The sequence below is a fragment of the Vidua chalybeata genome, chromosome Z (genome assembly GCF_026979565.1).
Source record: "Vidua chalybeata isolate OUT-0048 chromosome Z, bVidCha1 merged haplotype, whole genome shotgun sequence".
Taxonomy (NCBI): Eukaryota; Metazoa; Chordata; class Aves; order Passeriformes; family Viduidae; genus Vidua; species Vidua chalybeata.
In genome coordinates, this window is record NC_071570.1 from 47,461,742 (window position 1) to 47,533,830 (window position 72,089).

Consider the following 72,089-nt stretch of genomic DNA (forward strand, 5'->3'; position numbering starts at 1 on the left):
CTCTAGGCCTGTTGTTTGTATCTAGTGTAATAGTTCATAGAGGTGCCAGTTGGGTAATTTTTTGAAATTACTTCCAGAAGGTGACAATACTGATGTGACACATTCTCACATATTTCTGTGGACACAGGAACACTGAAACAAGGAGAAGGAAACAGAGTCTGAAGACAGTGGAAAACACAAGAAATCATATTGCCATTCACGACAACAAAAACAACAACACAGATTTTGCTGTCTAAGTGTGTTGTGGACTTAAAATTTTCAGATAAATCATCTGGGGTCTGATGAGAAGAACTTTCAAGAAGAAGTGTTGGCACTGAGCAGTATTGCACCAACTAGGTCCTCTGAGGTAAATATGAAATCAATGGGGCAGTTGTGTCTCATGAGGCTGGTGGAATTGGTCAACTGTGAAAAGAGGAAATTTTGCTATCCTTCAACACCCACATACTTCCTCATCAGCACTGAACTTGATAACGTTCTGTAAAAGACTGCTGTTTTCCCTGCCCCTTGCTGGTAACAGCATGTACTCCACACCAGGCACTGAGCTCTGCAAACCCTATGAAGATGTGGTCTGATCCAGGAATTGTCTTACCAAACCCCGCCTGCCTCACTGCTCTTTGGCAGTGAATGTCTTTGCTGTGGAGTCCTGATGTCTGTCCTGAAATACTCAAGAAGAAACAGGAAGGAGCCCAGATCTCCTGTTTTGCTGAGACTGTGTGGGAAGACTTAGAGATGATTGTGGTGTCTCTGTGGGGTGGAAAAGGGAGCTTGAAATAAGAAAGGTGAAAATAAAAAAAAGTCCCTTCAGTTATTCTGGAGATAACAGAAAGTATGATGGGAGCAGTTTGGATTTTCCCATCAAGACCGTGCCCCTAGACTTTCTCGTTCACCCATGGGAAATGCTGTCTGTAGATGTGAAAGGGAAAGGTTGATGGTCCTGGGGGATCAAACAAATATCTGTCAAGTTTACTTTGGTTGATGTGAGCTAGTTAAGGGCTATACAGGCAGCCTTCAGGCAAAAAAGAGGAAAAGGATCTGGTGGGGTCTTCACAGCACCTGGTGTTGAGAGAACAGAACTGATCTGTGACGTGGTGTCTCTGAAAGGTGCCAGAAAGGCTCCCCAGGGAGGCAGGGTGGGAGTGGAGGCACAGGTTTCACATGGCTAAGCACTGCACATCCAATGGAGCTTTTCTTCTCCAAGAGTTACGTGCAGCTGCTGCCAGTGGACGTGTCCTCTTTGCAACTGGAAGTGCTCAGCTGGCTGAGCTCCTCTGCCCTGGAGAGACCATGTTGTTCTGCAGGCAGGCACAATAAGGCCTGTGAATCACACCATCCAAAATGTTTGCCATCCGCATGAGTCATTGTTTTGCTGCCATGCTTTACAATTCCTTCCTGTTTTGCAGTATCTGGGGGTTTGTTGTCCTTGTGACCTGCCCACAGCACTTTGAAAACTGCCTGAGGTTCAAATGTAAGAGTTGGCTGGGGACAGTATTTTTTGTGTCTGAGGAAATTTGACAATAACAGAACATTTCAAAGAAGAATTGAATTAAAAATAACCTTTTAAATACCCTGCAGGGATAAACATTTTGAAAGGTCCTTTGGTTGACTGGCTTTTTAATAAATCTTGAGGCCTTTTTGATATTAAAATGCTTTTCTTCTGCTTTAAGTTGTTTTAAAGCTTCTAAACTTATCCTAAATAAACACTGAAAATCACTTGAACTGAAAAATCAGTTGCCTTTATTAAAATGTCACTAGCAAGTTTTGACATTACCAAAACACAACACTTACAAAATCCTACAAATATAGGCCCTGTTTTGAAGTTTGATTTTGACAAAAAAAAAAACCCAGAACAAAAATCCTATTATTTCTGTCAAAAGGATCAATCAAAATATTTCTGGGCTATCTCTTTGTATGCAGATGCATACATGCAGAGATCGGCAAACACAAAAACTTGCCAGAAACAAAAGATGAAAATTCAGAAACACAAACATGCAAATTGAAAGTTATCATAGTTTTATACATTTGGACACAAGTATTGGAATGCTTTTCCTATTTCCATTCCATTAAGCTTAAATCTAATACATTTGACACTTTGCCAGTTACTTAAGAACAAAAATAAATAAGATGACTAGAATCTAAATTCTTCATAAGACAAATATTGGAGAGTTGCTGAGCTGCAAAGAGATTGCATTGCAATCAAATCTAAATATTTTGGTAAGGGCAAGAGCATATGTAGCTCAGGGGGATTAAATTGGAACAATTTATTGGTGACAAGATATTTGTGTGTGGTGGGTAAGCAAGTTCCCCCTGCAATGCCAGTATACTAAATACTGTACTATTTTAGTATACTAAAGTAGCCTAAGAAATGTATTGCGAAGAATTAAGTTGAAATGAAGCTTTCCCCCCCTCCCTTATTTAATATGTGCCACCAGTGCAACTGTTTCTGCAGTGTTATTAAAGCTGTTGGTAAAGTACAAAGGGTTCATGGCAGAGCCACAGGATGAGTAATGACTTCAAAAACATGTCCCACACTAGGAAACTCAAAATTGTTGGCTTACCGAAGAGGAAGTTAGGAGATGATCTGGTCCCAGAGGGTCAGCACGAATAGAGTGAGCAAGCCTTTGACTATGTCTCTTAACCCTAGCAGATGAAAATATCGCAGGGACCAGAGAATGACAAGTGAAAATTTGAAATAAATCACAGGTTTTCAGCAGCAAGTCTAACTAACCATTGAAACAATGTTTCAAAAAATGAGACAGGTTTTCAGTTGCAAGTTTTAATTTGGAACTGAGGTATTTAAAAGAGCAATAAAAACACTTTCGTCAGATAAAAATACTTCAGAGAAATTTGTTGATCTATGTTATTTAAGAGGCTATCCAGACATCAGGAGTGATCCCTTTTGGCCTTACACTCTAGAAATGATTGGTCTTTGTTTACCATCATCTTAACTTGGCATTTTTTCCATCAAGAAGGTGTGATGGATGGTGTTGGTGTTGCTTGAGTGCTTACAGTGATATATTGTGTTCCATTAAAAAGTGAATATCGGTATCTTGAGGTCTGGATTGAAGGCACTTGAGACAGCAGTCCATGTTCAGACTCAGGTGTTTATTATTTCTTATCAGTGAAACAGTCTCACAATCATGAGGTCGGCAGCTTTTTCATTAGCAAGGCACAAAATGGCTAACTAACTCTTGTTACAAGGTCTTTTAAAACTAAACTATCCAATTAAGAAAGGACACCTAGATTATTTTCCCTTTTAACCTAATAACTGATCCCCCAAAGCCCGCAATGCAGACCTTTCTTTCCAATCACAAAACATCACCCAAACCCAGGAAGAAGAAGGTAAAGAAGAACAACCTGTCTCCACCCTAAAACCTCCATCTTGCTTCATATTTATTTCTATATTCTAAAACCCCAAACTCTAAGTTTTCCACCCTGTGATATTATACACTTCTAACCAACTACATACCCAGTAATCCTAGTACTATCAATCAGTTTTTAAAGTCTTCTCCACAGCCTCAGATCAAATGCAGTGTTCTCTTGTGAGTCTGTGCCTTTCAGCATCCAGGATTCCAACAAGTTAAGAGGTTAGATTCAACCCTCCAGAAAGAAAAGGTGTATAGGCTGCTCTTGCCTAGGGAGAGATCAGACATCTAAGCACCAGAAGATTGGAGAAGAAGGGCAAATTTCCTAAAGTCTACTGGGAAAAATCTACTGCTGCTCAAAATGTCAATGAGTTGGCTACAACCAGCCATGGATATGAGGATCTTCCTGCAGAGAGGCAGTTGGCTAGGGAAGAAATTAATATCAACCTTCCTATTTCCAGACTGTGTGAATTAGTTGCTGAGGATTTTCCCAATTAAGAAAGTTAATTGTTCTACATTTATTTCCATTAAAACTAAGCTCTTCTCACTAAAATTGATTTTTGGTGTTTTTTCAAGACCCTAATTTTGGATGAGGGTCTAGACACAAGGCCTTAAAGACTGATCAAATTAAGATACCTTTGCACCTTTTCATTGTTTATTTAACCCCCTCAATCTTTCCAGAAGTACTAAAAAATTTGATATGCTTCTCTACTGTGTGGTGCCCATGTGACATTTTGGAAGGTCTAGAATGTTCAGACTCAAATTGTGGTCATCTTCTTCCCCAGGACAGTTATTAGTGAGGATTACTTGTTGGCCATGTTTATAATGATGTTTTGTTAGAGACGCTTTTCAGACTCCCTGGGTGACCTGAGACATTCACACCTGTCTGATCTTCATGTCTCTCAGTGCAGGTTCCCTAAACTTGTCACTCCCACTGTTTTCCTAGCCTTCCCTTCATCCTCTCTCTCATAGAGAGATGACTCTCATCTCATAGAGCAGATGACTCTATATGTCTCAATTTTTCTTTATTGGCTTTATTTTGTGCCTTATGATCACCCTCATTCTCTTTCTTCTCTTATGGATCTCCAGTTGTAATGTATGTAATTGTAAGTATATTCCATCCTTCTAAAGACAGGATGCCTAAAATTGAGCACAAAAATTATTTGAAGATATACCAGCAGAGCACAAGCAATTTCTCCCTGGGCCTCAAATTAGCCACCTGGTTCTGTGTGCCAGTGGGACCTCTTCGGTTTCAAAACCCCTCCCTGCAGATGCCCTTCTGCAGAGCTACAATTGCCCATCACTTCCCACCCTGCATTTGCATTATGTGATTGCCATTTTTTGTCTAGAATTTTGCATTTTTCACCACTAAAAACTAAACCCGGTGTTTCCAGACCTTTTCTTTGATACTCAAAAACTGCTCTAACCTTGCTTTCTAGCACATCTAACCTTGCAGCTCATACAACACTGATGGTACAATTCACTCTTCAATCCACTCTTCACGTTCACTTTTCTATCAGCCAAGTGGTTAACAAGAACATTCAATACCTGCCTGGGGTAGACCCGAGGAAAACTTACTTACTTGATACATACATCCTGTTTGACATTTTTGTCATCACTGCTTGAAGTGTGCTTTCCAGAAATGCTTAGTAACCAGCCTAGAACACTATAATCCAAACCATATTAACCTTAAAAAATGTCATATAGGACTGTGCTTCAAAATTCTTATTTAAATCCAGATCTCTAAAAAATGGAAATGCTTACCAGTATACACCTAGCATGCTTTTTCTTTATTTCCAGAACCTAATGTCTCCATTTCATGCAAATACCCACTTTTGCTTTGATATTAAGTTTATGCTACCTTTGAACATCTAGAATGATGCAGATTTTTAACTACTGAATGGTACATAGAAAAGAGAAAAGTAACAGCTGTCTCTGCAACCACTGCTTTTCATTATCTGCATGAAAACCAGGTTATGAATTTGGAAAACTTTCTTAAAGGGAATAATTTGGATGGGACAATAACACAAACAGGATAAAAATCAACAGTGTTCTAGTAATAATACCATGCATTTATAAAATTAATTTCTTTACGACCTTCTATAGATCTTCTATAGTAATTGTACTTAAATATGCCTAAATGGATAAAGGAGAAAGAATGATCCATCATAACTTTGAACAGGGTAGAAAGATGCAAAGGCAAGAATTGCAATAGGAAAACTCCTTTAAATCTTTCATGAATGGAATTCCATATGCCCTGAATTGTATATTGATATCTTGGGAGACTAATAATAACAATCTGTATCAGTTGAAGTGTCATTAGCTGCAAATGCAACTGATAGAAGGAGGAGAATGAGCACAGTAGTTCCCTGGGGGAGCAGCAAAATCATAAACTGTGGGATACACTCATCGCCCTAGGGAAATTGTTGTTATCTGCTTTCTACACATCAAGAATAATGGGGCTGTGAATTGGGTGGATAAAGGTGGTTATAATCCTCCTAAAGTGTAAGACCTCCTGCTTCTTGTCCATCCTTGTTGTACCTTTGCAATGCTTGTATTCTATTCCCATGGAGGTTCCCGAAAAATACATATCATCCTACTGTGCAACTCACCAATCCCCCTTGCTTGGGATCCCAAATGCTCTATTCCTGTTATCTAATTCTATCAATATGAGAAGTGCAGTCTGGTTGTTCTAGCATTTACCTCTGTCCTTAGTAATGGAGCTGCAGTCAGAAGCTGGTATCTGGGATCAGGGGACCATAGCATACATACATTACCTTCAAATTACTGAAAGCCCTGCACTTTCAGCTGCTGAGGATGAAATTCAAGACTTGAGGTGCTCTATAAGTCCATTGGTCTTGCTTTGCACTTCTGAGATCAGCTCAGCATCTCAAAGTTTTGCACGTCAGTCACACCTTTCCTTCAAGGCAGGCATTCACTGTCATCAACTAGTTTATGAATTTGAGAATGCAGGTCTTTCACTGGCCCCTGGTGTTCATAACAATCTTTAATTTATTGATTCGCAAACCATTGACACTGGCTTGGTCTATTTTCTTTTCCATCAAAGTCCAAGCCATGGTGTGAGAAACTACCTAAGTTCAGCTAAGAAGGATATTTAGAAGGATATTCAGCCTTTGCTCTGAGAAATACGTGGCTGAACAGGCTTTATTATTCCCCTGCAGTGTTAGCTAAGTGTTAAACAGCAGGTGAATGCCTTGGCATGTCTTCAGAGAAGCACTGTGGAAAGGCCAAATAGCTTTACTGACAGAAGCAGCATCAGACTGCACTTTCAATCTGTGTGTATTTGGTCTCCCCTTTCAGACCTTTTTCCTCTGAAGTTTTTCCATAAGGACTTCTATATTCTACAGCAGATTGAGCTCAGTATTTCTCCTTTGGAGGAGAGGTGCTGCCTCAGCTGAAGGATTTATCTTTACATTTTCAAGAAGAGAGAACTTTACTTTAATTTTCAGTATCCTCCTGATGTTAGATCAAGAGCTTGATCAGTAAGGAGCTTATTGAGAGAAAAGTAAAATAAAGATATAAAGCATAACAGGTCCTGTCCAAAGAAATGTCAAGATTTCAGCCCAATCACCTTTTCTGCTGACCATCAGTGAAGAGAGGTATCCTTGCATCAACAGTGCACCTTTCTGTGCAAACAACTGTTTCACAAGTGTTTTTGCTCTAGCTGTGACTGTCAGAAAGGAAGTGTCAAACAGGATGCAATCAGACAGTTCATAAAATGAGCAAGATTGTCTCACCGGAACAGTTACAGTGAGATGAACTTACCATTGTTGCTAAAACTTTGTCCAAATATATTCATATATGCTTAGTCTGGGGATTTGGCAGGAAGTTTTAATGCAGAAACAGTGTGCCCTTCCGTCCTCCATGTGTTTGAAAGCTCTTTTGGTGTGAGTCATCGGAATCCTGTGGTTTGTGTATCCTGAGAGGAGAAGAGTTCTCTGTGATTATCAGACACAAAGAAAAAGCAGCAGTTTGGAAATAAAATTATAAGGAAGTTCATTATTTCATAGGAAATGTCTACTAATGACTTTTTTTCCTAATTTCTCCTATTGGCTTACTGCCATGTGTGGAGGTCTTGTGAGTTTACACAGTCCTCTCTACTATGGTTTCAGAGACAAGTGTCACTTTGCAGAAGTGCTACTGATTGATAGAGGGCAGCTCTGCATATGAGCTGAAGAAATTAAGAATTAGAAAACTACATTCCTGAATGATAGTCTAATTCCTGAAATTATGTGCAGATATATGCCACTGTGTGGTACTCTTCAGTAGCTGTCAAGGTGTATCTTATCTTACAATCTCATAGGAAAGGTGTCCATTGTTATGACCTCTGTTAGTGCCCCAGTGACACACAACAGACTAAACCAAACATGCTTCCCCAAAGTGGTGTGGATTTCTTGTTATGCTTTCTTAGGATGGTTCTCAGCAATTTTGTTTGTCTTTATACCCTGCTAAAATCAGTGCCCTGTTATTGTCTTGTACTGCTGTGACAGAAAACATGAATAAAATATTTAAATGGGATGAAGAATTAAAAATTTGGGTCTTTTCCCATCTCCTGTTATGCCCAGAGTGAAGTTGTCACTATGTGGGATCTCCAACCTTTAACAAAACTATTTCACAAAAGAGCTTTAAGAGAATGCTCTCACTGACACGTTTGGGATGTGTTTGCCTAATGGGTTCATTGAAGCAACAGGAGTATCCTTGAGAAAACTCTTCTCTTCCTGGAAGAATAAAAAAAGAGGCATAAAATAATCCCATAGAACTAATCATTGCTGATTAGTTCAGCAAGCTTGTGAAGCTAAACAACATGTAGAAGAACTGTGGTTTGTGAGTTTACTTAGAAAAATAAAGGTCTCATAACCTTTCCAAAGATCTTTAATCCCACAGGAGGCCTTCTAATAATAATTTAGAGAAAATCCAAATCATAGGAAGCATCTGGAACACATGGCAAATAAAATATTTGAAGAATGATTTACAGAGTCTGTAGGCTAAACTTGAACTGATGTCCTTAGTATTCTTTTTCTGTATTTAAAAGGATCATTTATGAATAGCAGTTGAGTTGCTGTTTTACTGGAGAATGTGTGCATGCCACCTCTCATCTCCTTCCCCAGCACACAGGCTCACTAGCATCAGCAATATCTCTGTGAAGGATCTGAAGACCACAGCAGTGTTGCAGTGGTATGGACTTCAGCTATACAGATATTTAGACAAAAGCAGCCAAGCCCACAGCATTTAAATGACCACTGTTCCATATTAATTAAGTAGGAGCCTCTTACTGTGTGAATAAGATCAATAATCTACTTAGTATAGTAGAGTGTCTTGTAGCTTGAAGTAGTAACTGCTTTTCTTTGTGTTCTGTGCCTCAGAAGAAACTTATTCTGCACACAACCTTTATCTTGACAGCCACTTTATCAATAAGAATGCATGTTACTTCTAGAAAATATGATTAGAGATTCAGGGTTATAAATTACTGCCAAATCTTTTTATGGCTACAGGACATCAATGAGGTCAGTCTCAAGTAAAGTAAAATATAATTTATGTGAACAACCGGGTGACATCCAAAGTCTTTGGTTAAATAGAATTACACGAAGAAGAGAGCTGCAGCCAGTAAAATACTGGCAATAACAAAATTAGGTACAGTTGGTGAAATTCTTCTCAGATGAGGTAAAAATGGCAGACTACCCTTTAATTTTCATTTGGGCAGTGTTTAATTCCAAACCCAGCAATTTAGGGAGGTGAAACTTAAAAGATGGTGATCCGGAAAAAGGCAAAAATTTGTATGAAGCATTACCCAGGAGAATGCAAAGGAACTCTGTTTAACTCAGGACCCTGCGTAACTGGGATTCCACTACAGAGGACAGAAAAGTTATTTACAGGATATTGATTAATTCTTAAATTTGATAGGGACTCTCCATAAAACTCACAAGACATACATAGAAAATCAGTCACATGCTCTATTAGTCTTCTTCAGTAACATTAGAAAATGTAACTCAACACCTGGTTTCCCACACAGAGACTGATGTACTCAAAACGTACTTCAACATTAGCAGTGGCTTAGCTGTTCATTGCTCTTCCAGACATATATAAGACTCACTTTTGCAATCTTATCGACCATTTGGAAATCGAGTGCCAATGTTTATCACCTCCATCACATACACCGGGGAAGAATTTGGCATGAACTGGTTTGCAAGCTATTGTAGAATTTAGAGTAATTTCAAATTATAAGTTAAATGGCAGATCTAGAAAATAAAAGCCTTGGATACGTGTATAAACAACAGTGTCTGATCTTGTCATATTTTCTTGCTATGCAATTAATTCTAAATCACAAACCACAGAGTTCCTTCCTGTTTTGCATAAAGTATTTTTCTGCATTCTCTTTACAGTATTGAGTGAAGTCAGGAGAGAAGCTTTCACCACTACATGGAATTTGTTTCATTGTAGGAAATTAAATAGCAGAATGCCTCAGAAGAATTAGAAAACCTGTTTGTGTGCTGATACGAGTGTGCAGATATGTTTGATTTAGGTTCAATAAATATTGCAATAAGTCATAGTGTTTTATCAAAACTGGCCTTGGTATTGACAGTCTCAAAGATTAATGAGAACTACTCAGGCTCTGGACCGCCCCAAATAGCTGACAAATATTGATGGGGTCCTTTTTTCCACACCTCCACCAGACTGACATTTTTACAACTCCTTATCCCACTCAGAAATAATATTAAAAAAATCCACTTCCCTTCCATAGATTTTCTCAAAGTGGAAAACTTTAGAACACAAGTTAAAGATATCAAGTGTATTGCTGAAAGGAGGCAAATGAGATTTCACTCCAAGCTCTCTCCTTCTTTACAAGCAAGATAACAAACAGAAAAAGTATTTGTATGAATGGCATGATTACATGTGCCTTCTGCTGTTAATAAAGTGGTGCAACCCACCATTTAGGGTTTTTATTGGTAGCACTTGAAAGTCTGTACAAATTGCCAGCTGATGCAGAGCTCCTAGAGATACCTTGTGTTTAGAAGGAGTTTAGAAGGACAATACACTACGTTTTATGGTAGTTATGGTATACTCACTTTTATGTACAACATACTATGTCTCATTTCTTTTGGAAGATTTGCTTCATAGTGAGATTATATTCCTACCAATAAAGGTGCTTCTCTCAACATGCCTTGCAGATGGTAAGTTTTGCTGAAATCAAAATTTCTTATGTTTTTAAAAATTAACTGCAGGTAGGAACATGAAAATCTTACTAATTTTGAAACAAGCCCAACCAGGGTGGATTTCCTACAAGGCATATATATTTACTTATGTGGTTGCCTGCTACAATCAAAATGTCTAATGCTCCTGTAAATAACCAAAGCAAAACTTCAATGAAAAAAATTTTAAGCTTTTGCTGAAAATCTTCTTCCAGCCATTCAGATTCATCCATAGAGTGATCTTTAATCTATCTTTGGTCATGGCCCTATAAGATTCTCTCTCAAGGCTCCCCACCCCAGGCCCTTGAATTTTTGTTAAACAGAGGAAGTCTTTCTACTGTCAGCACCATGAATATCTCTGACTTGGATTTGGATCACCTGTCCTCCTCACAACCTTCAAATCTTCCTTCTTTTCACTAGACATATCAAATTCAAGAGTTCACAAAATCTTTTTCCTGCCTTTTCCCACACTTCTTCCTAGGTGTCTGACCAGTTTCCACAGCAGAACTGGAGATCCCTCCTTTCCTCCAAACAAACTGTTTCTCCAGACTTTCCCAAATATTTCTCTATCAGCTTTCCCAAAGCACCAGTCTTCCTCAGTAAAAGGCCGTCTCCAATTTGTTCATTTGTGCATTCGACAGAGCAAGGGTAAGAGCCTGTAGTTAAGAAAGGCATGAGACATGCAGTGTCCAGAAAGATGAGCAGAGACAGCCCCAAGTGCACTCTGTAAAAGTGGAGAAAGGAAGCAAAGTGCAATCAAAGTGTGAGAAGCAAAACCAAGTCAACATTTAATGTGAAGGTGAGTAAAGAGTTAAGTTTCCAATTTTGCCCTGGGTGTCTGAGTGCAAATCAGTTTGCTTTATGATTAAGAATGTTCTTTTCAGGTGTCTATGAGAGGAATGTGAAATTCAGCAATAGAAAGATGAATCAGAGTCTGTTGCGGTTAGTTTGTAAATTCCCAGTGTATCGTGTAAGATAACAAGACTCCAAGCCCTGAATTCCTCCATTTTGAGGAAGCTCAAAAACAGCACCAAGGCAAGCTATTTCTGCACATATGGATGTACATGCCTTGAAATCATAGAGAAAATTCCCTGTAAAGCAGGATCTGAAAGACTGTGTGAGAGAGCAAATGGGTCACAGAGAAATTATACAGTCCAGTAACTATGGAAGTGCCTTATTGTGGGTTGCTTGGTACATGACTTTTGTTTGAAGTTGATTTTTGTAGAAGACAGTAATTGTGAATAACAAGCATGAAAGGTATCTACAAGAAGGATTTGAAGTGTATAAAAATGATTCTGGTAAGATCAGTCACTTGGTTCAGAAGTATTTGGCATATGTCTCCATAATGTATATATGAAATTCTAAGACTCACAGTAACATAATATTTCTATTAATGCTGCATTAATTGGTGCAACAGATGACAGAGAACATTTTAGTTCTAACATTTAGTTAGAAGATTTAACATTTTTAAACATTTTAGGTTTAAAGTCTTGTCACTAAATTAAGTGTTAGTAACCACAATACCTAAAGACTTGTAAAATACAGATGATTTCCCTCAAGATAACTTCAGACACACAGACACTCAAGCGAAAATAACACCTAACAAAAAAAAAAAAAAAAAAAAACAAAAAACAAACAAAAAAAAAAAAAAAAAAAAAAACACAAAAAAACCCAAAAAACAACCCAGTGCATTAAAGACATTTTAGGAGGGTAGTGCAACAAATGAGATTATGAAATATGGGAAAGCTACCTGCAGTGTGGTAGATTAATAACCACTGACCGTTTTCTCTCATGTTAATCTTAAAACTGTAAAATTGTATCCTTTCTGTTGTGCCCTGAAGCCCAAAGTTTTGCAGTGTTAACAAGAAAGCCTGACTTAAAAGTTCAATAAACATTAAATCTTCTATATTCTTGAATCTCTTTGGCCTTAAATTTTTCTATTGATTCTGCCTTACAGTCTCCTTATTTTCAGTGACCAATTCCCCCAGGCAAAGAAGGAAGACTTTGTGGTTGGAAGTTGATGATAGATTCAGCTATTTCAGTAGCTGAAGTGGGAACTAGAGGACACTTACATACTATGTCCTGTCTCTACAACCCAGGCTGCAAGTTTCTTGTACATTTTAACATGAAAGTTATTAGCAACCATGGTTTGCAGCTCTGAGCTGCCCAAGACCAACCTCAATGAGAAATGAGCTCTTTTCCATGCATTTCACACTCTACCTAAGTCCATAAATGGGGCCTTCTGCTTTACTGGGAGATCCTCATTCAGAAGCTGCACTCAAACCACACTGGAACATGTGCTGTTGCACATGTGCATGTTGTTATGGGCCAGCCAGGTACTCTTTATTTCCCACTAGAACTGTTTTGAGGCAGCATTTTCATTTAAGTGGTGGAAGCACTAGAAAAATAAGCTATTATAATATTTCTCTGCTCATGACTGAAATGTTGTGTCCTCTGCCTTCGATCTGAAGCTGGATAAAACACATTGCACTCTTTCTTGCCCATTGCATTGGTTTTGCTGTTGGCAGTATTTACTCGAATCCTCAAACAGCCATATAACAAACAGACTTTTGTTTGATACCACACTCTACTTTCTCATCTTTTCTTGCTTTCAATGCCAGCTTGCCGGTAGTATATTGATATGGTAACTTTTTACTGATCTAACAAGACATTATCTGCCTGGCAGTAACATGAGGCAACAAAATTCCCTCCCCTTATACAGCAACATTTAACCTGCTCAGCAAGGGAAAAGAGGTTTGTTTGAAATGCAGAAGCACAGGTCTGTGGTGGAGGCTGTGTGACACTTCAGTGGAAACCTGAAGTACATTCAGAACCTGTGGCACACTCATGGCACTTGAAGTCAGGGACATACAGCAAAATTAGTTATCACCTCTTCAGGACAAGGATCCCTGTGTTTGGATATGAGAAAAAAATTTCAATCATAATCACAAAAGTTATTCCAGGCTAGGACTGGATGATTAATTCACTTTTGTCATGCTCACTGAACGGGAAGAACTGCTGATTGAACAAGGAATAGAAATTAAATAAAGTCTGACTGAAACAGAACTACTTTCTTCAAAGCAAGCCAAGAACTAACTCAGATTTATTTGGGTTCTTTTCAAAACCAGATATTTTGCATATTTCTACTATATATACTATGGTTCTTTTTTTCCTCTTCTTCTTAAATTAAGTCACATTTTCAAATTAAAAAAAAAAACCAAACAAAAACCAAACAAACCAACCAAACCAAAACTAAAACCCCAAAAAGCCCACAAAAAAAACCATCAAACAAACAAACAAAAACCAAAAAGCAAAAAAAACCCAAAACAAAAAACCCAAGCATGCCAAAAAGCAAACTGTGGTAAAGTTTTAAAAATCTTCCTGTGCTCTTTTCTAAGACAAGTTTTGATGAAGTCGTGCACGATTTGTGAATACCTTTTCTCCCTGTGCTACTTCTTTTTCCAGTGAAGTAATAATTTATTTAACTGTTTAGTCTAGCTCTGTTCCAGCCACTTGCTTGTCACATGCAAAACTGAAAGACACTTCAGTATTATCTGTGGTGCTTTGTTCTTTGGACGTGGTGCACAGCAAGAAAAGAGAAACCATCTTACTTGAAGAGCTATGTGTCAGTTGTTATTAATTTTCTGCAAAAGTGTAGCTTAAGCCTATCCACCAAACCACTGTTACTTGTACTATTCCCAGCTCAATTAGTAGTGTTCCTGCTGCACAGTACTCCAGAAGATGCCCAGGCGGTCTGTTGCTCTTCAGGGAAACCCCTAGATTTCCTTCCTTATTATTCATGGGGATTTCCTGGTCTCTAGCAGAAAAACAAGGATCAAAGTGTTTTATGTGCTGTCTCATGTCTCCAGATTCTTCATCTCACTTAAATGCCTAAAGAAGTGAGTATGCATAAATAGAATTCTTGAAACACTAGAAGTGGGAGTAACACAAGCATATTTTACAAATTGTTTTATTAAAACAACATTAAAAATACCTTAAAGTTTTGGGGGTCTTTTTCATACAATAGGGAATACCGGGGAGCAAAAAGAAAGTAAATCTGTAGTTTTATAATTGTACTTTTTTCTTTTTTTTTTTTTTAACAAGGTAAGTAGGAGAGAGACAACAAAGCTAGGAAGACATCTTAAAGCAAAATGAATTAGAGACAGGCCTGTGTGCAGTCTTTGAGATCTATGTGATCAGCCTGTTTAATTACAAAGTGTTCCATAAAACAGATTGTTCAAACAAACAGGGCATTGTGCTATAGAGTGGATTTCTGCCTTTTTTGCTTGTTAAATCCAGCAGGAGAACGGCCCAGGTTTGATCTGGTGTGTTTTAGGAGTCACAGGTCTCCCCCGGTACATGCAGTGTGGTGGCCCTGTCTCCTACAGCTCACCAAGATGGTTAAATAAGTGCCATGTTTAATGCAACACACACTTCCCTTAAAAGTAGTAGAAAATAATGTGGTACACAGAGAAGGTATTTTCACAGGCAGTGGTTGATTGACACCTTGTTTTCCAACAGCAACTATGTTGAAAATGCTGACTTTCAGTCACTGCCTAGAGACACTACATGTGCTAGGTAAAAAAAAGACTCAGACACAAACTTTGCTGGAACATACCCTGCATACCATTAACCAGTCCTTGACAGCTCTGAATTTCCATTTACCTGTTGAACCTTGTATTTGAGACAGGTATTAGTTATAGTTGGGGTAAACAAATATTGAAATATTTAAATTAATATGTGTAATGGTGCTGTTACAGTCCATTGGAGATAGAAACTCCTTTTAGCTGTAAAACTTATTTGCTTATGTGTTTATGCTTATGTGAAATCATGATGAAAGAATTTAATTTCCCACCAAAGTCTGATGTGAGTACGACTGACCACATCTCTGTCTAGCAATATAGTGTTTTTACTCCTTGCTGATTTCAAACTTAGAGGTTTTCTTGATTAATCTCATTGAATTTTGGTATCAAGTTAAAAGACAAGAAACATGTGTGCCTACACTACTGATCATATTGTTCAGTTTTTCAGCAGTATAGGGATGGTTGCAGTCCATCTGAATATGTACAAAACCCCCTTTGTTTATCCTTAACTAACACACATGTGCCTGTAATTACACCTAGCTTTTTAAAATAAGAGGAATATGAAAATGAAAGAAAGGTAACAATTTTCACTGTAGATGAAAATCTGTCATAATAAGGGATGAAATTTACTGGGGTCAGCTGAAATATGGTGAAAGAAATTTCAGAAAAGCCAAGCTCATATTTAGGAGTAAAGATAGCAGATATTAAATAACTATGGTTTTCTATATTTTGAGAACAATGGCCAAGTAAACCTTAGTAAGTGAGATTTTAATGGAGTTAATCATAGGCTTGATGACCATTTTCCTCTAAGTTTGATTCTGCTGAGTTCTAAATGAAAAAAAAAAAAAACAAAAATTACAGTTCTGTGCTAAAGAATTAGTGGAATTACACAGGAGCTAACTGTATGTATCTGGGGAATCTGAGGGCTTGGACTGCTTGGAACAGAGATGCCTAAGAAATCTAACTGCACAGCATGTTCCCAGGCTATGGAGAGATGCTGGAATAAGTTGCCTCCACCCAGAAGAGCTGCAGGAGCAGAAGGCTCTCTCCTTTGTTTCACTTCTCTTCCTAATAGAAGAGAAGACTCCCACTTAGACTCCCAGCACTCTGTGCTGATGAAGAAGTGGAGCTGTAGAGCTGCCTCTCTGGTGGCACTCTCTCAGGTCCCTGTAGTGGACAGCAGTGATATTGCCAGATTTATGTGCTGTAAGGGAGACTGAAGCTGGGAAAAAACCTCTCTCTTGCTCTAATGGTGGTTGCTGTGTCCAAAAATTAATATAAGAAATACACTGCTCAAGTCAGATTTAGCTGTGAAATATGCATTCAGATGTCATTCTAACCCTCCAATTTCAGAAATCATGAAAACAAGCTTCACTTCTTTTGGATAACAGAAGTGGTGAGAAAACTTTTATCCTTAAGACAAACCCTTCAGTGTGGCCAGATGGGACAGTAATGCAAAGATTAAGAAAGCAAAGCTGCCCAGCTGCCTGATTTGCTGAAAGGTGAATACTAAAATTGCTACAGCATTGTACCTAATTTCTTGGAAAGATGGACTCTGATATGCTTCATTTATTGTCATCCAGCTTGTTCACTTTATGCTTTATCCTGATGAAGGACATAGATACAATTTCGGCAACTTTTCCAGTCACCTTTTGTCCTGTTCTGCTGTGGTGGGGTAAAAGTTTAAGGGGCTGGGACACAATGTGCTTTTTCCAAATGACAACGCTAGATGGTGTCCTTACACTTCCCAAAAAAAGCACAAAGCCTAGCCTCAGCCTGAAAATCTCAGAAACGGTGAAAACAGTGGAGTGATATGATGCGATATGGTCATGCGATGGTGTCATGTATTATGTGTGCATGCGTCTCTGTGTTTTAATCCTCACATGCTATTTATGTGCTTAATTAATGACATGTGAAGCTATTTTCTCTGTAAATCTCTGATAATAACTATTTTAAGCACATGCATGCTTTTCCTTTCCTGTTTTCCCCAGACACCCGCATGGAACCGGAGGGCAGTTAATTTGAGAACGTTAATGATAATTCCAGAAGACAGGACAAATGTTAGTGGTTCTTGTCCCAATCAAGTGAATGCTGTCTGTGTAAACTCTCCTAATCCAAGTTACCTTGAATTCCAATGTAGAGTTTGTGTGCATGTGTCTCTGCCTTGAGACCTGCATGTCCACAAATGTCTCTCTAACAAAATGCTTTCTACACACTGTGCTGAATTTAAAGCACTAAAGATTTGACCCTTTGTTCTCTCAGAGAGCCATATAGAACTTCATTTGTGAGAGAAAAATCCAATCTGAAAATTTAGATACGAAGGGCTTTTCACCTTTGTTTTATAGTGCTTTTGGTGTTTTTGGGGTATTTTTGGATTTCAACAAGGAGCGTGGAAATTGCAGGAAGACATGAAGATTTGCAGTGTGGTCAAATGAGGAATAGACATACTGAATGCCTTCTACCCTGCAAGCTCTTTTTCCAAGGCAGGATCACCTCAGCTAAACTGGATCTTGCAGCTAGTCTGGCTTATTAATCTGGGAACTCTGCTGCTTGCACATCCCTGAAGGAACTGATGGGAAGAGAGTGACAGAGACTAAAGCACAGACAGGTCCTGAACGGTGTCTTGCTATGAGCAACACAGAGCAGATGACACATTTTCTCAAGCTTCTCTGTAGTTGTGCTGTAAATTGCAGTGTCCTCCCCTGATGGTGCAGTGGTGGGGCCGGGTGACAGCCTTGGAGGCAAAGCCAGAATTGTGCTTCCAATGTCCATGATAAACAGCAGCCAGTGTTTTAGTTGGGTGGGTTTTGGTTCAGTTTCAGTGCATGGCTGGCACAGCCAGGTGTGCTGAGGGCTCCCTCCCCACTTCCCACACACCTGGGCCATACAAGCCCTTTGCATGCCTGTGTCAGGAGCATCAGAGCATGGTTAATTCCTCTCCTGTTTGTGGTCAAATGGTGAGCCCTGATGAGGCCAGGGCTGGTGCCACCCGAACAGCCTCCTGCTGTTCATAGAGCCTTGCACTTGGTCCTCTGGGGTTAAACTTCCTTCATGAGGAAGGAAGGTTCCTTCATGAGGGTTACTTGAATGAGATGATTGTTCTGGACCTCAAGGGGATATGAAGTAACTGCTGCAAGGAGAGGATGCTAACAAGCTGTGCAGCTGCTTCCCCTGGCAGCATTCAGTGCTGATATTAGCAAACATCACTGGTTTGTATCTCTTTGGCTAAGTACATGGTGAGTTTTAGGGTTATATTTTTGGGAAGATAGAAAGAGTGAATCTGGGTAATTAATTTTTGTTTTAGACGGTGGAGTCAGATTAAGGTTGCGAAAACAACATGATTTGTTCACAGTATACTTAGGAATAGAAGGTGCTGATGTCTTAGAGGAAGTGACTATGCTGGTCACCAATATATTGGTAAAGATTGGCAGCTGCCTTAGGGAATGAGAAGGCATGAATGAAGAGCAAGCTTCGTTTATATCCAGCTGTCTGTTTCCTTATTGCCCTTTTTTCCAATTGAATAGGTAAACTCTAAGGTTGGGACTACAGCCTGGGTTACTAAAGTACCCTGAAAAGTAGAGGTAACCCTAATTCAGGACTATTTTTAGTTAAGAACACTGATCAGTGTCAGACCTGGGTTAAAATAGCTCACAATGAGTGAACTATTTCTTCTTTGAAAGCGATACCATGGAGAGATGCAAGAAAGGACTGGCATATCTGTGAAATTTGTCTTCTCTGTTGTGCTGAAAATTTCCCTATATATGTCCCTGACACTCTTCAAAAATACAATTCTTAGCCTTGGTAGTTGAAACTAACTTTACTTCTTATCTTTTGAGCTCTTGGCATGTTCTTGGTGCTTCTGTATAGGTCCACAAAGACCCAATTGGCCACGGACAAACCAAAATAATGAGTGAAATGTTCCTAGTTGTACATTTCTGCAGAAAGTCAGAGATGATCTCCTTAGTCTGTTGAGTGAAGCATGTGTAAGTAGGATTCACAGGGATTTTCTCTCTCTTAAGTCTCCACTGTCACACGTTTGTCTTATCCATGTGTGTCTTAAGAACAGAGGACAGATGAATATTCTGAAAATTCACCAAAGACCTATCGGGAGGTGTGTGTCTATGTGTCTAAGTAAAACCATGCAAAAAGTGGTGACTTGTTTAAAGGTCTGAAAGGCCCCGCCAGGTGGATTTCCAAAAGCTAGATGAACAAGGAAGGGAATAAAACAGAAATACCAAGCACTCTGCAATTGTTATATTGAATATTCAAATGGAAAAAAACAGCTGGAATAAGGCAATATTTCATAGAAAAAAGTGTTGTAACTTGTCTTTTGCTGCTCTGTATGACTTTATGAGAAATAAATAAAATATTTACAGGTATAGCTGATTAAACAGAGATGTAGATAAAGAGCCAGACACTGTCCATCATCAGTGCCCAGTGAAAAGATAAGAGACAATGCACACAAAGTAAAATAAAGCAAATTCTACTTAAACACAATTACTATTTTTTTGCACTGTAAAGATAATTCAGCACAAGAGTCTTCATTCTAGGAAATATTAAAAAATCTGAGTGGAAACAGGCTTGGACAGCATGGTTGACCCTATTTTGAGCAGAGAACTGAACTAGATAATTTCCAGAGGTGCTTCCAACCACAGCCGTTCTGTCATTCTGGGAAATAATTTTTCATACAGAATAACTTCTACGATTATAGATTAACCACAGCAATAAAAATGAAGAATGCTCAATACACTAACAGTAAACTGTCAAGGGAATGGCGAACCTTAGAAATGTAAAAATCTATGATTGAGATTTTAAGACCACTGTGTCAGAAGTCTGTCTTGAGACCTCACCACAAGCCCCATCTGTCTTTTTGGTCCTTGGCTTATTTTGAAAACTTGATCACTTGGCTTATTTTGAAAAACATACTTCAAAACTCCTATTTTCCTGGAGTTGCATGGAAATTGAGCTTTGTGATAAAGTTCCACTCTGAACTATTGAGCATTTTTGCAGGCATGTTTTAATGGCTTGGTGTGGTACCAACATGCATAAACTGCTACTTGATTCAACATTAACTCTGACAGAAATAATTTATCTTCACAGTACTTTATCACCTGGTGTAGTGATACTTAAAATGATTAGCTTATTGTTTTAGGCTTTGTGATTTTTTTCAGAAGAGCATTTAGAGCCACAAACCCAGTAAAAATGGTCAGACTTTTTGTATTTAAATGTTTTCTTCTAAAATTGCTTTCTTAGAAGGATAACAAATTGACTCCTTAATTTCATTTTCCATTAAAACATCTATGATGTCCACTCAGCACATTAACAATTCTTGTAATTATAGTATTTCAGAGTGCAAGAGTACTTTCTCATATAAAGTCATTGTTATGTCATATAGTGACTGATCAAGAGCTCTGTGCAATTATGAGCTCCAAGAGGTTTTTGGTTTGTTTTTAGTTTGGGTTTTTTGTTTTTGTTTTTTGTGATTAGATGTATTACATTTGAAAAAGACCCCTGCTTCACTGCTGTGGGATATACACTCAGCAGTGTTTGTATCAATAACATCTTACCTGAAACAAAAAATGCATTGCATTGCTTGATTCATGTTCCCAGCGAGGAAGCTCTGGACCCTGTGGGCAATCATGTCCTCAGCAAGTGCCTTTGCCAAACGCTGCAGGTGAGCTCCTGGCTCACACTCCTGGCAAGACATGGGCCAGCAGTGCCTGCACCACAGGAGTGGGGAACATGGGAGCTGTTGCCTCCTCTTTCCTCACAAGTCTTTCAAATCTTCCACACTCATAGCCAACTTCTTGAATTTTGTTCTGTGGGGAGGACCTTTCCACAGATATGTTAAAACTAGATGCATACAAGCCACTCATACCAGTATGCACCTAGTTTCCTAATTTCTGAGCTCATAATCCACAGCATATCACAGATTCTATTGTCCAGAGCATGATTAGCTATTTATGAAATACACTAGCAAGCAGAAGTGGGTCAGCAATTACAGATTGATGTCAACAAAATCAAAATGCCTTGTTTTAACAGTGACACTCCTTTCACTGAGTAGTTAGCCTTCATGTTGTGGCACTTCTGTAAACCACATTTTAGTGACTGGGCAGTAGGATCATGGGGGAATTCAGGAAATGTGAGAAGTTGCTGCGTATTGTTAATTCAATGAGAACTAGCCTTCATGCTTATGTGAGAGATTTTACTGGACGACACCAGTGTATGCTCTCAGGGTGGAACACCACAGAGCTGGTCATTGCTGAGGGATTTTGGGACTGCTTCTCTACTTACTACTTCATTACAGGTCAGGGATACATCCACTGAGGTCAGTGACATAGCATTAGTAGAAACATAGTCTGAGAGGATAAACAGGGGTTAAAGGACTTGTGAGACCCATGTGAGTCATCCTGTGCTTAGGCCAGTGGTTAAGGAATTAAAGGACTTAGGAGGGGAGGCTGAGGTCACACAGTTTGTTCACCTGGAGAGGAGAAGGCTGAGGGGTGACACCATCTCAGTCTACACCTTCCTTAAGGGGGACAGCTGAGAGGGAAGTGTTGATCTCTCTCTGGTGACCAGCAATAGGACTTAAGAAAAGAGAATGAAACTGCACCAGGGGAGTTCAAACTGGGACATTTTTCTGGAACCTTTGGTGCTGGAGTAAACATCTAATATACATGCTCAGTTTAAGCGTTTTGCATTCATTCATTCATTCACCAAAAGATGAAGCCAAAGGAGGGTCAATCACGCACAGTTATGTTGTTACACACAAACCTAGTGACACGAGCAATCTTACTGTGTGAGTGTTGCTGTGCTTGAGAAGGGTGGTAGAGCTCCCACTGACTTCCACAGGAGCAGCTTTTATCCCTGAATCCAACTGGATTGTTATGTGAACAACAGTTTGATGCAAACAAAGCCATGCTGTACATGACTCCAGTGGCTGTGGCACTGCAGTCTGCACCTGAAGTCTGTGTTTATCAGCTGAGCACCTGCTTTACCTGCGGTGTGGAGGAACTAAATATTTGCATGCGTGCAGGTGGGCTTTAATATCATGGAAACACTTGATGTGCAAGAACGTAGCCTCAAGGCACATACGTGGTCAGCAAAACTGTGCCAAAGGGACACCAGACTGAGAGGTAAAAATATGACACCCCATGTATCAGGATTTACTTAACAAATTGAGCACCCATCAAGACACAGGGTTCAGGCTGTTCCTCTTGTGTCTGTCAGTCTGCACTGCACTTTCTTAATTGGCTCATGTCCTTAGACTGAAAATGTTTCAGTTTTTACACTAATTCAAATTCTCATTAAAAAAGATAATTTCATAACATGGGAATGTTACGGGTAGTTCCTGTTAACGTGCTTTTTCTAGGCAGAACCTGATAAAAGTAGCAATTATTTTTCTTCAGCAGACCATCTCCTCAAAGACACCTACTGGGATGTACATCCCATTGTGTACATACACATGACTTTGAGAAATTGGTGAACAGAGCATTCTCTATCTAAAGTGTATGAGAGATAATGATGAGGTTAGCAACAAACCCCACCCAGTGTGTCCTATGAAGTTTGTTTCATTGCTCCTTTGCACATCAGGCATTATGCACATATTTTTACATTTTTGCTATGGCCACAGGTAAGTTCCATGATGTTTGACTTGGCTGATAATTATTGCTATTTCCTATTCATTACCTCATATGGGAGGGAGTCCTTCTGGCCAGTCAAACCTGTAAAGACTTCAATGCACATTAATCAGTGGAACATAATTCCTTTTTGCTACCTATGGGACACGAGTGTGCTGAATACTATGGGGAACACATAAGATCATTTCAGAGATTTACTTTCCAGTATGAGCCTTCTAACAAAAAATCAGACATTAACATAATTGAGATAATGGAGATTTGGGCATCTTCAGCTGCTGTCAGTCATAAAAGCCTCTTATCATTCTATTGCACTAGTTTCCAGGATTAAAAAAATTTCATTGGGACAACACCTCCTGCAATATTTTGGAGAAGAGGACTGTGCAGTACCAAATGCCTGTTGAAAACCAGTACTGGAATATTATACATGTTTGTTGACAAAGACACTTTAGAAGTCTTGTGAAAAATAAATTTAGCTCCCAGATGGGCAAGGTTTATCAGTGAGCAACACTGATCAGCCCTGCTGTTCATAAGACACAGAACATTAACAACCATTGTCAGTCCCCTCTGTTCTTTCCTGTTTCTTTGTATGTTCAGCTCTTGAGTTCAGTTGCAGTTTCTGTCTCGCTCTAAAGTAACACTTGACCTAAAGTACTTGAGACAAAACACACTAGAATAAAAAATGATGTTCATTTCACAAGAAAAGGCTGAAAGCATTACAGGGGATTCAAGCCTATTTCAAATCTAGTAGTATCTTGAAGGCTTGAAGAAGACAGCATCTTGAAGATTTTCCTTAAGCCAAAGATAAGAGCATCACAAGGATAATTTCTCTGTTACAAATCTACTTATGAGCTCTGCTGAGTTCCTGACACAGAACGGGCAAATGTAATTTGAATACTTTTTTCTTCTATTTCTTGTCTTTTGGCTTGCAAAGAGTAAAAGTAAACTCCGGCATAATTGTAGTGCCTTCCAAAATCTCTGCAGGGTATCTTTCCCATGCCTTCATGAATGGGATATAAAAGTCTTCAGAAAAGAGAAAGATCGTTTTAAGGTGGACAAAAGAATTTTAAAGAGAGATTGTGTTTTTTTTCTCAAGAAACATAAAATGTCATGCAAAAACCGTCAATTTGAAAAGACACTTGTTGCTCTTACAGGTTAACCCAAGGGAAAGTTCAATGGGATCAGATGGAGGAGTCACCAAGGAATGAGAATGGCAGTGTTTGTTCAAAATGTGTTTCAGACCCTTGGTTTAGAGCCAGACACATGTGAGGATTTTGCAAGAGAGGCAGTGAAGCAACCAGTCCAGCTCCTTATGTTGTTTTGAGGCATAACAATGCATTCTGCAGTAATGAAAGGATGAGGATTTGCAGCCCTCCTTCTCTGCTATCCTTGTATGCTTGTTTTCTATCAAAAACTTTATGTATTTCTCCTGCCACAACAGAACCTACCACCTGGTCTCACATGACACTAATTACAATTTAATAATTGCATTTAAATTTTTTCTAATTTTTTTATTCTCTGCATGGTGGATGATTATTGAGGAACTTACAGAAATGGGCAGTTTTATAGATCACCTTAGATTCCTTCTGTAGAAATAAAACTATGCTCAGAAAGCTGCCATTTGCTTGACTTTTAGTCAAGTGCGATTCAAGTCCTGATCAACAGAGGGAGATACAGCCATTACTTATCAACACATTTCTCAGGCCAGTATACAGTCAAGTCTTCCACATAAAACTCAAGGGATTTAGCAAATCTAATTAATTTGGTATTGATGATCACAGTTGCTGTATCTTAACTGTACATAAAATATTACACTCTCAGGACATCAAAGAGCCACTTTGGGTCTCAATGACAAAGCAATCCTTGCTCTTGTGTATTTTACTTTATTCAACATTATTCATGGAAAGCTGAAGCAGGAATCTGTGCACATTGCAATCAAGGACATTGTGAGGAATGGAGGATCCCTGGGAAGTGAGGTAGGATGCACACAAAGAGCAATGCTGGGAAACAAGCACTCTGATTTCCCCAGGGACCTTAACTGCTGCCAGGTCCCCTTGCCCTCAGCAGCCCCACTCCTGTGATTGGAGGCAATCTAGTCCTTAAACAGAGGCATCAATCCACAAGTAGCTTTCTTGCATAATGATGGAAATAAAGTGTCTGGAATGCCTGCCTTTTAAAAATTGGGATATATTAATATCCTCTTGACTTACAGAATGAAAATGCAATTACCCATTGGAAATCCTGCTGCCCCTTGCCTACTCTACTGCAGCAATCCACATGCTGCTTGGGCTCATGATATCTCACATCAGGTTTACACAACAAACCACACAAAAGGCTTTAGCAAAGATCCCTACTGACCTTTACAGCCTTTTGAGAACAGTACCTTCTTTATTTTGTGTGAAATCACAGAATCACAGAACAAATTAGGTTAGAAAGGACCTTTGAGATGATTGAGTCCAACCTCTAACCACCTCGTCAACACACCATGGCACTAAGTGCCATACCCAGTCTTTTCTTAAACACCTTCAGGGGTGGGACACCAGAGAAGGTGATTCCATGACTTCCCAGGGAAGCCTATTCCAATGCCCAATCACTGTTCCAATAGACATAAGACTTAAGAGAAAGGGAAGGAAGGATATTACGTACTTGAGAGTAAAAGTGGACTAGAAAAGAGTAGAAAATGAAATGTCAGTGCCTTCCTCAACACCCCTCCTTCTGCCCTGCTACCCCATCTGTCCAGTGGTCATCTGCCCATGACTCAGTGGTCTTGTGTGGGCAGGCTTTAGGAAGCAGGAATCTCGTGTTGGGCTAGTACTTGCCAGTTGTCTGTTTGAGTATGTTATATGTGTATATGATAATTTGTGCAGAGAAAATTGTTGTATATTTTATAATTATGTACTGGTAAGATATACTCTAATAAAAAGCTTTTTAAACGTGCAAGTCAGTGACTCACAGTGTCGAAACCACCTGGACAAGGGAGGGAGAACCTCATTTACAATCCAATGAACGTGGCCAGCCCGGAGATGGATCGTTCCTCAAGGTGACCCGAGGAATGCCCGTAAGATGAATATGCGATAAATATCTGAGATTGAGATAGCCGGAGATACACTGGGGAGATACATCTCAATAACGAATTCCGGGAACGCGATCATGGTGTTCATCACCCTCCGGACATGTTTTGTTCAACTTGCCACAGAGGAAGAACTCCACATGAATATGTGTAGTCCAAAAAGGAAGAAAAGAGACTCTGCCCCGGGCAAGAAAAACCGTATAAAAATCGCTCAGACAGGACAGTCGGCGGGAAGCATAGGAGACCCTCTGCTGTAGCGGTCAGACCTGTGTCTCACCCAGCGCAGATACGCGGGCTCGGCACTGACTTTTTTTGATTGGATAGTGGCTTTTCATTGTTATTCTCTAAGGTTATATTTGGATCATTTAATAAATTTTCTTTAATTAATAAATTGGAGCATTCATTTATAACAAGTATGACACATCCACGCAGCACATGGTGAGAGGGAGGATTGCATGTGGAGCTGGTCATGTTCAGCAGCACTTCGACTGTGGGTGCTTTCTCCCCTGCAACAGGATTGTCCCTTTGGTAAGCCTTCTCCTTTGATGCTCACCTGCCTGATCCATTTTCTAAACGCTTTTAAAAAAGCCCACAAAAAACAAAACAGGATACAGCCCATGAAAGCTCGTTCAGCTTTTTCTGGGGACAAGAGGGAAGAGAAGGTAGGCCAATGCATTTACTCCTATTTCTTCGCTGTGCTTTTCCTCACCCTGGCAGCCGCAAAACGGGCTAGTTACAGCCTTTTCAACCGTATGTATGCCCATATGATTAATTGGGGTGTGGGCGGCAGTCCCCTTTTTCTTTTGCTAAAGACAGACGCAAGAGGAAAGCAGCACTCGCCTACCCGACTGCTTTCAGTTTCCATTCTTCAGCTGGAATGAAGTTTCTTTCTCCCGTCGCTCCCTGCTTGGGGCCGGCTCCCACCGCCTCTCTCCCTACCACGGCTGGGGCGGGCTCCGCGCACGCAAGCGGGGGCGGGATCGGGATCGGGACTGCCGGCGGCGGTGCGCCCGCGGCCTCGCCATGACGGCGGAGGAGAAGCAGAACCTGCGGTGCTACAGGCGCTACATCGAGAGGAGCCTGAACCCCGTGTACATCCTCAGCAACATGACGGAATGGCTGTCCGACGGTGAGAGCCGGCAGCGGCGCTGCCCCCGCGCCCGCCGCCCCCGCCCCTGCCCCGTCCCGGTCCCCTCACTGCCTGTGCTGGCTTCTTGCTAGAGGTGAAGGAGAGAGTCCGGAAGGAGGAGGAGAAGGGGGTGACAGCGGCCGCCGCGCTTTTCCTGGATGCCGTGCTGCTGCTGGAGGCGGAGGGCTGGCTCCGGGGCTTCCTGGATGCCCTGGCTGCAGCAGGTGGGTGCCACCCCCGGGCGGGTTTTGTCCGCCGCTCCCCGATCTGGTGCAGCCGCACTGCCGCCCGCGTTCCGCGGGAGCCGCGCGGAGGCGCCCGGCGCTCCCGGGACCGGCAGGGGCGCTCCGTCGGCCGTGGGTTCAGCCGCCCATCCTGTCACACGAAGTCAGATGCCGTAGGAAAAGACAAGCTGACAGTCTGGAAATAAGCCTGTTGGGAGGTGAAGCAGCTGGAACAATTCTGAGGATGTAGAAAGCCTCATTGGCAGGAGACTTGCCTGAATCAGAGCCTTTAGAGAAGAAATAAGACAGCCATTGTTCTCACCAAATACAATGAAAGGAGGCTAAATCCTCTGAAGCAGAAAGGCAAATAGGTTTCAGGAGGTGCGTGGGGCTGGACTGGTAGCGTGGGATAACTTCACTCAACGACAGAGTCTTAAATGACTTTTTAAATTTTTTTTAAAAATTACTCATTGGCATTAAAAGTCTTCTGTTTCAAGAAGTAAGTAACCATTAGTAATCTATAGGGATGATTGTTCCACAGTAGCTATAACTACTTCATGTGTAAATTCCTAATCCAATTTCCTGTATGAAATGGAAGAGAAGAGATTGTGAAGGTATAAAATTAGCAGCATCTGCCAGCTTTCCTCTATATGTATGTATTGTATCATAGATCCTTCTTGGTGATTTATTAGATATGTTGAACCCCACAATCTCATTCCATAAGCTACTTTTATTTTCATCCCCTCACCATTAATTATGAATAATTATCTCAGTGAAAAAAATATTACAGTTTCTTACCACTTGATGAGGCCCACTAATCCCTTAAAGCAAGTACTAAGTCCAGAGCAATGTTTTACCAGTCTGTGATAATCCTGATTCCTGAATTGCAGAACAATCTACTTTGAGCCTGCTAGTAGTGTTCAGTTTGGTGTATCTTCAGCAAAAAATTGAGACAGTTAGCCAGCTGATTCAAAGTGCTATCCCAAGTAGTTGCTAATTGGGCCAGAGACTAGAATTTAGTATTACTCTTCTTTTTGGCGGATGCAGGGATAAGTAATACTTAGACTAAAGACATTATGGTGGTAAGTATCCACACCACTCTCCTGCTCTTCTAAAAGAAAATAAGAAGTTAGGCAAATTCCTCCTGTTTGTCCACAAGGTCCTCTGGAGACCCTGATCTGCTTTTTTTCCACTTCAGAAGCCTACTCAGCAAATCACACAAGTCCTTAAAGTATGCTTCCCTGACGCTGTCTGTTCCAGGACCATATTTTCAGCTGTTTGATGACTGTCTAGATTGCAGGTGTCTGTACTGCTTTCAGTCAGGGACTGTCCTGAATCCAGTACAGTAGGGATTTTTGAAGGAGGGTGGAGCCAAAGACAAGAGTAAAAGATAAAATGCAAGTAAATAAAAGACCACCAGAGCATCTTGTGATTCTGTGTAGTGTTCTTTGCTCTGGGAGTCCTGTGAAAGAGTATAATGGAATGCAAGAATTCCAAGGATTGTATGATTGAAAGACAGAAGTGGATATAGTTGCTTGGTGATGTGGTAATATGACCTGTGACATAGTGTGGCTCTTGTTTTTGCAGGTGCTACTGCTCTTTTAGCATAGGGTTTTCCATATTAGACATACAAGTGCTAAAAAGGAAACTAGTCACTTATTAGATAAAAACTGTGTGTGGGTCACCTAGATTTTTATCATTTACAGGACAAATAATTTTAATTTCTCCAGTGTGGCTGAGAAAATGTTTTTTCAGCTTGTTCCTACCTATTCTAGCTGGAGACTAAATTCACAGTAATGATTTGTCTCTTTTTTCTGAAAGGTTACACTGGACTGGCAGAAGCAATTGAAAACTGGGACTTCAGCAAACTGGAAAAACTGGAGCTGCACAGGCAGCTGTTGAAGCGGATAGAATCAACAATGCTAGAAATTGATCCTGTAGCAATCATGCCATACATAAACACATGCCTGATAGAGAGGGAGTGTGATGAGATCCTGCAGGTATGGTAAAATCCTGGTATTTGCCTAGTTTTGCGTCAGAGAAGTGCTGGCCGCCTCACTTGTGGGATGAATCACTGCCTGTGTAACAAGTGGCTGGGTGAGGAGGATGGCTGGCCACATGTCTGCCATAATTTTATAATTTTTTCTTTTCCTATTCTGCAATGGAAAGCCTCAGAGGTTTATGGCAGATAGAATTTATTAGACTTTGCCAGACAGAAATTGACAGAATAGCTTGGTGATGTTTCACACCATTTACAAATATTCAAACAAATAGCCTACCTATTGTTATAGTCCAGCTAAGTTTAGTGTGTAACTACACTGGCAGAATTGAAGCCGTAGTGGGTAAATGGCTGAATTTTATTATAAAGCTTTTATTCATTGAGAAGGAAATGCAGTTTTCAACTGAGCATCAAACATAATAAATTCACCTACTAAGTAAAGAGCAGTGAGTTTGATTGCTCAGAATCTACAGCAGTTTCTGTTTGTGGTGTGTGCAGATCAGTGAATACAGAAGCAAAGCAGCTGGGATAACTAAACTCATTGAATGCCTTTGCCGCTCGGATAAGGAAAACTGGCCCAAAAGTCTTCAGCTGGCATTGGATAGTGCAGGATATTACAATGCAAGTGAACTGTGGAATATAAGAGAAGGTAAAATGTGAATTGATTTTATGATGCTCTTTTCATGTTCTTGTACCAGACAGTAATTTTTTTTTTCAGGAGAATCAGACTTAGTTAGAAGGATACCATCAGACTACTTTGTGATCTAAAAAGAAAAACCTTTTAAAATTTATTTTAAATGTCTTTAATATAAAATTAAATACAAATAATATCCTACAAACAGGCAGAAATTATTTTTTGACTATTTTTTGTCCCAAATGGTTAGGCATGGTACTTTTTTTTTGGTGAGGAGAATCAGGCAGCACAGGCTTTGAAAGCATAAAAATAGCCAAATAGTTATCTTCTTTCTTCTTAATTCAACTTTTGCCATCTTTTTGGTTGCTTGAGTTGTGATAGATGCAATATTTTCTGATAAAATATGATTAGTAATGTGATAGTCTAGATAATGATCCCCAGACTTTTATGATCCCCAGAGCAGATCACATACCTTTTTCTATGAGAAATCGGTAAGCAGCCCTTCCCAAGTTATAATGTTCATATTTTGTAAAAGTGCAAAATTGTCTCTCCTAGGTTTTGCCTTTGTCATCGAATTTACCTTTCCCTCCTTGAAAAATACTTGTATAAGTAACCTGCAGCATAGGAGAATTTAGAGAAGAATACATTATTTTGCTACTAAAAATGTGATTTTAAATAAACTGGACTGTATCTTCATATCTACATTTGTTGTCTTCCTAGGTACTTGTTTGTATTGTTTTTTTAGTTAGCAACAGGATAAGCTATATTTAAGTGGCTTCTTCAACTATATTTCTTATTTTGAAATTTTTTTATTACTGCAATCAAAGGGTGTAATAATTAATATATATGCATAAAGTTGCATACATAATTAATAAATTTATTAAAATACAGGTAAAATAATACATAGGAGTAATACCTATATGTATATAGATATTATTTTGTGTAGCTGGTGGCTATTTGTGTAGCTAGTGAATATATTATTTGTTGACAATTATATTTTTTAAGTTAAAGTTATCACTGTCTTTTGGGGCAGCTTCCTTGAACATCTGACTCAGCAAAGCCAAAGTCAGCTTACTGAAGAAACATTGTCCATATTGGAAACATTTTACTGCTGGCAGTTAAGAGTCGGTACCAGAAATCAATTGCAGATACTGTGTGCTTTCTGGAGCTGGATTGATGTGCAGATGTGTTCTTTCTCCCACTCCAAAAGCAGTGCTTTGTTATCATATGTTCTGTTTGCAAAGAGACTCTTCATGCAGGGAGGGCCCTGGGACAGTTCTTTGAGAAAGTATTAATTATAACACCAAAGCTAAACCAAAGATTCTCAGTGTTGTCCATCTTCCTTGAAAAGGAGCCTGTGTGCAGCATCATTTTATGTAGTCTTTTTCTTCCAGCAACCAACTCCCTCACCTTGTTGTCACAGCAAATACATTTTAAAATCTTAAGGATCAATAGCATGCCTTTTTTTCCATTTACACAGATAATGGCAAAGATATCGAAGGCGAAATGAAAGATGCCTCTGAGAATTACTTTGAAACCATAATGGCATTTTCTGAAGAAGCAGAATGTGATAATCTGAGCAAAAGTCTCTCTTCAGTTTCAGGTAAGTCTTAAGAACTTAAATGTTTGTGGTTGCTATTTTCCATTTCCTTAGATTCCCAAAGGACACAGATGTAGTATGCCACAATGGAAGGTACCGAGGAATTAGTGCAAATCTCTGACTTGATTTATCTGTCTTCTGTTTTAATGTTTAAAGGATCTCATGCTGGGCATTGCACATATTATGGCTTGCCCCTCATTTTTCACATCTAGTGAAAAGTTGTTCTGTCAGCACATTATTAAAAAAGGTCCCCAAACACCAGCATATTGTTTATGCATCTCTTCTCTGATATAATTAATTCACACATGACCTGATATTAACCAGTTTAGAGAACTGAATGTGACTGCAAAGGATCTGTGCAGTGACTGTCATGGCAAATTTTGCTCCACCAGTTATTTCTAGTTCCTGTTCCATAAGTCCAAACACTCTGACAAGACCACAGGTTAAGAGAGTAATAATTTCAAAAGTCTGTAGAGCAGAAGGCTAAAATAAATCCTGTGCATGTATTGGGGAAAAATAATCCCTTGTGTTTTCATTCTGAGTTGAAAAAAGACCAGTTGAAGTGAGCATTGTTAGCCAAGACCTTAAAATGAGTACATTTTATGAATCACAGTTGAGGGTTAACAAAACTGTGCCATGAAACTCACACAAAATTCTTGTTTGGTGCATCTGTCCTGTTAAAAGGCTTGTCTGTCAGAGAATGTTCTGTGTGGACTGCAAGGACTCTTCTACCTTTATCATTTTAGATTACAACTATATGGGGCACAACATATTTTTTTCATTTTTATTGCACTACTCTTCACAAAAATATTGTTTTATCCCAGAAAGCATATATGAGTCTTCATCTGTTTATGAATCAAAGAAGGCTCGGAGCTATCAGATTGAGCTTGCACAGCCTGCTATTGATGGGAAAAACACATTGATTTGTGCCCCCACAGGTAAGGAGACAGACATTTCTTAGAAAAAGTCGCTTGGCACATCAGTGCTTGTATTCAGCACATTCAGCATTCATTTCCATGTTCTGACTTCTGCTTTCTCACTCCTCAGAGTGGATTTTTCAGTTTTAAGCCAGTCACTAATCTTGATATTTAAGAAATTTGTCTTGCAAGTTGAAGGAAAAATAGGATGAGTTAGCTTGAGGCTCCACTCTCTTCTCTACTGCAATGCCTACAACATCCAGACAGCCTAATTTTCCCTTGAGCCCTGGAGGCAAGTGGGATAATAAAGACAGGGACAGAGAAGAGCTCTGGCACAGTGAGCCTGAGGGCCAAAGGAAAACCAGAGGATAGGAGCAAGGCTGCATGGGGAAGGATGGAAGCTGAAAGGTCCTGGTGTCTGTACATAGTCTGATTTGATGTGAGAGCACATGCTAAGAGTGAAAAACAGACTTTGTGATTTCAAAGAATTCAAATACAACTGCAAATGGATTTTAATTCCCAGTGACTGCTTAATGGCCTTTACAGACTGAGACTGTGAGAGAGAAAGGGATGATTCCCCACCTGAGTAAGCAACATGCTTGTGTTCAAATCTGTTCCAAATGTGTTCAAGTCTGTAAGAGTAACAGCCCCATTGTCAGCTCCCCTTTGTTACAAGGCATTCAGATGAGACAAGCTGCTGCTTACAAATGCACCTTTTCATACTTGTCCTTTACCATTCATGTTTTTTGTTTGAAGGATCTGGAAAAACTTTTGTGGCAGTTCTGATTTGTGAACATCATTTACAAAATATTCCCTCAGGACGAAAGGCAAAAGTTGTCTTCCTTGCAACCAAAATGCCAGTGTATGAGCAACAGAAAAATGTATTCAGGCAGCATTTTGAAAGAACTGGGTAAGTGTCATTCTCCCTGGTGGCATCCTCCAGATGTCAGAAAATAAACTGCCTTATAGGTTAGCTGTGGCTAGGGCAAGATGTAACATGTTCACTGGTAAACAAGAGTGTTTGACAGTAACATCAGGATGATGAGTAGCTGCAAGAATGGCATTGCCATGGCAGACTTTGTTTGGAGAATCTGAAATCTGGTTCTGGAGAGTTTAAGCATTTGTTGCACATCTATGGAAATGGTGAAAGTATTTCTGTACTGAAAGAGTGAGGTGTGTTTTCTCTTGAGACTCCTTTCATGCCTGCTTTCAAAGCTGAGATAGTTCCTGGCAGTAGCAGTGGGATTCCTCTTGCCATTCTCAGAGTCTCTTATAAATGGAAGGACCCAGACTTCTTTATTTTTTCAACCTCTAGTCAGAAAATGATAGTCCACGTTTCAGATGGGACTGCGAATTGCTTAGAGGTGCATTAACAACCTATATCTTTGGATTTTGAGGGAACTGGTTACTCACGTCCACATATGTATCCTTATAGCTATGGGAAAAGGAGGCTGCTTGGCAGAAACAGTCCCATGATGCCAGACATGCACACAAAAGGGATGTTACATGTGAATTGACAAATGCAGCTTAAATGTACAAGTTAATCACTCCTCAAATACGATATATTTTTGTTAATGGTAGTTGAAAATCCAGTTATTTATCTTCAGCTCTTTTTTTTGTTCTCAGCTTCTGTGGTCAAACTGCCACCTCCAACTCTTTGACATTTGAAACTTAGTAACTGCCTTTCAAGCTCGCTGAAAAGCCCAGTTTTCTAGCTTTCCTTGACCTGCAAGGCATCCTTTTTCTTACCCTGTTTTTTGCATCTTCTTTCCAGATACTCTGTTCAAGGAATTTGTGGTGAAACAGTTGCAAATATCTCTGTAGAAAATATTATACAGGACAGTGACATCATTGTGCTAACGCCCCAGATTCTTGTGAATAGCATGGAAAAAGGGATCCTTAGCTCCCTTTCCATCTTCACTCTCATGATTTTTGATGAGTGCCACAACACTACAGGCAACCACCCTTATAATGTGTTGATGACTAGGTACCTGGATCAAAAATTTGACTCCTCTGCAAACCAGCTGCCTCAGGTAAGGCCCAGCCCATCAGTGGTGGAAACATTAGAGGAAAGTGTTTTGCAATGCAGTCAGCAAAGTCTTGCCTTTTGTCCTGATCCAGTCCAAAGTCACATTTAACAATAGCTGCAAATAGAAGTGGTAGCATCTGGAACATTTTTTTGTTCTTGGACACTTCCAGGCTTTTTTCCCATGTTACATCTTCCCTGCAGCTACCAAGGAAGACTGATCAAGCATAACAAAGACTGGAGTACTTGAGAGCAAATGGAAGAACTGAACTGGGAAGAAAGCATGTAATTTAGTAATCTTGTTAGCTCTCTGTTGTTGTTTTCTGCCCAATAAAATGGGGGCACTGCCTCTGCTGGCATGAGGTTCTCATCCAGCTGAGAAAATAATCTCTGAATGAATGCAAAGGATGGGTCTGGGTGTGGGTTTGCTCTTCCTCTGTATAATAAGCACTGACAGATACAGCTCGTTATGGATTTAAGTGGCTGGATAGTTTATTTTAAGTTTAAATAAGTTTGAGCACCATGGAGTAGGCATGAGTACATACAGGTTTTGGTTCTTAAGTTTTTGTGCCTGCTTCTTGTTTACTTCTCCTGCCTGTTTTGTTTCCATGTTTTTGAAGATGGTGGCAATTTAGAGACAAGTGACAATGTCTCCTCGTTTTATTTTGTTTGTGGCAAAGTAGTAACAACTGCTATTAATGTGTGTGCTTAGATTGTAGGTTTAACTGCTTCTGTTGGAGTTGGTAATGCCAAGAGCACTAAAGAAACTGTAGAGCACGTCTGTACCCTCTGCTCCTACCTTGACATACAGGCCATATCCACTGTCAGAGAGAACAAACAAGATCTGCAGAGGTTTGGAAACAGGCCAGAAACACGTACGCACACTTTCTTTTTATTTTCCTGTGAGTAGCAAAGCACCATGATTATGGCAGCTACTAAATTCCCCTTTTTTTAGATTAAGATAAAAGCTTAAAACTAAGGTGGAGCTTTCCTTCCTGCTAGCTTGAAAGAAGTTTAGGCTTGCAATTTCTTGTCCTGCAGTAAGGCAGTGCCCACTTGGGCATATTTTCTCTTTGCTGTTGATACACCATCTCTAGTTTTAATTCAGTTCTGCCAGTGAGGACTGGGGGCTGCTTATTTCTGTGCACCTGCAGTGCTCATTAACAGTAAAACTGATTGTGATTGCATAGAGCACGAAGTGTAGCATTCTTATAGACAAGAATTTGTTCTGTACTTCCTGAGGAAATGTTTTACTTATTCAGCACACTGACTTGTATTTCTCTTCTCTAGATATCAGATGGGTTAAAATGCGAGCTCAGAATCATTTTGCAGACATTATCGCAGGTCTGATGTCTGAGACAGAGGTGTTGATGAGGAAGATTTACTCAGTGGGTAAGATGCTGTAATATGCCTGTATTGGAGTTCAGTATTTGATTAAATCAATGTGAATCCTTATAGCTGCTAGAACAGACACTCTTTTTTCACTTCCCTTCTCCTTCATTTTTAGTTGCATTTATTTCCTGAGTAAGAGATTACAGATAAGAGAATCAACTATTTTTCTGTTATACCTGATTAGTTTGACAATCATAACCATTTTTACTTGAATTTCAGCCTGTCACATGCAACTAAAAACAGTCTGCTATTGACACTGTCAAATGCTTCTGAGTTTAAAGAATCTGAAACAAAAGGGCTTGCATTCAAAATGGAGAGGGCTTGATTTCATTGATGAGAGATACCTGTATGTTCTTATTTAAACATTTCTCCAAATCCTTCACACCCAATCTGTCCTGTTAGGGAAATAAACATCACAGTGGCATTACTCTGAATGTTGTAATTTTTCCCTTACAGCAAAAGTTAATTTTCACACTTGCTGCTCTGACACTTCTTGTGTTTTCTCTGGTCTCCAAGCTGCACTCAGAGTTATTTCTAGGGTTGCCCTGGCCACCTTTTTTGGTCAGCATTTTTTCCTCTTTAGGTTTCTGGGTACTCCAATTTCCACTTTTTACCAGGTGTCCATTGTTTTCCTTTGAAAAGCCTTTGAGGTGATGTTTCAGAGTAGGATCTGTGCAACATAAACATCACTGGAAAGAGGATATGGCTGCCCAAGAAAGGAAACAATTATCAGTAGGGTTCCAGCTTTGGGAGCTGCTCTGGTGGGAAGGTTTGCAGAGAGGAGATGCATGATTGTGAAAAGAAAATTGGTCTCATGATCATAAGATTAATTCTATAACCCTTCAGAAATAAATTCATCTTTTCTGCTTTTGCAGAGTTCCTAAGTGATGTCCAGTAAGCGGCCTTAATAAAAAACTGGAGAGCAGAAGGGGTACAAAGCAGAGACCCATGAATGGATATATTCAGGATAAGCCTTGGTCTCTCCAGCTCTGGATTAAAGGACATTGTCTGTGTTTAGACTGTTTTTTGCACACTGACTGCAGTGCCTTGAACCTGTTTACCTCAGTTCTAGATTTACCCCCTGCCGTCCACTTCCCAGATATTTGAGAGTGAACTATATTCTGGGGCAGGAAGGGAGAATTAAAACCCCCATGCAACCAAAAAAAAAAAAAAAAAACCAAAACAAAAAACAAAAAAACAAAAAACAAAAACAAAAACAAAAAAAAACAAAAACAAACAAACAAACAAAAAAAACCACACCTGAACAAAACAACCCAAAACCCAAGAAGCCTGATCAAAGAACAGAGATTTTCAAAATTCATGTTACATTAAGCAAACACTTCTGAAGCTTATTTTGCATCACAGTTCCTCTTGCATGAATGGCAGTGGCTTCCCTTCTGTGCACCCTGTGGTTACTGTAGCCCCTGAAGCACTCAGGCAGAGTATGTATGCAGGAAAGAGGTTCTGCCTCAAGGACAGCCCCTTGGACAATATGCTTCTAGACTATTTCATGAATGAATATAAACTATTGAGTATCTGGTAATTCAAGAAGCAATGTACATGCAGTTTTTTGAATACCATAGACTTCTTACAGGATAAGTGGGCTCTAATTTTATTACTAAGTCCCTGCAGATGTGTGTGTGATAAACACAGATCAACACAGATCCTCAGTTGAATTGTACTAGGTTAATTTTAGGCTAACATCTGGGTATACATTTTTTCATGTATGTATACATTTCCCTGGGAAACACAGGGAGTGAAGAAGACAGAGTAAGAGTCTTCACAGGTGGTTCCCAGATGCTGGACAAGAAGCAGTGGGCACAAACAAATATTTAAACAATAGGAAGAACTTTTTTGCTATAAGGTGGTCAAACACTGGAACAGATTGTCCAATGAAGTTGTAGACTCTCTGGCCTTGAAAGTACTCAAAGCCCATTTGAACTAAGTGACCTGCTTTAGGTGATCTGCTTTGAGCAGAAGGTTGAACTAAAGACCTCCACAGGTGCCTTCCAGCCTCAGTGGTTCTGTGATTGTATCATAAAACTGTTCTTTTGCTAAGGCTTTTTAGAGTCAATATTAGTGGGAAATGTGTTATCCTCTAGCTAATGCTTTTTATTTTTAGAGGAACATTTTTCTTTTTCTCTCCTATAATAGATACCATCTCCCAAATCAACAAGAATTACTTTGGAACACAGAGATATGAACATTGGATAGTTTCCACTCAGAAGAAATGCAGACTATTGCAACTGGAAGATAAGGAGAAGGAGAGCAGTATTTGTAGAGACCTTTTCATTTGTACTGAACACTTGCGGGTAAGTGTGTATCCTCTTTCCTTCCATACAAAGGTAGAGTCATCCTGTTCCTTCTGATATAGGTATGTTCACCTAGAAGCAGATTTTGAACCAATTGTCCTATTTAGAATCATAGAATAAATGCAGACTTGGAAGGGACTCCGAAGGATCACTGAGTCCAGCTCCTGTCCCTGCAGAGGACATCCTCACCATGAGCATTGTCCAAGCACTTCTTGAGCTCTGTTAGGCTAGGACTGTGACCACTTCCCTGGGGAACCTGATCCAGTGCCCAACCACCCTTTGGGTGAAATCCTGATATCCAGCCTAAATCTCCCCTGACTCAGCTTCAGGCTGTTTCCACAAGTCCTGTCACTGGTCACAACAGTGAAGAGATCTGTACTTGCCTCTCCACTAAGTGAGGATGTTGAAGACTGCAGCAAGTTGACACAGGCTAAAGCATAAGGCATGTAAGAGTTGTCTCTGTGATACTCACCAGGGACAGATTAGGAGGAGACTTTGCAGTGCTTGTGTTGTCATGGAAATGGAAGAACACCACAACTTTGCAACACTTAATCTAGCTAAATAAAATTTGTGTTCATCCCACGCTGTGGAAAATGAGGCCTATATGCTTGTGTCTCTTTCCAAGCAGAAATTCAACGATGCTCTCATTATCAGTGAAGATGCTCGCATTGAAGATGCTTTAGCCTATCTAAATGAATTTTTCACAAATGTAAAAAACGGACCATATACAGAGTTAGAGAAGCAGCTGACGGAGAAATTTCAAGGTATTTGCCATAGTACCTGTGACAACTGCAGGGGAGACAAGAGCTTATGGTAGGATGGTCCAGGTGTTTTCTTCAGAGTAAGTGCAGTTGTTTTTCCAGAAACTGCACTTTCCAGAACATGTGGTGACTGCATGGGTGCAAGTGCAGTGTTAGGGCAGGTGGGGGCACTAAATTTCTGGGACTGTAAGCTTCTAGTGCAGAAGCTGATAAAATAGTAATGATTGTAGCTGGATGATATAGTAAGTTCTTACATGCCTGGCTTGGAAATAAGGCAACAGTGCCCTTGTGGCTGTGCCCCACAAGTACGGGGATGGTCTACCATCATGGGTGCTGATAGCATTAGATAAGCCAACATACACTCAATGCTCGGTGCACTGCCTAACCTCCTGGCCAGTCCCAGTCTTCTGGGGAGAAGCAGGTGGCTCCTGTACCTTTCTCATTGAAAGTCACTGTTCTGTGACCTGATTTAGTTAGCAGTGGGCTATATTTCAGCCTGTGCTCTGGTGTGTTGCAGTGCTGACTGCAATTTTAAATCACTGGTCTGTCTGCCCTTGCATGTCAGTTGTTTTCTTGGAAGAAATGGCACAAGAGCTGAGTTTGTTTTGTTGCTTTCTTTTGACACACAGTATATCACAGAATTTCTCATGTCACTTTGCTACAATATGTGAGATATTCATAATTTGTTTTTTTCTGGGGATTTTGTTGTGTTTAACCAACAGATTTCCCTGCTTGCATCTGAAAGAATGGAATAGAAAATAAAAAAATAAGATAATGTGTGTACTGTTTGAAAGTAGGTTTGTGTGGGAATTCTGCTTTCTGCCTTAAAAAAGGTAAAATTTTCAAGAAACCTCTTTTTTGTCTTTCAGAGAAAGAACTAGAGCTGACTGCCCTTTCAAAAGATGAGTCAAATGAGAATCCAAAGTTGGAAGAGCTTGCTTGCATCCTGGACGAAGCATACCACTATAACCCACAGACTCGCACTATTCTCTTTGCCAAGACAAGAGCCTTAGTAGCTGTATGACATTTTTTTTAAAACTCCTAAAATGGGAAGTGGGAAAATAAAATTACTCATCATATTACCCTTCCCATTTTGATCTGAAATAGAAAAACGTGCATGTATTCGATCATTCTAATTTATTTTAATGTGTCGACCTAATCCCTGATGCTCTGAGGCAGGATGAGTGAGGTTTTTTTCTTTTTCTGAAAACTACAGTACAGCTATGGTGTCCTTCATGATGTCTAACTACATGCTGTAGTTGATTATTAAGCCATTAGATTTTTATTTTAGGCCTAAAGTCAGTTACAACAAGATGTGTTTTAAGGGTTTTGGCTTTAAGGTGTTATGAATCAGCAGCTCTACTCCATTACTGACTGCACATCAGGAGGTATTTATACATTTCTCAGAGGATTCCTATAGACCTAAAGAAGGTCTGTGCCCTAGCACCGGCTTTTGATCAAGAAAAAGGAAAAAGTTTGTGCAGCAGATGTACCCTGGACTCTTCTTATCACTGGTCTATTTCATACTTGCCTATGATCAAAAATTTAGGCTGGATGATGCTTTTTTTCCTTTACAGTACCTTGCTCCCAGAAAAAGTTTATGGTTGATGTTAATGGACTACTAATCATTAGCATGAGTAGATTAAAACATTTACTGCAAATATCAGCTGTCTCTGTCTACTGTAAACAGATTTATCAGCTGAATGACCCAGCCCCCCTTTTTATACTTTTCATTCAGACATGCTGGATGAATTGCAGACCAGAAAAAACTTAAAAGCAGACTAAAGTCCAAACTAACAACAACAAGTATCTGTTGGCAGCTTTGCATGTTAGATTTAAAAGCCTACAGTAGCTTGGCTGAATTTTATTCTTCTGTAAGAGCAGTTTGAATGTGCTACTGTCACTGTGTAGTGGAAACCCAGTTTGTAAATAGGAACTACTTTCCCTTGATGCCAGAGGTGTAGCATTCAGTGGCCTGTTAGTTTATAAGAGAAAAATGCAAAATATTTAGCAGTGAAAAGCTACTTGCTCTCTAGCCAGCCTTTAAGTTGCTACCTATCACAAACTAGCATTGCATCTGCACAGGGAATCTTAACTCTGTGATTTGCTCTCCAGGCTTTGAAGAAGTGGATAGAAGCAAATCCTCTTCTTAGCCACATAAAGCCAGATGTGTTGATGGGTAAGGGAAGAAGAGATCAGAAAACAGGTATGCAGATTTGCACTAAGATATGCTAAACCAGTAGTGGCTATGCTATGCTGCTAAAACTGTTCCGCTTTTCCTGTGTTCATCTTCTGTGCCCTTAAACAGAGGAAGGTCAGATTTGCACTTGCATTCTTCCATATTGGGAAGACCTTGAATGAATCCTAAGGGGATGCTTGCATTTTCTGTCCAGAGCCTTTAGTTAAAACAGCAGTAACATTGTCAACAATACTTCTTTGCAGGATTTTTCTGCTGGTTCAAAAGCAGTTTAGAAACTTCACTATCATAGTTTCTTGTGATTAATTCTCATATTATCTCTGTTACTTTGTGATCCCTCTCTTACTTTGTGTTTGATGGCAGAAAGACATTTTAAGACAGAATGGAAGCTACAGCTGAAATTAATTACCTATGGCTTAAGTTCAGAGTTAGGTTGGGTTTTAACTAAGATGCATGGGGTGTCTCCAGTAAAGATCATGTGGGTGTTGTGTCTAAAATGGTGTTTCTCAAGTTGATAATATCTGTGACACATCAACACGAATCCCTGGTCAGTGGGTATAATATACACCCAGCTGCATATCAAACTTGAAGTAGTTCCAGATCAAAAGGATGTACTAATTCCTAATCACTGAAGTAAAAGCAAATGTGGATATCTTGCTCAAGGAGCTCTTCAGTTTTCTTTTCCTGACACAGTTTCTTGGTACTGTAGGTATGACCCTGCCAATGCAGAAGGGTGTCCTGGATGCATTCAGAAATGACAAAGACATCAGACTGCTAATTGCTACATCTGTTGCTGATGAAGGCATTGATATTACTGAGTGCAGCCTTGTGGTGCTCTATGAATACTTTGGTAATGTCACCAAAATGATCCAAGTCAGAGGTATGGAATTTCAGAACTATTACTGTAGAAACCTGTTTTGGCCTAGAAATGGACATGAAATACTACCAAATGGCACATTGGAAATACTGTGTTAATATGTGCATGCCTTGCTGTTGTTTCTCTGTGCCTTAGAGCAAAGTCATGTGAATGATGAGACATGATAAATTTGTTCACAGAGCCAAGTCCTTGATGTTGTCTGACTCACAACAGGCAAATTAGCTATGCTGCACAAGGTTATTGAACTGTTGAGGACTGATACATCAAGTTGACAATTACATATAAGCAGAACTATGGCTAGAAGAACTGTTGTCAGAAATATTACAAATCATTCTGTGACAATTTACAAAGGACTGCTGCAATGGAATTTCTTGTATTGCCTTGGCTTCCAAAGGCCTTCTCCAGCCTGGTGGTTTATTACCAACCCAGCTACTCCCAGATACATGAGGCCTTCACATGTGCAGATCTCTAATATTAAGGACCAAAAGAAAGACACCCTGTTGACACCCTGTTTCTGTCTTCCCTGCTTGTCCAGAGAAGTCTGTCATGACTTTGGCCTTAAATTTGGTGATCTTACAGTATGGCCAATAGAGGGGAATGAACAGCCAAACTAAATACTGATTTCTGCTTCACATTCCTAAACAGCATAAAACTGCCTGCATCTAATGGTGCATCTGCAATATTTTTTCATATTTCCCAAGCAGTTAACATCATCATTTAATGTGAAGTGATTTTCATTGTACTTACTCTGTACTCTACTTTCAGGGTTTGTGTGTTGTGACCTTCTTATCTGTGTTTTGTAATGAAATAAGTGGCCCAGAATTGACTTTTATGGATGAAAAGATCGTGTTTATTATTAAAAAGCTATTAAAAGTGCAAAGAAAAAAGGTTATGTCAGTTTCAAACCACATACAATCATGATTTTTGTGGAGTAAAAACTTAAAAGAAAGTGTGAACACTTTTTATAACTAAAATACTGCTAAACTGGTATGATATCCCTGTAGTTCTGGGTTTGCCTGTGTCACAGCTTTAATAAACAGGCAGGCAGTAGGCATAGTCAGGTAGATGAGAAGGTGCTTGCTGTTGTTGTCTGTGCTCTTGTCAGCACGATATTTCCAGTTCCTTAGGTTTTTGTGATATATGGGGTTTTGGGGTATTTTTAGACACCAATTAGCAGGGCTGAAAATTAATGAGAAAGACTAAGATGAACTTTTCTCCTTTACTTTTTTTTTTTTTACACAAGAAGAAGACAGCAAGATGCTACACAAAAAATGTATTTTAAAGCATGCCTGAACTCAGCATAGGGAGGCCACCGAAGCAGGCAATACAGTACTGGCTAGGGTATATCCATGAGGATACCAGGAAGGGGGCATTTTGTTCTGGTTTGTTATTGAAGAATGCTCTTCAGAAGCAGCATTATCTGAATCTGAACATTGCAAACAAAAGCAGACATACAGGAGGCCCTCAATAGTCTTATGGCAGACCTGTCACTTTTGCATATGTTGTTAAGAGTAACTAAAGAGCATAAATGTGTTGCTGTATAGGTCGTGGAAGGGCAAGAGACAGCAAGTGCATCCTTGTGACAAGCAAAACAGAAGTGGTTGAGAATGAAAAACTAAACAGTTACAAGGAAGAAATGATGAATGCAGCTATTGAAAAGCTACAGAACTGGGATGAAACAACATTTGCAAGAAAGGTTTGTGATTTGTGCAGTTTTCATACCCAAATTTTAAAGCATAATCTGTATCTACCTTCACCTACTAAGGCTCTATGTAGGGCCAAGTGATAACCCGAGGGAAATGTTCATTGTAGTTGATTTCTGACAAAGGCTAGGTCAGCAGAGAAGGGATACTGTGTACTGACAGTTTGTGAATGTCAACTGTACAGTAACTGCAAAAAACTTCAGAGCATGAGGTAGAATTTATGACCTGTTGCTTATGAAAAGAGAAGGACTCATGGGTGATGTAAGAGTTGGAGGCCATCTTGGGCACAGTGTACAAAGATATTGTGATGTTTTGCAGCTGAAAATCAGGAGGGTTAAAGCCCAGCTGGATATTCATATGGACCACCACCAAGGGCTAAGGAGAAATCCCCATTCTTTATTGGTTATGGGGGGAAACATAGGGACAAAAATGAAGAGACTGAGGTGCTTAATGCCTTGTTTGCCTCTGTAAGACTGGTTGTTCTCAGGATATTCAGCTTCCTGGACATAGGGGAGCAGGATGAAGGCCCTATAATCCAAAAGGAACTGGTTAGTGACCTGCTACACCATTGCGACACAAGTTTATGGGGGCAGATGGGATCCACCCAAGGATAATGAGAGACCTGGTGGAAGAGCTCATCAATCCACTTTCCAGCACTTTCCAGTCCTGGATAATCAAGGAGATCCCAGGTGACTGGAGGTTGGTCGGTGTGACCACCCATCTACAAGAAGGACCAGGAGGATGTGGGGAACTACAGCGCCATCAGCCTGACCTCAGTGCCAGGGAACATTATGGAGCAGATCACCTTGAGTGCTATTACCCATCACGTACAGGACAACCAGGGATCAGGCCCACCTGGGATGGTTTTATGAAAGGCACGTCCTGCCTGAGCAGCTTGATTTTCTTCTGTGACAGTGTGCCACTTAGTGGATGTGTGGGGAAGGCTGTGGTTGGTGTCTGTCCTTCAGTAAGGACCTTGATACCATTTCCCACAGCATTCTCCTAGAGAAACTGGCTGTTTATGGCTTGGATGGGTGCACTCATTGCTGGGTAAAAAAATGGCTGGGCCCAGAGAGTGGGAGTGACTGGAGTTAAATATAGCTGGTGGCTGGTGTCAGTGGTGTTCCCCAGGGCTCAGGGAAGCCTGGAATAAGCCAGTGGCAGGCACTACTAACAAAAAAGCTTTGTACACAGTTCTCCCATACTGTTTGAATTCACAGATCATCCAGTCTTTCCAGACAAGCTTTCAGAGACTGAGCTGTGCAACAAAGGGTGCCCAAGGCCCCTCGGCCTTTGTGATGTTTCTTCTCCTACATCCAAGGCTTGGTGCAGTTTCTCCTGCTTCTTCTCAGAGGATTCAATTTCTGCATTTGGTTCTCAGCTACAGGCTGTGCCTTGTTGCTTCTTTCTCAACCTGCAGTTTCTGTGGTCTTTGTAGCTTTCTTTCAAAACCATGAGATTCCCAGAGCAGCAGCGTTAATTGTGCTATAGGATTTCACATGATTTAAGGTTCACATGGACATACCAGCCTTAAGACCAGAGAGGCTGTTGGGGGCTAGAAGGGAGGCAGGAGCAAAAGGCATAAATGCTGTCCATCACATAGTCACATTCTAGCCCTGCATTCTAAATTGACAAATGTAACCTGTTCTTTCTTGGTATGAGTTGCCAGAAGGTGTGTTTTGTTTTGTGTGCTTTAAGTAATAGGTTCCTAGATGTTACATCACATTTAAGCTCACATTTAAGCTGACATTGGGACTTCATTTCATAATGATCTTGATTTTTATTTATTTATTACAGATACGTGGCCTGCAAATGAAGGAAAAGATGCTACGAGATTCCAGGAAGAATGAAATAAAACATGAAATAGTGGAAGGGAAAAAAAATCTTTTGTGTGGAAAATGCAAAGCATATGTCTGCAGTACTGATGACATCAGAATTATAAAGGTGTGTTTCTGTACGGGAAGCTATATCCATGACCACCAGGGAAGTCAGCATTATTGAACTAACTGCATTGTTTATCAGTGTGGATGTGGACTATTTTATGCAAACTGGAGGAGAACAGAAATTCTGAGTAAATCAGTAAACCACAGGAACAGTTGTGACTACTTCTGTAGTATGACATGATGATATGACACTATGAGTTGAGTTGACATTGTCCAAGGTGTGAAAATATGGGATATGGTAGGAATCACTTCAGTTTTCCTGAAGCCCTTCTGACAAATTTTGTTGAAAACCCCCTGATCTTCAACTACATAACCTTCTAGAGTTACTGCTGGATATTTACTTTCCTGATCAGCATCAGATGGAAGTCTCTCTGCTGTTACTTCTCCTACAATTTCTGTTGACTGAAAATTATCTAGAAGAAGTACTGGGATCAGCTTACAAACTCCTTGTCTTATAGGTCAGTTTGAGTTTTGAAAAGCAGGGCAAACCATGGTTCCACAAGAAGAGCCCTACAGCTCTTCAGTATTATTTTGTTTTCTATTCTGTAGGTGTAGTTCACATTGCTTCTATGTATAGCCTAGGGACATGATGATTGTACTCTTTCTGAACATGAATATTTTCTTTATAGATAAAAGAAAGCAATACTCTTTACACAGGGAAAGTGGTGATCATGGAAGAGAGGCTCTTCTAAGCACTTTGAGCCTTTATAGTTCTGCTTTTTGTTCTTTTGAAGCTGCTTCTATTTGTGATGCTCTGAAAAATGCAGTTGCAATGTGATGAGGGGCCTCAGGCCGCAGCTGAGCATTACTGTGTCTGCCTTCAGGCCCTTCCCAAATTTTTATTTGTTTTTACCAGCTGTTTTTGGAATGTAGATGGTGCTTACTACTCCTCTGCAAGGAGTTGGGAACAGCTCAACTTCGTGAAAACTTGGGTTACATTTCTTTGACAAAAAACAAGGGCTATCTAAAGCACCTCTGACTTTTACACTCTTTTGTGCTCCTGGCTTATCACCTATACCTGTGCAAATAGAGCCAAGAGTTCAGAAAACTCTTCAGTAAGTGGTTTTGCTTAGTACTCTGCAAATAACTTCCTCAGTTTTTAAAATAATCCCTACAAACTGCATTTCCAGGACGATCTATCATTTTCAGACTCAAGCTCAGATTGTAAATATGCTTTCAAATAAGGCTGTTAATTTCTTTAATCTTTTATTATATATGTTATAAACAATAACTATAGCTCCTTCATCTTATTAGGGTTATTTTTTCTACCACTCCAAAGTAATTGCATGACCCCTCATGGGAAACAGGAGTCTCTCAAACTTGTCCATTGTCTGAATTACTCTCTTAGTTTCATGGACATGGCTCAAATACAGCAAACACAGTTTTTAAAAAGCTTACTAAGTTCAAATATATGTAAGCTGTTGACTGATACGTTTTGATAAGCCCAGGCCTGGGTCCTTCTAGTACCTGGTATTCCACTAATAGGGAAAAAAAAAAGAGCAATGAGCCGAAGAGGCTGGAAGGTGAGCCTCCTGGATGACAGCAAATGCCTTAACAGGGAGAACATGTATTTGAGAAGGGAAGGGGAATGACAAAGGAAAAATGAGGAATGTTGTTTCTAATATTAAGTGTTTCTGGCATGTGTTGTTTCAGGGATCTCATCACATTGTCTTAGGTGACGTATTCCAGGAGCGTTATACAACAAAGCCCCACAGGAAACCAGTTCAGTTTGATGATTTTGTGAAAAAAAGCAAGATGCATTGCCGAAATACTGAGTGCCTGCATGACTGGGGGATCATAGTGAAGTACAAGATATTCGATAAACTACCCGTGATCAAAATCAGAAGCTTTGTACTAGAGGATGTTGAAACTGGGACACAAATGGATTTTCAGAAATGGAAAAGTATTAATTTGTCTTTGAAGGATTTTGATGAAGAAACATCCAGCTGAACTCAACATTTTAATGGATATATTGTTCTAGTGTGCTATGCTGAAATAGCAGCAATGATCAATGATCAATTTTCTATAAAAACCTTTGTTCTTTATGCTAGGCCCTTCACTGCATCTAGCTAGATTATAAAAGGCTGGTAAAGCTACTAAAACCAATATTTGCTATATAATGAAATACTTCACCAGAAGTTTCACTAGAAGGACAAATATGTGCCTAGGTGTCTAGATCCAAATCATTATGGCTATGAGGAACCTGGTCTGAAAAAAAAAGAAGATCAAGTTGAATGATTAGTTAGTTGACTTTGAATTGAGATGCAAATCAGCATCTTCTTTGGTACCACTAACATGTTGCTGGATTGCATATCCTTGCAAACAACATGGCTTACTAACACTTCAGGCAGTACTCTAGCTACTTTTGAAATTTTTTTAAGTGTTACTTTTAATGTTCTAGACATTGATATATAAAATTGAAAGAAGAACGTCCAGTAACTTTTCTGTAAGGAAGATACTACATCTCTTAAATCTATCTTTAATAGGAAATGCTTCTGCAACAGTAAGAAATGCAGTAGGGCAAAGCCCTCTTAGGGATTCATCCTTGTAATTAAAATGGTAGCACTTTCTTGTACCACTGCACCTTGATCAAGTTGCTGTTGCTCAAGTTGCAGAATGGGCATCCTCCTGTGTTGCTGAACTGAGCAAGTCCTAAGAGGGACAAGGTACCCTGGATCATGGGAGGAGGTTCAGTTTTGATGGGGATTAGCACTTACCTGGATGCCCTGTTTCATAGATTATCACCTAAAATCTCTCAAGACACTGGAAATACTGTAAGCTTCCTGTCAGAGCTGATCTAGCATTCTTACAAAGTCTAGGCATTAGTTTGTTCAAATCTGTCCTCTTTACTCAGATTCCAGATTTCTCCGTGAAAACCAGAAATTCCTACAGTTATGAAATGTTGTACTTGAACATTTTAAAGCACCCGCTGATTCCACACATCTTCAATGACATTAGTATTCAGTATTTCTGGAACGAAAACTAAATGCATTTTAAGTTCCTTTGTGTATTTGACAATGTGGTAAGGTATGTATGCGCAAGAATTATGTTACAAAACACTGGAACTAATAAAAAAATCCCCAAAACCAAAGCACACCCCCCCCCCCGCCCCACACACCTAATTTAAGAGTTAAAAAGAATGAACCTAAATTTATGAGTTCAAAAATTAATTTAAACTGCCTAAATCCTACTCAGTGAAGCTTGTGGTGTTCTTGTAAAGTGTTGTGTGACTTTAAAAGCAAAAGAACTTTGTAAGCACTGCTTCATGTTCCACCTCAGTCCATGGCTTTTACTGTGAAAGCTGTATGCACTGTACAGGAAGGCTGAATCTCAGTCCTACAGTAACTTCCTCTGTACTTAGTTTTTACCCAAAAGGAAACACAGAACAATGAATTAAGATGATTTATGTTTAGATAATGCCTCCCCTCCAAAAATACTAGGAGCAAAATACTTTTGAAAAAGGCTAATTTAGCATTGTCAGGTTAAAAGTACATGGAAAAAACACAGTTCTTAAGTATCAAATTGTTCTGTGAAAGGACCATCTGCTTTGGGACTCTTGGCATAAAAAAAAATAATCAGTCCAAAATTCCAGTTTATAGTAATAACTACTGGGAAGTTGAACTTCAAAGGTTCTGGTATTTTCCTATTCTTTGAACACAACCATTTCAGACTAAAACAACTTTGCAATTCAGTTTAAATGAATACTAAAGGTTGATGGGGTAACACAATAATAAGAATTCAGTTTGATACAAGAAGCCTTTCCTTCAATACACTTGTTCAGTGAAGATGGTAGGGTGGGCAAGAACATCAGCACTCTATTTGGCCTTTGAGAATATCTAGGTTTTTTTTTTTTTAAATCCTGAAGCTGAAATTGCACATTTCTTACTAAGATTGCTACCATATTAACTACTCTGTTCACAGAATCACAGAAAAGCTAGAGGTCATCTTGTGACCCAAGGGATTGCCCAGGACAATGTCTAAATGTCCAGACAGCATCTGAACATCTCCAAGGATGTAGACACCACAACCTCTCCTGGCAATCTCCTCCCATTGGTGCTTGGTCCCTCAGAGTGAAGAAGTGTTTCCTGTTGTTCACAGGGAACATTCTGTGTTTCACACTGTTTGTGCCCACTGCTTTTTGCTATCATTAAGCACCACTGAAAAGAGCCTAGCTGCATATTCTTTTGTGCCCTCCATTCAGATATTAGTACACAAACAGCAGAGATATCCCTGAGCATTCCCATCACCAGACTAAAGAGTCCTGGCTCTCAGCTTCTCATGAGACACACTTCAGACCCTGCAACATCATGGTGGGCCTGTGATGGATTTACTAGAGGAGCTCTGTCACAATCAAGCAATAGCCTGTTTCAGGTACAGTGCAGTGCCCTCCTGAAGTTTTTTCTTTCATAACTATTTTAATACTTGTTTTTTATCCAGAAACAGCCAGACTTGACTGCACAAAAAAACACATTAGGAAATTTGAAGTAATTTCTCCACTATGTTAATTGTTGTGGTGGTTGCTGTAAATACACTTAAGAGTGAGAATTTTATCTCTGAGTAAGAGTTGTTTGTTATCCTTGTAAATGGAGTCACACGGCATTTTTGATTGGGCAGTCACTGACTGCACTGAGTGCATGAATGTAATTACTGGTTGCTAACTGACATAGAAATTGCTGATGAGGATCTTGCAAGTGCGGAGATTGTTTTCTTGAGGGCACAAAACAGAGGGAATTGTATTATGCCAGTATTCTGTTAGGTTACAGAAGACTGCCAGTATCTGACAGTATTTGTATTCATTCTAGCTCATGCAAACTTGTCAAAGAAACTAGAATTAAAGCATGGAAAGTCAAGACTCATATGATTCTGTTCCTACAGGGACAAAGAGAAGAGTGTAAGTCGAAGTTTTGCTCTGCATCACAACACTAAGGATAAAATGACAGAACCAGCAAACTTTTTAAAAATAAATTTAATTTTATCTATTAGAAATATCCCCAATAAGTCCACTTTTCCACAAAGGCTTAGATTTTAAACAGAGTTCACATTTTTCTAAATTAATAAACAGCTAAATAATTTCAATATTAGATTCAGATTCTGTTTAACTGAATAAGAAAGCAAGTCAATGTCAGGTAATCAGGAAGGAATAAAAATGTTTTTATACTGTCAGTTAATTTCTAGATCACTGATATGAGTATAGAACTTAAGAGCCAAACTAAGTGATCAGCACATGATCTTCAATGGTTCTACAGATGCCACCAGTATTGTAATGACTTTTGCACTGTATTTTAAGGTAAGTCAAGCCAACTGCCATACAAAACAGTTATTAAATGCTATTTACTTTATATGGGTGTGTCCAGTTTCCTGATACACAGAAAAATTCAGCACTGTAAACAAGTCTTCTAATACAATCCACAGAAAAAAAATTGTTCATTTTATGGTTCACAATTTGAAATGCATGATTACTATAGTTTCATTGTGCTCAGGAGAAGCAGGTTTGTACCTGGACCTTTTTGCTTAATTGTTTTTGATTAGGATGCCATTTTCCGGATCATGTAGTTTAGAATGCCTCCGTTGTGGAAGTAAGTAAGCTCCACATCAGTGTCAAATCTCATGATGACATTAAAGGTTTTCCCAGTGTCCAGCTGTTAGGGTCAAAGAAAGTCATTCAAGCAGCAGAACCTTGCACATGTTATTTGACATCATAGTAAAATAAACTACTAGGAGAGTTTTGCTATCTTGAAAATGTGATAGAAAGCTAAAGGCATCAATACTTCTATGCACACTAGACTACAAGAAGCTGCTTGAGAGGAAAGTGGTTTAAAACAAACCATAACAAACACAGTATGGAGTCTCTTTGCATTTGCTGTTTCATTTATAACTGAGAAATTAATAGTGGACTTTTGAGTCCTTTTTTGTCCAAAATTTGTCCTATTTTGGTCCAAAATTCAGGATGGCTTTCTGTTAATTAAAACAGTTTGAGCATCCTGCTTTTATATCCTGTCACAGTAAATCGTAGAATGGTTTGGGCTGGAAGGGACATTAAGGATCACCTAGTTTGAACCCCCACTGCCATGAGCAAGGAACATTCCACTAGAGAAGGTTGCCCAAAGCCTTTTCCAACCTGACCTTGAACCCTTCCAGGGAGAAGGAATCCATAGTTTGTCTGGGCAGTAGTTCCAGTGCCTCATCTCAAATTATTCCTTGTATCTAACCTAATTCTACCCTCCTTCAGTTTAACCCCTATTAGAATAACTGTTTTAATCTCCTTCACCATCTCAATTCTTCTCCCTATTTTAAGCAAATCTTACTGCCATATGACACAGCATATGTTTTGAAGAGACAATTAATTTTGACTAAAATTATAGTGATTCAGAAAATTCAGCTCTTAGGTGTCTCATACCTTAATCTGGACATTCATCTGTGGTTTAAGTTTTTCAGGAATGATAATCGTGTAACGCTCCCGTCCAGTGAGTCCTAAAGTTCCTGCATCCTCTCCAGGTAAATACTGCAGAGGAATCACTCCCATTCCTACTAGGTTGCTTCGATGAATTCTCTCGTAGCTTTCAGCAAGCACAGCCTTGACACCCTAAGAAATGCACAACAGGTTGAGTTATTTCATAGTTCAAAACAGTCTTTCTGTACTCACAAGAAGAAAATTTGGTTTTTTGTGGTCCCCTCCATTTCATTTACCAGCTACTGGTAGAGTCAGCAAGTCTGTCTGACAGCAAACTGTCCAGGATGACTTGACTGTACATTAACTTTCACACGTCTTTAAAAGAAGCCTGACTCAAAAAAGTAACACATTTTCTCAGCAATCCTGCATCTACTTTAACATGTCTTATGCAGAGCACCACTAGTAATTTCCATTAGTCTTCCTAATTCAGTGTTGCCCTCCTATAAGCACCAGCATGCAGTTTAATTAATTTTGAAAATTTTACATGTTAATACATTTAACACAAAAACTCATTGATAGAAGAAAACTGCAAAAACCTAGATGAACTTAAACACCAACTCTCTTGCACATTTTTCTAGTAATGCAAGAAAGCTTCAATCAAAGTTCTTACTGTAAACAGTGTAAGAATGGACAGACAAAGAAAGAGACAGTTATTTCACTGTATGTGGATCTGTATTTGGCTCCCATGGTGAAATCATGCTAAATTTAATTTTCACTGATACTCTTCTCTTACACTTTCTAGTGTACACTTTCTAGTTTCCTTACTAAGTGAGCTTAAGGGTGCTGCTGAAAGCAGACCTATAGTTTATGGGGTTACTGAAAGTGGAAGAAATTGGCCTTTCTAGTGTGGCCTTGTGGACTTCTAGATGAAGATCAGTCAAGCCTTCCAGTTGGAACAAGATCTATTAATATTAAATAGCTTTTGCAACTCTACTGTGTCTCTTGGAAGCAGCTGAGATTTCAAAATATCTCTTGCTACCAAAAGTGAGAATGAGCTACCCAGGATTTGGTCATAAGCTAGTCTTACTGACAAATAAATGCACTGTTAATACTGTCCTCCTAGATTACTGAAGCCACTCACCAAGAGGAATGGTCCTTTAGCAGCCCAGTCTCTGGAACTTCCTGCACCATATTCCTTCCCAGCCAGCACAATCAGAGGATGACCAGCCTGCTTGTATCTTTCTGCAGCATCAAACACGTCCAGCTGGAATAAAAATACCAAATGCTTCGTAAACCTTTTGCAAGTGGAATCACAGTTCCAGGGAAAGGAGGAAAAAGTGTTCCCACATAAACAACTGAAGCCCACAACGTCCACCAAGTAGCACTTCAAGGATATTGACCATACAGTACTTTGTGGCTTCTAGTCTGATCTCACTCCCAATGCAAATCTCCATCTTCCACTGATGCTTTTACAGTAGTTACACTCTCCACTGATATGCCTGAAAGCACCACATTGCATAGGTACATGTGACTGCTTACCTGAGTCAGCTCCTGCCCCCTCAATTAGCTTTACGTAAAAGGTACTGAAGTAAATGACCTAAGCTGGTAAGAAGGAAAGCCAGCACTAATCCACTCTGTTGACAGTGAGCCACAGTTTACAGCAGCATGTGTACTTACAATTTCCCCAGAAGGGAAATGGATTGTCTGAGGTCCTTGTTTATCAATAAACTTGTTGACCAAGCGAATGTTTGCAAATGTCCCTCTGGCCATGACAGCATCATTCCCTCTGCGGGAGCCATAAGAATTGAACTCTCGAGGAGTCAAGCTATTAAGGGAAAAGAAGAAACTGTGTTGTTTTTAGACTAAAAGCACTCTGCTCTAAAAAAAGTAATAAACTGGTGTTTCTGAGGTAGGTATGTGTGTAGTTCCCACCCTGGCAGTAGCATCCAATTAGCCAATACTTCTCCTTTGAGATGTTTTGAAGGAAAAATGATTTACAAATAGCAACAGTTTGGTCAGAAAAAGCAGCTTTCATAATATTCTCAACTCTTGCCCTAGAAATCCTAGTATCCTTGGGGTTGAACCCCAAGTACTACACTGACAGACTGGACATGGAAAAAGATGAACATTTTACAAGACTCCAATCACAACAGATTTTCCAGTTATTACTGCTGCACTGAAACCTAAACTTCTAGATGTTCTGTAGTGCCTAAGAGCCAAGATATGTGAAATAGTTCTATGTGCTAGAAGAAATTAATATAAACCCCATTTTTGGCACTAAAGAAAATGGTCATTTTGCTTTGATAGGGAGACAAATCTTGATTCCCTTATTTATGAATAAATGTACAGGCTAGTTTTTCAGTAAGTCATCTTCTTCCCCTATTTCCATAAAAAGGTCTTTAACTCTAAAGGGATAACAGATGTACACATTCTAGTCTACTTCTTACATTTAGTGAGAGCTGCTGAAGTAGCAGAAAGAGAAATGCATTTCTTTCTCATTTTATATATTGTCCAGGCAGTTGTCAGGGTATACAAGTGTATGTGAACAGACAGAAGGTATGTGTGCCTGTAACATGGCATAACACTTATGGTTTGTTTTCTCTTCCCAATGTATGACAAGAACAATAAGCAGTGCTTACCCTCTACTGGTCAAATAACGGGCTGCAGGACTATTTCTTGCTATGTTACCAGCTGGAGATATGTGGTCAGTTGTCACAGAATCCCCAAAACTCAACAGGACATAAGCGTCTTCTATTGTTTTCGGGGTCTGAAGAGCCAAAGTCTAAGCCATCATAAATACAAACAAAACAATTAATGTATGAAAAATAATACCTTTATCTTTCTCAAAAAAGTGCAAATTGCAAAATAAAGGCTCCCTTTTTATACAGGTTAGGAGAAAGAAAAAATCCAACCCTATTAAAAATCTTTATGTTCTTGAACATACGATGCCCTGGCTGTCTGCCAGAAGCTCATGCATGAAGAAAGTAGAACAGACAATAAAAACCAGCCAAGGCTTCCTGTGATACATGAATGAAAATCGAGAATTCCTAGACATGTGCATGCATGAAAGACTCCACTTACTTTCAAATGGCACTGAATTAGCAATTCAAACACTGAACTATTTGGTGCAACATGCAAGCAGGCAAAACAGTGCATTTAATTTCCTGTTGTTTTTCTTCACTTGCTTTGTGACCATTTAGAAGGATTTCAACTTAAAAGGAAAAGGAGACTTTTCAAGAACCCTGAAGTGAAAGGAAATTCTTACTATTTTGAGATTCACTCACATCTTTGTATTAAAATGAACACAATAGTACAATTCTAACATTTAATTGTGTTCATTTAAGAACACTTAAGAACCAAGTGTAACATCTAAGAACTAAGGCCTCAATAGGCTTTTATGAATCCTCTCAGGTCCCTTGAAGTGGCTTTCCTTCTCCTTCAATATGAATTAAGATCACTGCACACTTTGGCCTGATTCAAAGGGAAAGCATGTACGTACCAGACCATCAAAGAAAGGAGGAGACTTGATATAAGTAGACTTGGGATTCCAAGTATACAGCTTATCTGAAGGAGCATCTAAGGCATTCCAAGCTTTATTTACTATCTGAAAAACATAAAAATCCTTTCATTGATTTCTAAGTTTTCAGAAGCAACATAATTACTTCAGAATCCAGGTAAAATTACAAATTAGACTTTAGCAAAAGCCTTAAGTATTTCTTAGAGCACTTTGGAAAATGCACATAACTATCTACATTACTTTTGGGTGTGTTTTTTACATTATTCTATCTATTAAAAGACTTAGGAAAATCCTAATTTCATTACAAAAGAAGAGACATTCATCCTATTTTTTGAGAATAACCTGTATTATGTACACAGGTAACACTTTATAATTGTCTACTATATTTTTAAGTAATCTTAAGAAGCTTCCCTAACATAAAAACCATAAGAATATTTTGTTTCAAAACTCGAGAAGGATCTGCAGGAAGACATTACCAAGTACAAGTCTTTCTTCTGGTATCAATCCTATTAGTTAATGCAAAGGTATATTATGTCAGCTGAAAAAAATCAAACATCTGTGAAGCTGGAATATTCCACCTTCTAGTATCAGCTCGGGATGGTTGTCGAAAACACACTATCTACATGTTACATTAAAAATATCGTAAGGAACAATTTTCAAAACATGACTGTGTGAAAGAATGAATTAATTATCCAGAAGATTTAAAAAAAAAAAAAACTCATCTGAATATCTATCACAACAAGAGCAAAACCTAGAGATGAAAAAAATTAATTTCATTATCTTTAGAATAGCATAGTACATCAATCAAACTACTGCCAAGAGGATTCATTCACCTCTATTTTTTCGTAGACCTCCTTGAACATCCCAGGAATAACAAATTGACGCTCAACAGCCTGAATCTCATTTCTTGTTGGCCAGATATCTTTCAGGAAAATCTTCTTCCCTGAAGCATTTATTCCTGTATAAAATGGTATTGTCAATTTTGTTGCATAATTTTTTCATTAAGAAGAAAGAAAAGTTTACCACTGTGTTCTCTGGCTATGTGTTCCTTGTAACACTCACAAGACACACTTTCTTTCACTTGCAAGGGTCTGACAGAAAACTGAGTCACAAACTTGGTAATACCTGTACATAACCCTTCCTTTGTGACTTCCAATGGCCTTCCAGAATAATTTATAGAATCATTTATGCTGGAGCGGATCTTTGAAGGTCCTTGAAGGTCTTTGAAAATCTACTAACTCAAGTTGGCTCTTGAAAGACTATCAACCAGATATAGCCAAAAATATGACCAAAAATATGGAATTAGGGGGAAGCCAAGTGTGAGCATTATTCTTACTCCATTATCTCTGACTCTTAACATAAATTTCATAATTTGTTTCCCAGCGGTATTTAGTACTTTAAAGCACTTCTCTAGGCCAAATGTTTCTGAAGTGCTTAATTCCAAACTGTTTAGTTCATAAGCCGTGAAAAGAAACATCCCAACACTGTCTTACCTAAAGGCTCTTTCTCAAAGTCAATCCGGATGGTCCCTGCAATTGCATAGGCTATCACCAGCGGCGGGGAGGCCAGGTAATTAGCACGGGTGTTGGGATGGACACGCCCTTCAAAATTCCTATTGCCAGACAACACACCCACTGCCACAAGGTCTCCCTGTAAGATGGAGTTTGAGACAAAGATAGGTCAGGTGCTTGCAGAATCCACACACACAGCAAGTCTGCAGACCCTCACTGCACTGCAACAGTGACCAGTCACAGAACTGTCTCCTGAACAATCCCAAAACACTTCTTACAGAAAAGAATATAGACTGAATTTACTTTGTACAGAGCTGAAGAGTGAACACACAGTATAAAAACAGCCCAGAACAGCACACAGCAGAGAACAGCTTACATAAATGAGCTGCACAGGAAAAACTGCATACCTGTGTAATGGCCTCAACAACAGACTCTGGTAGGGGTCCACTATTGCCAATACATGTCATACAGCCATAACCCACCACATCAAACCTATACAAAGTATAAAAATAATTGTGAACAAAAAGCTACCTTGGAGCAAGACATTTAACCACTCAGCAGATGGCAATTGTTACTTTCAGGAGAAATACTGTTTTAACAAATGAAATGCTGTGGAGAACAGCATTTTTAAAATGCTCTATTTTTACCACTGCAGTGACTGTCCATGCACACAGCATGGGAAATGTGTTACCTAGCAAGAGGAACAGCAATGTAGTGTCATTTATACTGTTTCAAAACAATTAGTCTTGAAAATAACCCATTGTCCTGCTTAAGAACATAAGTCTTCAAGAAATTACAGCAGGCCTTCATCATTGGTACAAAGCTAGCCAGCACAACAGCAATGTGTTCACTCATGCAGGATCATATCATAAGGTACCTGCGATATCTTTTAAGCTGTACAGAGAAATAGTTATTCTATTGCATCACTTATTGACAAAGCTTTTAGTTAAGCAGCCATAGGACAACAGTAAGAGAAGCACTCCTACCCTAGTTGAGAAAGGTAACGCATAACTCCACTCTCCCTCAGGTAGTAAGTGACAACCCCGCTTCCTGGGGACAGGCTAGTTTTAATGTACGGCTTCACTGTCAAACCAGCTTCAACAGCTTTCTTAGCAAGCAATCCTGAAAAATACAGAGGATAGTTGCAGATTTTCCTGGAAGTGAGACTGTTTGGTGGATAAGCATGTTAAGAGAAATACCATTAAATAACTGGGAACAGAAAAGGCACTAACAACGAAATGGTACAGCAAGCCAACAGCACTAATTCTGTGACAACCAGCTAGAGGACAAGTGCTCTGTTGAACTGTACATCCAGCCTGCAATTTCTGTTCCACTAGAAAATTGACGGAAGTTGCATTCCATGAGATGCACTCATAAGATGCATAGTGCACAGGACATATAGCAGTAGTTTGAAACAACTGCTCATATCCTGGATTTTTTTATCTTGGTTACTTAATTGGGAACACTGTATGTTTATTTACTTTCATTTGAAATCTCATCTTAAAAGCCAAACTATTGTGTTTCTTGTGGGTATCTCAGAGGTTCTCAACACTGCTGTTTACCAACAGTTATCAGAGACTGACCTAATTACTTTTTCCTTCCTTGTCACGGTCAAAACATAAATGCTGCTGTACAGAAAGGCAGCAAAGGTGAGAGTAGCCACTAAATTTGAGCACATACACCAAAATCCTTAGGACTACATTCTTGAGGGTGCTGTGCATTACACAGTAGTGAATGCACTCAAAGTGCATTCAGTATCCCTATTGCTTCAGAGAAGGTTAAAAATGAATGTCATTAGTCTGAGAGCCAAAACTAGAGAAAACTATTCTCACCAGGCACAACTGAGGGATACATCCACCTAGAACTGAGGGAATAGACAAGGCAAACAGAGTCTGCCTGGAGAAAACTTACTTCTTGATCCTTGGAAGAAAAAAATACAGATATATTTCTGTGATAATGCAGAATGGGCCTGAGGAAAGAGGTATGCTGTTAAAGGCAAGTGGACTGGTTCACCTTGTTCAATTTTGAACTCAATTCAATTCCTCTCAAAGTGGTAAGAAAACGAGCAGGTCTCTCTCTGCTTCTCCTTTGCCCCACGTCTTAGTTTATGATGGACTTCGAACCTGTTGCTAGAGTTTAAAAGACCTTTGGCCTGGGAGGTGGTGAGCTGCTGATAGATATGTAAAGTATGCAAAGATAGATGCTAGTCTAAAAACAAGTGATAAATATCACATCAAAAAGCCAAACACAAAGTGATTGTTGACAGAGAATGTTGACAGCCCAAAAGCTTCCTAGCACCACACAGGAACAAGAAGAAATTATATTACTTTAACCAGGAAGTAATCTGCTCTGGTGAAGGGCCTTTGTACTGCCCAGTGCACATCCCTTCTGACCTTTGTAGGAATAAAATCTGCACCACATGAACAGTCTGACAGACTAGTAAGCCTCTGTGCAGCAATTATCATACAGTGACAGATACCATCTATGTGTATGTTTGCGGAGAAGAGAAAGAAATATGCAAACATGTAGCCAAGCACCTGGGAAATTGGGCCAAACTTGTCCAGTATAGACTGAACCCTTTGAGCTGACATTCGTCATTCCTACTTTGTTGCCAGAAGCACACATTAGGAATGACAAATTTTCTGCCTGGACTAATCATATTAAAAATGAACAATCTCCTGACCTGAAATTTTATACAACCAAGTCAGACTGTTCTGTAGTGGCTTCCTTTGGATGCAGTTAAGATATAAATGAAAAGGCTCTGAAAGCTGGCAATCCCTGAGAATACAATTTGCTTCCTCAACTCACACCTATCATGCCTCCGGACTCTTGTAATAACTTTAGAGGACAACCTCTAGCTAAATGTGTGTTTTTCACTCTGCTGACAGATCAGAGCACCTTCAGACTTGCACCAAAAGACCATTCTTCACTGTTCCTCTTCTGGCTCTGACTTTCAACAGCCTCTTCTTATCTCTATGTATCAGCTTCTGTGCATTTGAAAAAGTGCCAAAAGTGTTGCTTAATTAAGTTCCAGCTTGCCTTGTAGAAAAGACAGTGCAGGAAGAATACATTTTTGTCAACCTACATTTCTAGCTACCACTTCCACAAGTCCTTTGCTAGTCTTAGAAACTAAGCTCAGTTTTAACACTCCAAATGACAAAACCAGCACTGTACACCTTGAATTACATCAGTGTTGCTGTTGTCTTTAGGACACACATTCAGAGCCATAGAGAAACTACTGCACATTAAGCAAATCAGCTTACCTGCACCCAACATAACTGAGGGATTACTGGTGTTTGTACAGCTTGTAATGGCAGCAATCACCACTGAGCCGTGAGCAAGCTCGAAGTAATGGCCCTCAAAATTAAATTTGACTACGCTGTTGTGTCGGTCTGGTGCAATTTGGAATCCCTTGAATCCTTGCTGTAGGAGGAGAAAGTAAGAATCAAAAGGACTGGTTAACATAAACATTTTAACTGAACATTAGTATGGGCTGTTTTTTCACCAGTAAGAAGCAACTGTTAGTCACATCCATGCTTGTGCTTTTAGGTCTGATGGTGAAGGCTTGCATCTCTGGTCAACCAAAATGATGGATAATTTTTTTTTTCCTGGAGTTTCTCCTCTTCTCTGTTTACTGGTAAAACAGGCAGTCTTTGCAGCAAAACATATTTGTATTGTCTTCCTGCATGGATATATCCTTCTTTGGATTTCTCAGATGCTTTTTACTCCTGGATGTTACAGATTCCTGATCACACACAATCTTAGCACACAATCTAGTCCTGAGGTTTTAGCATAAAATTTTTAAGCCAGGATTATCAAACAGCTTGAATATATACCAGGAGCTGATTTGAGAGGCAAAGGTCTGATAGTCGAAAAAAAACAAAGAGCAAGTAGGCACTGTTCATGCCATGAAAAATTACATTTAGAGAACTGAAAGCGTAAGATCACCTAATGGAGTTTGGAAAATGTAACAAACCAAGTATTATTGGGAACTGTTGTAGTTTAGGTTTCTTTTACATCACTGGAGTTCTGTAATGCCTTTAACAAGGATGGTTACTGTATCAGGTATTCAAACTGATTTAGAAAACTTAAGTATCCAGGAATGTTCATTCAAATATAAATCTAGCTCCTCTTTCAATGACCACTTTTGACAGGATGATGCGGAATGCAGTAATTGTTTTCTGTCTTTACCACCAGCATCAAAGACTCACATACAGTTCTGTTCTGCTGAACAGATTCAATACTTAGTGCAAAATTACATTGTGGATTTAGGGCATAAGCTACTTGGAATGCTTGGAGAGCTGAAGAGCTGGGTAGTTATCTCAGAACTCAGTGCAGTAGGTATGTTGTCCCATCTATTAACAACCCCCCATCGTGGCAGAGTTCAGAAATCTCTAGTCTATGTCAAAACCCTGTGAGACCTAAGATCAGAAGGAAATACTACTCCAACAGGACATGAACACTTTCATGAAACAGAAGCAACATCACAATTTTAAACTACCTGTTGCTTCTGTCACCTTTGAAATGGCAGTCAAATATCCTTATTTATTTTTCAGTAGGCAAACAAACAACACACAACCCCAGAACATAGTTCCTGAACACCAGACAGCTTTTAGAAGTATGAATTAGTTTGTTTGCCCAAATGTTCCTAGTACCTACCTTAGCTCCCAGACAAGTCTCAAAGTCCTTCTTCATATCTGACACAGCAACTTTGTCCTGAGGTCTCTTTGGTCCACTGCAGCAAGGCACAACAGTATGGAGATCCAACTCAACAACCTGTTTAAGTAAGATAAACAGAGAGTGGTTGGGCACTGCCTGAAAAGTTGAAGCCAGGTAAGCCACAGGTATGCTTACCTCTGCTGTTGAATCAATGCTGTGTCTGCACATCTTTATTTGCAGAATTTATTGAAGACTAACGAGAATGGGAAAATCAGAAGAAAAGGAACATTTCTAATTTTAGACGCTGCCAGCTCACAGGTACTATCAGTACACAGTACTATCAAAAGTACTAAAGTTACTGAAAAACCCAATGTAACTAAAGCATCTAAGCATTATAGATTATTTTTTAATTTGTCTTTTCACATGTTAGAAGCAGGTTAAAAAATGATGTGAAGAAATACTGGTACTGTATAAAACAAAGCAGACTATTGTTCTGGTATTATTTATCTATTCCTCACCCATTTTCCAACTTTGTTTTCACAATGTGCTACATCCTTCCAAATCTACAAAAATTGTTGAATAATCATGCAGACCCAAACACAAGTTACAAGATAAGATTTTACACTGGGGAAAACCAGGAATATTCTTGAGTTTCCTGGACACAGAGTAAGATCTGAATGTTCTTGCACAGAAAATTACTTGTGTGCTCTGTGGTTACCCACACAGGGCTTCTAAGGGTCCTGATTCACACAGTAAAATAACTGGCTGAACAGAAAAAAAAAAACTGCAAACCGGGCTTACACACACAACATCCACATTATCTCCATAGCTACACTTCAGAGTATCCTTCAGTCCGGAAGGACTTCTCAAAGCTCCATCGAACAAACTGAAGAATCTGCACCAGCTAGAGGTCATTTGAGAGCCAGTCTATACCTACATCCAAGTTTTCACACCTGAAGAGCCAGCTGACTCATTCCACTGAGCCTTAAAATAAGACAGCTGTGCAGACCAAAGCAAAGAACAAGGAATCCCTTGACTATTTCATAGTTTATGTGAAAAACAGACAATCATAACAATAGAACAGGACAGGGCACAAAGCAAGGAGCCAGAAAACAGAGTAGTTGCTAACCTGTGTGAAGTCTGGATCCTGAGAAGAGTTCTTGAAATCTCTTAGTATTCCCACAGCCTCAAGATACCTTTTTGTGCGCATAACCTTCTCTTTTTCGCGGCCTAAAATGAAAGCCAGATACAGCAAAACCAAAATGGAAGGGAAACAGAGGAACCACCATCTGACAGAACAAAAAAAGTGCATAACAGACATGCTGTCAATAGCACTACAAGACCCTTTCAAGACTAATATTAGAGATCTGCTAAAAACAAACCAATTGAGCAAACTTAGTGGCTTTTGCAAAACAAAATTTCAGCTTCCTATTTCTGTCACCTGGGCAATCTAGGTTCAGATTTTTGGCAGGCTGCCAAAATTCCAACACTCAGCTCTTCCTAAACATGCATCCAAAGTGCAAAAACTAGTCTTAGTAAGTAAATACCAATAAAAAAATGAACTGAAGCTCAAAACTTCACTTGATTCAATCCCACTACTAATGTCATATAGACCTGGCATCCTTTCAATCACCCCTTCTTATATGTGGTCTCTTCTTATACTCACCAGTTTGTATCAGGTACCCAATGCTAATATCATCCACTGGAAAATAGGCAGCTGTTGCTCCATACTCTGGACACATATTGGCAATGGTGGCTCGGTCAGCAATTGACAACTGGGCAACACCAGGACCAAAAAACTCCACAAATTTACCCACAACTCCAACTTGGCGAAGATGCTGTTATAAAAATACAGTCCCTGTGTCATTGTTATGTGTCAAATGACATGAGCATGTCTCTTATGAAGTCCAGCCTTTGATTCAGAGAAATCTCTTGTGAAGTTTTCTACAGCTATTTGAAACCAGGAAGCTTTTGCTAAACTAAATCATGAAGATGAGGACAGAGAGATGTAAAGTTTCAATAATAAGGTACAACATAGGACTGTATTTCTTCTAAAACTTGCTCTTCCTTTCATTTAAACTAGACTGTCTTACAATTGCATTTTTCTCAACATGATGTTCTAAGAGGAAGACAACTGTGTGGGGAGCCTTCACACAGTAAACCCAGGAAGATGGAAAAATAGGGAGAACCAACTGCACAAGTACATGAATCAAACTGAACACACATAAAATTTGAATAAAATGATGAAAAAATGTTGGCTTTCCCCATTTGAAGGTCTCTCTGTAGACAGCACTCCATGATGAACTTCTCTACCAGATTTCTGACTTCCAACAACACTGATGCTGACCCAGTAATACTCTTAATTCAGTGACAATGTACAGAGTCAGGAAACATATTATAAATATATTGCAAGAGTCAAACACCTGCACATGGAAGAAATAAGACTGCAATGCTTACTGTCTGGTTTCCAGATTTTATATTGTCTTATTTTAAGTAGTGACCTCAAAAAACAAGTCATCATGGTTTTTTTGAGACAGAGGAAAAAGCACTGTTGCTCCAAAACATTACTGAATTCCAAAATATCCCAACATATATTTTGTGTGGCTTCTGGGAGACAGATTTGCCTAGAAAATTTTCCTTAATGAGCTGAATCCAATCCACAGACAGTGATAAAGCTTTTTAAAAATTAAAAATTACTACCTGGAAGCATACATAGGGCTCTTAAACATTCTGTACAATGGCTCTGTCCTACAGAATGTGTTTATCTCTCAGCAATAATGGAAAAATATCAAATCCTGGTAATTTACCTTGGTAATGGTGAGCACAATGTCAGTGGATGTTATCAGTGGCTGAGGGTTTCCTACCAGCTTATAGCCAACCACCTCAGGAAGCACCATGCTGATCGGCTGTCCCAACATCACTGCTTCTGCTTCAATGCCACCCACACCTGCACACAACAGGAGGATACAATGTGACTATTCAGAAAGATACTAACATGTCAGAGACAAACTCGTGAAGTCAATTGCCTGATGAGAACTCTATTTAAGGTGTGAAAGCGTAGAGAAAGCAGACAGTCTGTGTCTTCTGTTAAGAGGCATTCCTCATCTTGCTGCTGTTCCTGCAAGGTTGGGGTTTTAATTTCATTTTGTTTCATATTTTCTTCTTGTTCCTAAGCCACTAGATGGGATATTAGGCGAATCTAAGCAACTTACTCTAAGGATGCTTGGCTTTTACAATAACAGATGTAAAAGTTTTATTTAATATCTTAAACATGTAACACAACAAACCAAGAACCACTGACATGGCACTGAACATGTGCTGTGAGTGAAACATATGCAGACCATGACTGTTGGTCACCAAACAAAAAATTAGAAATTATTTTGAAAGAAAAAAAATATTACTAAAGAATGCTAACATAAAAGGTACTTGTTAAGACAGAAATATCTTCCCTTATGTCCACTATGTTCCAACAGGGTTTGGGAATGCGTAGGTGGGAACCGTTGCATAAGCACACCTTCACTATCAGAATTCCAGCTAGAACTTAATATTGCTAATTTATTAAGGTAACACATCAAGATGTCATAGTCATATGCAATCTAACAAAGCCATTACATTTATCATCTAGCAACTTAGCATTAAGCAGCCAAACCATTAAGCAGTTTTATAACTTTCTGCCTGTAGAAAGTCACTCGTATATTTATATTTTTCTCTGAAATCTCCTACCTTTTGTTTAGCTTAATGAATACTAAGCTAGAAAAAACTGCCTGAAATAACTGCTTATGAATGCCAAATCACTATTCCAATTCTTTTTCCCACTTAATCTAAGAATGGTTCTGAAAATAATTTCTAATTTCTTCTATTCAAAGTGATATACCTGTGTTAATTTAGAAGATAATGCTGTGACAGATCCAATCATGTGGCTCCTTTCACTGGGTGTTGAATCATTTTTAAATATTCAAGTAAGTCAAAATAACTGACTGACTACCACTGACAGTCACGAATCAAATTCAACTTCACCAGCCTTAGAAAAAAAACCTCTTGGATCCAAGAGTGTGCATTTTGAGCACATACGCTATAGACTGTGTCCAGCCATACTTTTCATATTCTGGAGAAAAACTGAGGCTAAGAGTCACACTTTTCCAAACAGCTTTTAGTGCTACAACTTCATTTAAATGATGACTCCATGCATATGCAACAACCAAATACAGAATAACAGATGTGTCTAATCCCAAAGATGTCATGCTTTAGATACATTGAACTTGTTTACCTTGGTATTCTAAGCCAGGAACTCTTTCACCCTTGATTCAGAAAGTCTCACTCAATCAGTACTGCTGCAGTACAATAGGTGGGTTATTAAAATCAGAAAGTCCTACCATATGTGGTGCTCAGAACTTCACAAGCACATTCATGAACAACTAACAAATACTCTTTAAAAACACAGTGTGTTCCATATTTGTACAACAGCTGTTTCAATAGTGGTCCTATCACCATATCACAGGAAAATATAGGCTCAGCTGAAGTCTTCGCTACTGTATGGGATGGCTACAAACACTTCCACTCCATAGTTACTTATTCATTCAATAATTCAAGCACTTCAGTTCACCACTAGAAGGAAAAATAAATTATTTATATCTATTCCTGTAACAAATATTGTGCAGAGTACTGGTATTAGAACATCACAGCTCTGTTTTGCATAATGTCCTTTCCAACATATTTAAGTCACTCAGATTTAATTTTCAGCACCTTCCATCTAATAGATTTGTATTTGCAGTACTTTTTAGATAATCCAACACTTTTAAAGTAGCGAAGTGACACAAGAAAAATTGGATGGTGAGTGATACTTCAATTCCCTTTTTTAATTTAATATTTTCCTCATCTACTTCCTTGTGATTTAAATGCAGAATAAAAAAATAAAAAATATAAAAAAACCCTAACAAAGCCAACAACATGTGTAACAGAAAACATCTGAGGCAGTTATCAGAAAGGGGAGCTTAATTACAAAGTCTTATATAACTGTAAGAGACTTTATCAGGTTACTTGCATTTGGGATTAGGCTGTGTAACTGCCTAGCTGGCACAGAGATCACTTTTCTTCACAGCAGCCCATACAAAGCCATGTTTTAGATTTGTGACCAAACCACACCAGAGTTTAAGCTATTGCTAAGCAGTCCTTACGCAGCATCAATGCTTTTTGTTTCTTACCCTATCCCTCAGCAAGTAAGCTGGGGTGGAAAAAACACCATGAGAGGTACAGCCACGACAGCTGAGGAGAGCTGAACAATGAGATATTCCACGCCATAAAACATAAGGCTGATCACCAATTAGGGAGGTGGGCTTTCCAAAGTAGCCACTGCCCAGGGACTGGGTGGGCTTTGGTGTGCTGATTGGAGGTGGTGACTGACTGTCCTTGCACCATTTCTTTAATTTCCTTTCCTGACACTCACCCCTCTTCACTTAAACTTTGTCTCTACCCATCAGTTTAATCTTGCATTTGGACTAACAGTTCTTTTCCCGCATTGTGCCAGCAGGAGGAGGAAGGAAGTGTTTGGGTGGGGGTGATCTACCAACCAGGATCAACTCACCAGAGCCCAAAACACAGCTAGCTCCCTGAGACAAAAGACTACTCACAATACACTGCTGTACATACCCCAGCCAAGCACTCCCAAGCCATCTATCATAGTGGTGTGTGAGTCAGTGCCAACCACGCTGTCTGGATAGTAGTAGCCATCCTGATCCATCACCACTCTTGCCAAGTACTCCAGGTTCACTTGGTGAATGATCCCAGAGCCCGGTGGAATAATCCTCAAGTTTTTAAAAGCTTGAGAGCCCCACTGAAACAAAAGGAATTAGAGTAAAAATTTTTCAACATGAGCACTGGAAAAACTTTCATTTACTGCACTTTTCTTCATGCAAGTAAGATTATTTTTGTCAGTACCTTTAAGAATTCAAATCTTTCTTTGTTCCTTTCAAATTCCAGGTCCTGATTTTTTTGCAAGCTGTCTGACCTGCAAGTGAAAATAATCAGCTGTCAGAACCAAAATTATCACATGAATTTTATATCTTGTCAAAGGTTGAAAGAAAGAAGATTTATTAGTTAATGTGCATGATGATCCATTGCACCATTTTAATATCACTACAGGCAACCAATGGAAATTATTTAAGAAATCTTAAGAGATAATACCCGAAATCTGCTTCAAATGTGAATTACTAATTTGCATTTGCAGGCCTAAATGTTGTAGCCTGAGAAAAGCAACACTGCCTGTTAGCGAAATGTGACTTTTCCAACACCTAAATCAGAAGGCAGTAAAGGAAACTGGAACACAATTGTCCTGCAACTTCATTTAAAGAGGTTGTTACTATGACAGAGTGCTGTCTGAAGCCTCTGTGTTTCAAAGCAGTGTTAAATTTCTCAATCAGCTGCCTAGCTTAGGCATGCAGAGTTTGAAAGAACTGAAGCATAAATCTGTCCAATGTTCTCTATATGAGAGAAAAATCTTTATTTTCTTGCATATGTTAACGAGCCTAATAGCAATAAAATAAGGCTGCAACAAAAACTGCATACCAAAAAACTTCAGGAAGATGGAAGGAAACCATCATAAAATATGTGATTGCAGGATCTGTTTAGAAGATTAGTTCAGTATGCCCATATTTATGTACCTTGGAGGATAGAAGGACCTGTATACAGAGGTCATTTATTTCACTGTAGGTCTAGTGAGTGACTCCTATCGAGTCTTTGTATCTTTGTCTCAGCATGCTGAGGACTGAACAGCCTTATATTTCTTTCCAGAACTCATAGGGGCCATAGTAAGCAATGTCTCATGCTCTTCTGCTTGGAGGCACTGAAGCAGAAAACAGTTCCTCAGAACTGAGCCTAGAGTAGATCACCTCTATTCTTAGAGAAGTGAGGAAGAAAGGAAATATTCTCATTTGTTCTTTCTAAAAACCCTTACAGTGTCAAAAAAGTGCATGTGGGAAAAAATGCCATTTCTGAGCGATTAATAATAATGCAGCATTATTAAATAGAATAAACACAGGCCTGGAATGAGTCTATTTCTATTAATAATTTAGTACAGGCTTTTGCTGCTGAGAGATGCACCACAGATAGAGAAAATTCTCCCCCCAACTCACCACAGCTGATACAACAGTCTAATTTTAAAATTTCTTAATGTCCGGAATGTTTTTGTACAAATGCTAACAGTATCACCGGTAGAACTACCTTGATGACCAGTAACTGGATTCAGTTTACTTACTACCATTAAGAAGTAAAGAGTCATTTTTTTATTCTTACTGCCTGTTAAAATCAACCTGGATGGAGTGATCTATCACGAGATCAGCAGGACAGATAGGATTTATTTTTTCTGGGTCCCCACCAAGTTTCTTCACAGCATCACGCATTGCAGCGAAGTCAACCACAGCAGGCACCCCACTACAACAGAAACAAAATGGGCATGGTGAAACAATTTGAAAAAGAGAAAAAAACAACCCCAAAAAAACCAATTCTGAGATACAGAACGAACAGCTACTGTCACATACAAAGCAAACTGCACTCCTCCATTTTCAATGCAACCAAATAATGAGTAGCAACCAGAACTTCAGGCATTTCAACACTTGACTTATCTACGAGATCACACACTTTTCTTTTAACACAGCTTCTGATGCTTCTCTGCACACACATTCTCAGTTTTCTACTGATGGATGTTCTATCATAATATCTTCAAGCAGCTTGGAAAACCCTTACATACTTATCTGATTTTGCTGGCTGCTAAAAGAAAAGGATTTCTCTGACGTGCTCATAAGGATCTGGCATCAATGAACAACCCACTGAAAAAAACTACATTTCTGTAAGAGTATCCCAAAGCAGTAAGGGCTTATGTTTTTAACTCTGACCATAAGGACACTATTAAATTTTCTTAAAATATCAGAAACCATGCAACAACAGCAGTAAAAGACTTTTTAGTTCCTACTGAATTTTACCTTGAAAATCCTGAATAATTACCAAAAAATGAACAGGAAAAAGGATCCACATTATCTAACCTAAACAGAATTAATTGATATTGTTCAGCAGTTTGACATCCCAGGATAAGCTTTTTATAAGAAAAATAGGAAATTCTGTGTTATGCTACCTCGGGGATTTTGAGAGAGGGGGGTAGGAGGAAAACAGCAGAAGAATTATTTTGCCAACTTATGAATGTTGTACAATTAATATGGAACAGACAAAATATCCTTCTACCATCTTAGAACAACTCAAGATAAATATAGAATAATCCTAACTAGGAAGTTAGAGAATTCTAAACCAGGACAACCTGAATGTAATTGTTGCAAAGCTTTTGGAAAGTTGCCAAAGCTGCCTTTTTCAAAAAGGTCCTCAGAGGCCTGTCCAAGAGCTCATTTTCCAGGAATGCAGTTGCTCTGCAGACTTATAGGCACATTTTATAGGCACAAACTCAGCAGGAGTAGGGGGCAAGAAAGAAGAGCAGTAAGAGAAGGAACAATGTTTGCTTGAAAGTTCAGCTTCCTCTCTGCTCCAGTTTTCCAAAACATTAACAACAGCTAATAGGTGAAAAATAGCTAGGAAATCAGCACTTCTTTCATTTGAATTTTGCCATTTTTTTCTAATGTCTTTAAGCTGAGCTGTACTAGGTCTCTAGCACTTTAAAAACCTCTGTGAAAATGCAAAACAGAGGTTATGACAGCTAAGACACTCTACGGTTGAGGAAGAATATCAACTGGCAGCATAGTTGCACTGGGCTTACTGTGGATGTACTAAAATATTTTATAAAGACAGAGAACAAAGATACAAAGAACAGTGAGTAGACTTGCAAGTCAAATACTATATTAGAACAGTTAGATGCTATTGTTCCACCTGAAAATTGACTTTCCACGTTGAACAGGGACTATTATATGATTATTACTGACACACCTGAGGACTCACTGCAATAACATTTTTTAGAGTCCATTAGGTAGGAATCTCAATTTGTGTTTCTGGGAAAAACAATGTCATGGTTTGACATGGAAGTGAATTTTTTTTTCAGGAAGTTGGGTCAAACCAATCAGTGGTCAGGTTTGGATATTGGCACCTGGAGTGACCACTGAAAGTATGGACACGCCTCTGAGAACACAGGGGGTTAAAAGCAAGAACTCCCAGGAGAACTGTCTCTTTGGTTCCGGTCGTCAGAGAGTGCAGACTCTCCCCTGCTCAGCCATGGGCTGGGTGGGGGAGGGGAAGCCACGCGGCTTTGTCCAGGTAGGCTGAGGGGGCTGAAGGTCTGGAACCGAGCCAGCTCCTGCAGACGGAAGGGTGGAGAGAAGCAGAGATGCCTTTGTCCCCCCCCTCAGAGAGAAAGAGACAGAGAGCCTGATGGCACCTGGAAATTTGCCGGCAGAGGAGAAGGAGGGGGGATGATGCCCATTGTGGGAGTTGAGAATGCTGGGCAGAGATTTCAGCTGTCCAGGGAGTCTGAACTTTTAACCCTTTCCTGGGAAATGAGGGCTTTGTAAAATATTACTCCTCCTCAATTTGTAGTGGAAGAGAGACAGTCCAGGACCTGAGATGTTAGAAGAAGAAGTTTTAGGTGGGAGGAGATGATGGAGTAGCTTTTGGCTGGACTTCTCTTGTTAGCCATAGACTGAACCAAATTCTCCTGCAACAGAGACTGCATTTTTAGGGGGATGCAATGGTGAGCCAAGAGACCTGCTTCAGCAGCTGAGAGTGACAGGAGTGGAGTGAACAGAGAAAAGTTGAGGAGGATGTGGTGATGCCCTCTGTCTTCAGAGAAGAAGAAGAGAAGATCTCTGTTCTTGGACCCTCGGCCCCAGGGGAGGAAGAAAATGGGGGGGACTGTTGTCCCAAAAAGGAAAAGCTGTTGGACCCTCGGCCCCAGGGGGATGCAATGGTGGGGACTGTGGTCCCAAAATGAGAAACTGAACTGTTGTTTTTCTTTGGTCCTTTGCAAAGCATCCTTGAAAAGAAACCCTATGAGCAGTCTGTCCATGCACGGTGGTAAGAGCACTGTGACATGGAAAGGAGAGTGTCACACTGGCAGATTTTCTCTGGGCGGTTGCAATGTGTGACATGGAAACACAGGAGGTGGCAACTGTGTTTCTTGGGTGGGGGGGGTGTCTATGGTGCAAGAGAGACTTCTCTCTCCCTTGATAGACTGAGTATTGATTATGTGAAGGGTGGTAATTTGATCAGGAATCCCGGGTGATGTTTCATGGTTGTTGTTTTGGAAATTGGGAGGAGGAGGGGTGTTTTAGAAGGTCTTCACCCTGGATTTAGTGTGTGTGTCTTCTGTAGTAGTAGTAGTTTAATAAAGTTTTTTTTTTCCTTTGTTATTAAGCTTGGGCCTGCTCTGCTCTGTTCCTGATAACATCTCACAGCATTTATTTGGGAACGTGCATTTTCATGGGGGCGCTGGCATTGCGCCAGTGTCAAACC

At 39.5% G+C, this 72,089-nt stretch overlaps 2 protein-coding genes across 5 annotated transcripts in view; one reads left to right on the forward strand and one right to left on the reverse strand.

Annotated features, from left to right (window-relative positions):
* Positions 1-26,883: 26,883 nt before the first annotated feature.
* Positions 26,884-47,550, forward strand: RIGI (RNA sensor RIG-I). 3 transcript variants are annotated; one of them, XM_053968935.1, is made up of 18 exons: positions 26,884-26,989; positions 27,082-27,213; positions 29,035-29,213; positions 29,711-29,861; positions 31,327-31,449; positions 32,271-32,384; positions 33,120-33,273; positions 34,138-34,396; positions 35,102-35,291; positions 35,680-35,781; positions 37,936-38,093; positions 38,722-38,857; positions 39,724-39,872; positions 40,970-41,060; positions 41,761-41,931; positions 43,473-43,624; positions 45,429-45,575; positions 47,228-47,550. In XM_053968935.1, exons 1-18 carry the CDS (start codon positions 26,884-26,886, stop codon positions 47,522-47,524), a joined length of 2,811 nt encoding a protein of 936 aa, XP_053824910.1. In that variant the 3' UTR covers positions 47,525-47,550. The 3 variants fall into 3 exon arrangements, with proteins under 3 accessions (XP_053824910.1, XP_053824911.1, XP_053824913.1); XM_053968936.1 differs by having other exon boundaries at positions 35,102-35,264; XM_053968938.1 differs by lacking the exon at positions 32,271-32,384.
* A 2,972-nt stretch (positions 47,551-50,522) lies between these two features.
* ACO1 (aconitase 1) overlaps positions 50,523-72,089 on the reverse strand; it is a 35,768-nt gene continuing 14,201 nt past the window's right edge. For both annotated transcript variants that reach the window (XM_053968939.1, XM_053968940.1), the window contains exons 4-21: positions 68,940-69,077; positions 67,587-67,656; positions 67,299-67,482; positions 64,460-64,599; positions 63,319-63,490; positions 62,782-62,882; positions 61,653-61,769; positions 60,257-60,416; positions 57,980-58,115; positions 57,401-57,485; positions 56,976-57,132; positions 56,316-56,440; positions 55,465-55,569; positions 54,605-54,747; positions 53,643-53,790; positions 53,107-53,229; positions 51,972-52,157; positions 50,523-51,213 (exon numbers count right to left, since the gene is read on the reverse strand). In XM_053968939.1, coding sequence (XP_053824914.1) covers positions 51,100-51,213; positions 51,972-52,157; positions 53,107-53,229; positions 53,643-53,790; positions 54,605-54,747; positions 55,465-55,569; positions 56,316-56,440; positions 56,976-57,132; positions 57,401-57,485; positions 57,980-58,115; positions 60,257-60,416; positions 61,653-61,769; positions 62,782-62,882; positions 63,319-63,490; positions 64,460-64,599; positions 67,299-67,482; positions 67,587-67,656; positions 68,940-69,077 — 2,404 coding nt within the window. In that variant the 3' untranslated portion in view covers positions 50,523-51,099. The remainder of the gene's footprint in view (positions 51,214-51,971; positions 52,158-53,106; positions 53,230-53,642; positions 53,791-54,604; positions 54,748-55,464; positions 55,570-56,315; positions 56,441-56,975; positions 57,133-57,400; positions 57,486-57,979; positions 58,116-60,256; positions 60,417-61,652; positions 61,770-62,781; positions 62,883-63,318; positions 63,491-64,459; positions 64,600-67,298; positions 67,483-67,586; positions 67,657-68,939; positions 69,078-72,089) is intronic.

Coding starts and splice junctions, on each gene's coding strand:
- RIGI (XM_053968935.1), top strand. CDS start 26,884: ATGACGGCGGAGGAGAAGCAGAACCTGCGGTGCTACAGGCGCTACATC. Junction 38,858..39,723: donor GCTGACGGAGAAATTTCAAG/GTATTTGCCATA, acceptor TTTGTCTTTCAG/AGAAAGAACTAGAGCTGACT. Junction 39,873..40,969: donor AGACAAGAGCCTTAGTAGCT/GTATGACATTTT, acceptor TTTGCTCTCCAG/GCTTTGAAGAAGTGGATAGA.